The sequence below is a fragment of the Harpia harpyja genome, chromosome 5 (assembly GCF_026419915.1).
Source record: "Harpia harpyja isolate bHarHar1 chromosome 5, bHarHar1 primary haplotype, whole genome shotgun sequence".
Lineage (NCBI taxonomy): Eukaryota > Metazoa > Chordata > Aves > Accipitriformes > Accipitridae > Harpia > Harpia harpyja.
In genome coordinates this window covers 2,917,419-2,989,507 of record NC_068944.1, presented here as the reverse complement: position 1 = coordinate 2,989,507, position 72,089 = coordinate 2,917,419, and positions in this window count along the sequence as shown.

Sequence of the window (72,089 nt, the reverse complement as noted above, 5' to 3'; positions counted from 1 at the left end):
GCTGTGCTTCTCTTCTTGCACTTCTACTTTCACATTCCAGCTCCCTCACCTGGAATCTCATCAACAGGATGACAAATTTTACTGTCGAACTATTGGACCGTAGCACTGAAAAGGTCCATTTTGCCCATCTCTTCCTTGCTGATGGGAATAAGGGCTGGGGCAACATGGGCAAAACTTGAAGAGAGAATCAATTATGGACAAGGACTTCTTAATAGAAAAGGCAGCTGTCTGAAGAACCTTCATAGAAGAATGCATAAGGCAAGTTTTTCTGTCTAATCAGCTTTGTAAGTCTAGAAATGCATTTTGCAGCCAATATTGAGGATCGTGTGTCAGGTCTCTGGATTTGCAGCTAAGACTTTAATAATCACAGCCATGAACAAAGAAAGAAAGAGGATCATGGAGTGGAATAGCTCAATATGGGCACTAGAATGAAACTGTTTCTCTCTGGTACTATTTGGTATTGCCACAAGATGAGAAATGAGGAAATACGCAAGTAGTACCAACAGCAGAAGGGCAGTCAGAATTTCTGGAGTATGTAGTCTTTGATGATTATATTCATTACAAAATACTCCCATAAAGACAGAAATCCTACCAAGACAAAAGAGGAAACGGGGAATAAAATCAACTGGGGCACAGGGGGAAGGGGGTGGGAGAAAAGGAAAGAACATGGTGCTTCAATATCTTTTTTTGCATCTCGCTGTCCTTTGCAGACTTCAAGAAATAATGATGCAATGATTAGGGCAGGTGTTCACAGTATTTACTAAATGCAACAGTATTTAGAAATCAAAGTATTTGGTACAAGAACAAAATAGAGATTACAAATTGGTAATGTAAAGTCAGTGCTAATGTAGAGTTGCAAGATGAAGACTTAGCAGTATAACAGACAAGAAACAGATAAGAACAGATAGGAAGGATCACTTACCAATAGAGAAAGTTTGAGGAACAGCCAAACAACCATTAATCTCTGCTGGGGTTGAAAGCAAGTACTGGAGGTACTTGGGGGCATAGATCCCCAAGTATATCTTGAATTTCAGTAGCTGAATTACCAACACTTAATACTATCTATAGTAGTCAACTGGGAATCAGTAGATATAAAAAGAAAAGGGCATTCAAAAGAACTTCTGGGATAAATTAATATAAATCAGATTGATTAATCCAATAATTTTCAACAACAACAAAAAAGAACTTGAGGGGTGAGCTAAAAAAAATTGGTAAATTGGAGCAAAAATTGCAGCAAGTGGCAAGCACGTTTTTCTGCTGTGTAGGCTTTGAAAGAGTAAAGATGACAGGCTAAGTGGGAAATCTTTGCCTTTATTATGATGTCTCTAAAGTAGTTAGAAGTAAAAAGGGGTAAATTTGGTCATTAGCTGTAGATACGTTACTGAGAAACTATATTTTATGAATTTTTTAAGGGTATATTGTAAGTTACATAATAGAGGGCTGCTATATCATAGTTATGAAAATAAAGTTCTTACAGCTTTCATATCGAACAAGTTTGATTTATGAAGCGTAACTACATGAAATGTCTGCAGTAGTATAGTGCAGCTTCTTAGAGAAATTAAATACTCTGAATGATTGGCTGGTTGGCTTCGTTCTTGAAATGGCATAACAACTATTCTTGTTTTGCTATCAGTGGAAGGAGAGAGTAAAAATCAGTTTGTGTTGGGCAAAAGGGAGGAGTCTGTGGAAAAGGGTGAGAAGCAGTTCCTTGATGCAGTGACCACTAAAAGCTGTCTACTCCATCTTCCTTTCCTTCTGAGCCATTGCAGTGCACGTAATGCTCAATCATCAAACGGATGATGTTCTTCAAAGCTAAGGCACAATAAAAGCAAAATCCCTGGTGTTTTCGAATATGTTTACAGTCCCAGAAAGTCCAAGGGTACTTGGGCTTTGCTTTTATCATGGCTGATCTTAAGGATTCCACAGAACTAAAATTTAGCACAAAATTGAGGCACTCGGTAACTCACCCAGCTAACAAATATCTCCGTTTAACTATTTCTAGCTGGGCTTACATCTTTCTGATGATTAGTGGCCTATTTCAGTAGGTTGGAAGCATGATGCAGTCCTCTTGGTGTTTTTTTGGTTTTTTGTTTTGTTTTGTTTTTAACCTTTGGTAAAGGCTGTGTCCATGGGCACAGAAATGAGCAGAGACCAAGGACACATTTCTTCTCTAGAATAAAATGTAGAAATTGGAACATTGTATTTCACGGAAAGAAAATATGTGAGTAAGCTGTACTCACATCTCGCCTCCGCCAGAGCCACAGAATTACTGGGTGGGAGGAGGAAATCCATAACAGGGAGTAATTTTTTCTTTTTTTTTTTAAGAAGAGTTTATGGAGTACCCTCTTACAGCTTTTTGGAGAATTTGCTCTAAAGGCTTCCAGTGTAGGATAGGTAGTTAAAATTGGTAATTTTCATCCTTTTTCAGCTTAAATGGAAGGTGAATATAGGTGTAGTAAGGAAGATCTATGACTATTATAGTGGGGAGTGGATGAGCAGGTGTAATTTATATAGGAAAGGCAGAATCTTTTGCAGGTTTGTAGACTGTGATATCTCCACTAATGCAGGTACGCCTTCTGGGGATCTGACTCCAAAGAAGCAGGTGCAGGAGAGGTCGGTTTAGTGAACAAAGCAATAGAGGTGTTGATAATTGAACAGAAGTTGTAATAATCTCTTAGAATAGCTGCAGAAGAGTACTGAAGTTGGGGTTTTGGGTGCTAAGAACCTAACAGTAATGAAGACCTTTTTTACTGAGAGCTTGTGCCAGGGTACAATAGATCATACAGCTTCTTTGTATTTATCACTAAGAAGTCAAGTGCAACTTTAATTACTTTAATCATAAGCAGTAAGTGATAGCATAAACCAATTTATTAGTGAATCTTCATCTGATTAACTTGTATCACCCTTGTGCAGTGTATTATGCTATATATAGATTCTGTGTTCTAGGATCATCACCAGCAGCTGAGTCTTCATTATTAGTAGCAGTAAGCGGCAAATAGACGGTATGTGCTAAAATGAGGTAATATGGCTTTTTCTTGAATGTGCATATTTTGACACTCTGCATTTGTGTAGTGCATCTACAGAAAGTAAGATATAACATAATGCATTCTCCTCTTTTGCAAGTTATCAGGTATATGTACATAGTTCTATAATTCTGTTATCTTGGTTTATGCAGTGGGAAAGATATTAGATGTAAATGTCTTCAGTTGTTGGAAACGTAGTTTGTCTTCTAGAAACCGTGCCTTCCAGAAATGTATTCATTCTTTTCTTTGTTCACTTTCAGTCCCACCTGTGTGATCTTTTGGTGTAGATAAACTCATGTTAAATACATTTAAAAGTTACTTCATTTTACAACATTCTGAAAATTGGGGGTTTAGGCAAGCTAATTGAAATTATACAGAACACCCCTAGATTCTTCTATATCAGTCTCTGTATGATCTGATTTTTTTAAATGTCTTCCCCTTTCTGTTGTCATTAGTAATGATATTGCCCTATCTCATCTCGGAGTATTTGTATCCTGGATATTTAGATTTATCTTTGTCCCTGTGTCCTGCATCACACATTAAAGCATTATTGGGAACTCGTATACCACAGAACTGGATTGAGCTTCTCTTCTGTTAAATGTGCAGAGTGTATGCACGTTAACATTGTGGTTAGGAGAAGTAGTTTGGATTTTTTGGAAGAATGTCTCCCCGTTGTTCCCACTAAACTGTGTTTTTGTTTTGCATCCTGACATAGTTCTGGGGTGAATGTGTTGGGTTACTTTTTGACTGAAGCTAATCAGAAGATGTCCTTCAACTGCTCAAGGGGATTCAGTCCACAGCGCTAGGCTCACTAGTGGGAAGTGAAACCCTCAAAATGCTTTTCATATGGATCGTAGGTCCCCAGCTACAACCATTGCATTCTTGCTGTGGACTCCCACAGCTAATGTAGACATGTCTTTGCAGTCTTGTCCTTGTTTCTGCTTCGTGACTGATGTTCAGTATTGACAATTTAGACTTCAGTTACCTGGAAGCACTCGAGTAGGGCTCTTGAGTATTGTAACTTTGCACATAGAACTTAAGTGCTAATGAATATATTTGGCATTGTATGGAAAGTCTGTTAGAGAAGAAAACTCAGTGCTGCTCTTTTGCTTCCTACCTTAACATCAAAAGTGGTGAACAATCCTGGTTTGTCACAGATGCTGACAATATAGTCTATTTAAAAACTACAAAAGCAAAAACAGAAATAGCATGGGCATGAAAAGATAAAGCAAGAAAAATACGTTCTTTGTTATCCTCTGGAAGTTTAGATCCTCACTTGCATGTCTGATTATATTATATTTAAAAAAAAAAAATTATGCCGTCATGACTTTTGTGACTGTGTAAAATGCAAAGGAAAAGTTACAGAAGGAAGAATAAATGTGTGAAAAATTGTTACTTGTAGTTTCTCACTTTACATCTGCCAGAAGAAGAACATCTAAAAGATGGGTGGTTTTTTTCTGGTACTTTGCAGAAAATTATCTACAAATATTAGTCTGCTATCAAATAGAGTACAAGGACATAGAAAAAACTACATTGGAATTAACTGAGGTGCTTGTTTTACTTATGTGTTCCCCTCAGTTTCTTTGAACGGAATGTTTCCCTGTAACTTATTTCACAACAGTTTTCAGGCCAAAAAGCTCTCTGCTTTCTAGATAGGAGGCCTAATTTTACACTTGGATACATTCTAAGAGCTGCCTTTATTTTAATAAATGTTCTGCAGGTGCCTAGAAGCAGTTGTTAATCCTTATAATTTTAAAAATAGTCATATTGTCTACTGGCAAAGCAAGCAAACAGTGGTTTGTCATTTTAAAAGCAATCCTGCACGTGCAGTGGATTCACTCTTTAATTTGGATAAATAATTTAACTTTTACATGCTTTAGTGAATATGTTAAATCACATCTAAAAGAAATGGTTTAGCTAAATTCAGCTGTTCTTTGACTATGTGGGGAGGCAAGGAAGAGGGCCAAGAAAACCCATACTGTAACCTTGTAAATAAATATAATTGTTTTACCAAAGCTGCGGTGAAATTTCATTGACAAAATTGATGTATTTGTTTAGTTTAATTTAAAAAGTCAAACCTGACATGACTCATCTCTGAATCTGAGGTCTTAGTAAATTTCAGCAAGCTTGTTAAGAGCTCAGACCTCTTCACTTATGGGTCCAAATTAATCTTGCTTTCCTACTTCTTAGTTGATTTTTTTTTTTTTTGAGAAATCAAGATAAATTTCTTTAGTGTGTTTTGTTTGGTTGTTTTGCTTTCAGCTGAAACCAGAGAGTAGTCCTGTGTCTCTTCGCATTGGAAAAGTTTGGGCCCAGTCTGGGCCTGAAATTTTGGGTTCTTCAAAACCAAATGCAAGGGACATAGAATGAAAGGCATATGTAATCAGGGGAAAACAGGAAGTTCAAAAAACCAGGATGTAGGATTGCTTAGGGCTGTAAAGTGTACAGTCCCCCTTTCTCCTTTTTTTTTTTTGTTTTGTTTGTTTGGTGTTTGGTGTTTTGTTTTTTAAAGAACACTTGACGCTTCTTTCCCAAAGAAATAAGTTTTGATATAATTTCAAACAACTAGTCCTTGGAGACGATACATACTTATTGAAGAATTTGTTAAACAACTTGCTTTCTGAAAATACCAAGTATCTGATAGATGTTATTTTACAATTGATTCAATCTCATGCAGTGCATGAGACTTCCATCCCTTCTGGAAAACTGACATACATAGTAAAGAGTGTGTTGTATTATATGCTATAGAGTTTTCTAGTATAAGTGATGAAGTGGAGAAAAGTCTATTCTGGAAACCAGTTCAGGAAGCTTCTTCAGCACGTATGATTTTCTGTGCTTGAACAAGAAAGAGTCATTTAGCAAACTAGTGTCACATTGACTATAAAATCAGCTGCTCCAGGTACTTAATCCCATGACCCTATTTGCATAATCTTATGAACTTTCTTCACTGATTAAAGTTACTCATGCTTTCAAATGCAATACCAACCTTGGGTCTGATTTGAAGTTCATTTCTGTAATGTGCTGCTCCAAGATTCATATCTGTTGGTTTCTGTTGACAACCAGGGTGGTGGAGACTGTCCTGGGCTTTTCAGGATGAGCCTTTAATGATCAAGGGAGCACTAGCACTGTCAATACAGTCATACAGTTGCCCTCACTGGAATGGGAGAAGGACTCTTCATCCAGCTATTTCTAACAAAAATTGAGACAGTTAGGAAGCAAAGTGGAAGACTTTTGGCACAGGATTTTTCTGAGCTCTCAACTGACATTGATATAAGGGAATAAGTAATAGCTGCTAACTGAAAAGTAATTTAGCATCTTTCCCTAGAGTAAAAGGGTGTTAACTACAGCCACCAAAAAGCCTGCAAAAGGCACTACTTATTACTAGAAATTGATTTTGCAGAAATGCAAAATCTCTTTTACAATGACTTTAAGATACTTATTGACAGAGCAGGAAGAAGTTGGCTTGATATGCAGAAGACAAACACAACGCCAAGATCACTTGTTAATGAAACACTTGTTCAGAACGAGAATAGAGTTCTTAAAGGCTTTGTTCTGGCTGAGCGAGGTGGATTTCACTTTCAGTTTTTTATATGCAGGCCTCATTCTCACTTCTGTGATTCAGTATATAAACATAGCATCAGATCTGGACTAGTGACAGGGAGTCATTTGCTCTAGCCAACACAAAACAACTAAATCTGTTGTCTTGGCTCGCCCTGTTGGTAGTCAAGACCAGCCTGTCCAGGGCACTTCAGTTAGATTACTTCTCCCAAGATTCATTCACTTATTATTGCAGATTACATGGGTATCTTGGCCAGGTTAGGCACCTCACATAAAAAGTTAGGTGGTGTGAATATGCTTCTTAATGGTTCATCATTAATATAGTAAACACACAATTTCCTGGCACTGTAGGGGTTTTGTGCATTATGATAAAATAGAATGAGCTGCTGGGTTTGAGCCCAGGGATAATTGATACCTGTGAATCATAACTAAATTTTATAGCTAATTTCTTTGATCAGGACAGCGCTCATTCAGCATAACATGTAAGACTATGAGGAGATCAGGAAGAACTATTCTGAAAAATGAGTATGACAAAGAACTAGATACAAATTCATTAAACTGTCTTAAAAATTCTACATTTAATTTGCCCTAATATAGAAATAGCATTTAAATTCATTGCTTCTAAATATTTCATGTGCTTCTAATAACCTAATCTACAAATACATACTGTGCAGTGCCACCTCTCTCACCCAGATACATTCACAGAAATGTGCGCCTGTTCTTTTTATTTTGGTCCTTCCTATTTTTACACCATATGCTGTTATCTTCTTTTCCTAAAGCAAAACTGCTTAGGGCTGTTCTAGGGACATTGTTGCAAACTTTAAGTTGAAACATATTTATTTTTTTAAACTATAGTATATTCATCATATGCACTCACATACTGTCCTCTGTGTCGAGTTAGGTTCATGTTGTGGTGGTCTCCATAGATTCTGCTAGACAAAGAAGGATTTGGCTGCTTCTGATCTGCTCCAAAGACCACCAAAATCATAGGGGAAAGCTGCCAGTGACATGAATTGGCTTTGGACCAGTATCTTTGACTGAAGCTTATTTTTTGTTAGAGGTTTTTTTCTGATCAGTAAAATAGTCTGATCTCCATTTCCTCCACTGTTTGGGATCACAGAACCTGAAAATTATTTAAACCTTTGAAGGCTTTTTTCTTTTGTATTGGTAATGTTTATTGCAGAATTCATTTTATTCTCATTAAATGAGTCCTTTTTAATGTTGTTTAGTGTGCTATAACAGTAAATTCAACCTCTCTATCTTCTAGACCTTTGGTAATATTAATTTCAAACTTCTTGGGCTTTTAAGTGGTCCTTAATGGTGAAATTTGAAAGCAAACGTTTTTTGATTAACATCAACTGCATGCCTCTTGGCATTCTCTGTCAAGCTTCACCTGCCAAAACCCATGTGAAGCTTCTAGTTTGGGAATTCAGCAGACACCTTTATTCTACTCTAATGAGGAAAAATATAGTCATTAGGGTGGCTATTGTTTTTAATATTTAAACTTATTGTTGAAGGTATTATTTTTACAGTATTATTCTTTCTGGCAGAACCCACTGCTTGACTGGTTAATTGCTTCCTTGCTTGCAGTTTAATTGATAAAAATTGCTTTAAAAATTCAAACAAGAGGTTGGTTGCAAATCTTCTATTAATGCTGTTTAAGTCTTCATGAAATGCAGACGCTGCATTAACACTTTATTTTTGACTTTCTATTTTCAGACTTGTGTCCTAAAATACTTGGTTTTCTACTAAGTGGTTTACCAAATGGAAACTAATGGGCTTTTTTAGAAAATTTAGGCAATTTACAGAAAAAATGTACCTTTGAAAAACTGACCATTTGTGATTTAGTTCCTTTCAGCGTGCATGTACGTACATTATCGAAAGCTGGATGTAGCTGAAACTACTGGTATTACTCTGCAGCTGCAGTTACAGCCTTAAAGCTGTTGTGTGGGCACTTCGATCTGGAAGAGTTTATAGCATCTTGCCAAATTAGCTTAATTCAAGATCTGCTGATTTAAAAATAAGAATGTCGATATAGATGTGGGGATTTACACTAATATATAGTCTATAAGAGCAATTATATCAATTAATTACAATAGCATTACATTTTTCTAAGAAAATCCTTAGTTTATGCAAGAACCCACCTCTGATAAAGAGATCTCACACAATTTGCTTATAAGTGTCTATTCTAAAAGCCAGTTTTTCCAGTTATCAGTAACTCGTAGGTCTCTACATATTCTGGAGACTAGCTAGGGATCTGTTATGACCAAACAGGAACGCACTTACCTGTTCTATTCAGTGTTTTGTTTCAATATCCTTCAGGTCTAGGGGAGTGGGAATTAATTTCAGAATCTCATGATAAAACATGATAAAATTTCCGAAGTTACCCATTAAAAAAAAAAAAAACAAACGGAATTCTTAAATTGAGTACTTACTATGACCCTGCTAAAAATAGGTGTTTCTATATGTGTTGTGAAGAACTTACATAATACCTTCAACTTTTTTCTTTATTTGCTGTTCTCTATGTTTGACAGTTTTTCTTTTTTTCCTATTTTACTACTGTTGAAAGTTAAAACTTTTGCTTTTGGCCTTGTGTTGTACCACTGCTTAAAATGTTTGACTAGTTGCTACAACCCCATTAACAATATTGCCTTGTGGTTTCTCACCTGTATGTTTGTACCCAGTCGTCTCACAACCTGTATGCTTTTCCAGGTAAAAAGATGAGTCTTGCTTGAAAACTGACCAGTAAAATGAGTGTGTAGTGTCTCATTCGGACTTAAAAGCACTTCTGCAATTCCTATATATCAGTGATAAATGCTGTATGTAATTGAGAGAAACAAAAAATAGAAATGTTCTAAAAACTCTTTAAAAATTATACGGTCATGGAAACAACAATGGCTTTGAACACCTAGCAATGAACATAGATGGATGGGGACGGTCTCTACTTTGGGAGTAGGGAAGGATGAAGTATCTTTCCAAATCAGTCATGTGTAAGAGGATATAGATGCCTTATTTAGCCTGAGATTGGCAACCAGTGCCTCCCTGCAGCAACCATTGATATGATATATAATGTATGAACCACAAGAAGACTCGTTTAGGCATGGTTCTAATTTGTGTCTAAAGTCACAATTTGATCCCAGGGAAACTCATGTTTCTGGGAAAATATCAGGCCAAGTCCGGGATTTTTATTTTCAGCTGACAGATATTTTGTGGGGTTTGGGGAATTTTTGGTATGTTGTATATCCTAAAATAGATGTAAGATTTTTGTATGAGCCTTTGCGCTTCCTCCCTCCTCTTTATGTATTAGCAAAGTGTACCTGGCTCACTATACTCGGTACTGAGCTCCAGCAGTCTAAAATTTGTATTCAGCCTTTGTCTCTTCAAGCTAAACTGAATTCTAGTCACTAGAATGCAGTGGCTTTGGCTTCCAGGCAGCAATTGTTTCCAGGCAGGAATTTACAGCATTGCAATGTAGTTGGTTTACCTTCAGGGTAGAATCAATGTAGGGCAGGTTTAACTCTGTTGTGCTTGTTACTCATTGAATATGGGGATGCATTTGTTACAGCAGGACTCCTTTAATCCTGAACATTAGCAATCTGTAGTATCTCCCCCTTTCACTATTATTGTATTTTACTGGCAAACTTGAAAATATTGGAAGGGGCACAGTTATTTATGAGTATCAGATGTCTAAAATAGGATAATGCCTTGAGGTCTTTTCTTTGTTTTAAGTCATATATTCTTATTTTGTGGGACAAGTAAAATTATTCTATTAAGCTGATTAGAGTTTGAAATTCACACTTAGCAACAAAGCATATATACCCCTACACTCAGTAGCCCCAGGTGTTTGGCATTTCTTAATTAAGGTGTAGCAAGGGTTTTTCAGTTTATCCAAAAACTTTATTATGTGAAGCATATTTTCTATTCAGCCAGGAAGCAGTGTCATTTAACTTTGTTCTGAGCAGAAGTAACTCCAGATTTCAGTAGCACTGACTGACCTATCCTGGGATCAGAGGATTCAAAAGTGTCCTGGTTTTGGCTGGGATAAAGTTAATTTTCTTTCTAGCAGCTGGTATAGTGCTGTGTTTTGGATTTAGGATGCAAAGAATGTTGATAACACACTGATGGTTTAGTTGTTGCTGAGCAGTGCTTACACTAAGTCAAGGATTGTTCAGCTTCTCGTACTGCCCAGCCAGCGAGGAGGCTGGAGGGGCACAAGAAGCTGGGAGGGGACACAGACGACCCAAACTGGCCAAAGGGATATTCCAGACCATATGACGTCATGCTGAACAATAAAACTGGGGGGAGTTGGCTGGGAGGTGGTGGCCCGCTGCCTGGGGACTGGCTGGGCATTGGTCAGCAGGTGGTGAGCAGTTGCACTGTGCATCACTTGTTTTGTATATTCCTTTATCATTATTATTTTTCTCTTCCTTTTCTGTCCTATTAAACTGTCTTTATCTTAACCCACAAGTTTTACCTTTTTTCTGATTCTTTCTCCCATCCCACTGTGGGGGAGTGTGCGAATGGCTCGGTGGTGTTTAGCTGCCTGCCGGGTTAAACCACAATGAAAAGGAAACAAAGAACAGTGAGGTGAATGTGGCTTGCCTAGTGAGGAAAAGATATAATTTCTTTAGTTATCCTCTTAGCTGTGTGACTTCACAATATGTGCTTCCAGAACATAAAAGTATTCCAGAATGGTTTCCAGGATGTTATCCAGGAAAAGTTAGAGCTTGTATGTAAAGAGGCTCACAAAATAGCTGAACTTGGTCGCCCTTAGCTGCCCACAGGAAGCTCTTTCAGTGCAAGATCAAAGCCGGATGGAAGTGGGAAGTGGTAGTGATAATTTTGATGATGGGTTTGGGGTTTGTCTCCCCACCTCCTTCAAATTCTTGTTCAGTTTAAAGGGGTGGAAAAAAAGATTGGCTATATCAGGTTACCTCAGTGGATTCATTAAGGAGAAAATCATTATTAAAAGTTAGCATGAGTGTACACGAGAAAGATGTAGAAGTATGTGCATCGATCCTGACAAAGGACACAGACAATACCAAAGAACACCATTTTGGGACATTATCCAAATTTTAAACTTAACTGCTTGGTTTGAATCCATTAATATTGTTAGATCATCAAAAGATATGTTTGATAAACACAGACACAGAAATAAAGGCAATTATTATGCCTGAGAAGGAACAGTAAATTACTTATTCAAATGTTGTAATTAATGTATTTATGGGGGAAAAACCAAACCCCACCTATCATACTACATGCTGTTTAAAGTGGATTGAATTAATGGAAGTATCTATTTATATGGTGTGATTTCCCCCCCCCCTTATTTAAGATGCGTAAAATCTCATTAGTTTCCTTTGATAGATACATAAGGTATCCCAAGTGGCATATAAAGTAGTTGGAGTTATTTGTCAGTGAACCTGTTCCTGAACCATTATTCTGAACCTGTCAGAGATTGTAGCTTAAATCTTTAGAAAGTGTCTTCTATGAAAGATTAAGTTATATTTGTGTTAGTGTCGTGCCACAAATGTTGAAAATATTTTGATGCATGTGATATTTTCTACTTTATTTCACTTGCCAATATTCATAGGCACAACATCTGTTCTAAAGAGTTTGCCCTTCAACTGCAAAAGGAAACTTATTTCCAAGTGTCTCATGGCCCTTCATTCGTCTGTTGTGTAAACATTATGACTGTGGTCTCGTAAGATCTGATTCATAGTCTATAATAATTAAAATGTCAATAGTAATAGGTAAGGTATAGAATTTGATAGTTTAAGGTTGTGACACTCTTGTTTAGAGATTAGTATTACTTGTTGGTTAGATTAATGCATATCAGACCTGTTCACAGGGTGTTTTCTGAAGCCCGAATCTCAAGAAATCAAAGCAATGTTTTGTCTGCGTAACTGTTGAAGGTTTTCAGGTTGTGGCCTAGCATACCAGCTACAAATAATATAACTGCATTTGGTCTTGTTTTCATTGTCTATTACAGAAGATTTGCCTTTGGTGTCATTGTGAAAGCATCTAGGTTCTTGGAAATCTTGGTAGTTTCTAATTAAAAAGGAATAGAATAATAATCTTTACTCAATAAGCTATATTTTCTTTCAGTGAACAATATCCTTTAGATTTTCAGCATGTTACTTAAAAGGGTGTTTATGATATCTCTCATGCTATGGTTCTAGTTAATCACATACTTGCTCCTCTGCCTGTTTCTACAATAAACAACCTTCAGAAAAGTCTAGTGGTTAGAACTTAGGATAAATGACTCTGTAGATGGTGTGAACTCTGTGGGACCTAATTAATTCCTGCGTATGTACAAACTCGATATGGAACAGGTTTTTTTTCTTCTGTCTAAGGGCAACTAGAGATTGTTATGCTTATTTATTATCTGCAAAAGAACACTCACCTCATCCACTCATAATGCCATGTTTATGCTGGAATGACTTGGAAAAAAAAAAATCCTCAGAAGAACTCCCCAAAGAATATCTAGTAACTTAATTGTACTTCAAGGACTGATGTAAAAACTTAAGAATTTCCTTTTGATCTGTTCACAAAATCTTTCACTGTAAGCATTCCAGTCCACTCCCCTCTGAAAGTATATTTTTCAAAAGGAAATCTCAGTACTCTATTAATAAAAGACCATTTATCCTTTCCAAAGTAGATCTATTTACTCAAAGCCACACTATAAAATTATTCAATGACACTGCTAATCTCCTGTTGATCTAGGCAACGAAACTCTCTGTTCTCCATAGTTCTCCTTGTTTTCAATGTAGATTACCCATTTCACAGATTACTGGGATGGCTGTATGAGCTATTAATACTGCAACAAAATCAGATGGCTCGTATTTCAAGAAAAGTCCAAAATCTGCACGTGAATAAAAAAAAAGATAGAGTTCATAAATGAATTAGGGAGAGGGAAAAAAAAAATAGGCTCCTCTACTAGGAGAAACTAGTCATCTATTAGAAGGAGACAAACTAAAATGCATAGATGAGAAATTGGCATTCATGCACTATGGTGCCTAAGGAATTTTAGTAAATGCTTCTTAAATAGTAAGCTATTGCATGCAATACTTTTTTCTTACTGGAGTGTTGAGAGCAATTACATTTCAGGCTGTCTGGATGTAAATTACCATGTGGTGATGACTAAGGCTTTTTTGGGGGGTTACCACCACCTTTCAAGATTTAGCAATAGCTTTTCACTGATTCATGGGCCCTGAGTTCAGTTTTATCTTTGGTAAGACCTGTGGTGTCACGTGAACTACTCATGACAGGTACTTTTGGGGGAAAAAAAAACCTCTGAAAGTTGAGGGTGGGGTTTTGGTGTTTTGGTTTTTTGGGGGGTTTTTTTTTGGTTTGTTGTTTTTTTTAAATGTTTTCACTTGGACCTGTGCTGAAGCTAGCAGCAATGGAATTCTGAACTAGTGGGTTTATGGCATTGCCTTTAACTCAGCTTAATTCAGGTCAAATTGGCATCTAAGTTTCAAGTTGGCAAATCACATAATGATTTTATGAGATGTCATAAATGTCTATTTCTGTTATGGACTGACTGTTTAGTGGGTGGTTATTTCTCCTAATTTTTCCCAAGTGAGAAAAGTCAGAAAGATGACAGCAGCATCCATAAGTTACAGTTGCAAAGATGATATGCATGACATTTCTTTTCTGCTTTTCAGTGGTCTTACATACTTGGGAGAAGAGAGAGGAAGGCTGTGGGGTTGCAGAATAGAACACAGTGTGGCTACTGACTGGATTTTTAGTGTTAAACTTGGCCCTGCTGCTTCATCTCTTATATCAGGTAACCCCCAATGCTATTTACTAAAGCATACAGATGGCTCCCAGAGACATCTGCAGGAAATACATGTCTGACTCTAGAGGAAATTTGACTTAACTCAGGAGGAGAATTCACTGACTATATAAATCAAGGTTTCACAGTGTGTCTTAATTTTTAGTTTAAAAACAAGCCAATTAAAAGACCTTAGAGGCTCTGGCAATACAAAGTATGAGATTAGCATCTAAAGTCTGTGTTGCTGTCTATGTCTATTTTGAAATCTTTCATGCAAAATATTCCTGTTTTGCTGTGGTTCATAAGCTCATCTACTTGGGATTCAACCCAGAATGTTGTTTAAAACCTAAATATTCCTGAAATGAGAAGGATGCAAGAATGCCCTGCACATTGTCACTTTGAGCCTATACATTATTTTTTTTTTCATACACTGAGCATTGCACTGAAATACTTATTCTTACATTACCATACATAGTGCTCCCTGAGTATCTTCGCAGTCACTTCTTCCATAAAACTTTACAACTAATGCATTATGCTTCTGACTGTTGATTATGGGTCATGTTATGACTTGTCCCTTTGGGTCGCGCATAGCGCTTTAATTTTTACATGAACTGGCTTTGCACAGAACTGTGGCGGTATGCTCCCCCTGCCCCAACCTGACCTGTATGTCCGTATGTCCCGTAACCCTGCTCAAGTGACAACCATTAGTGGTGGTCGCAATGGATGCGTCTGGTCTGGTCGTGTGGATTTGGGGCAGACAGATAACATCACAACAGCCAAGGGCTAATTTGAGCAATGCGCCCACCTAACCACAGTGCTGGGCAATGTCTGACTCAAGCCAAATTTGGAAGAAACTAACATCTGGAGTCCGTATGTAAATATGAGTCAATTACCTTATTCCATAAGGAGTGGCCAGCCCAGGGCCGCTTGAGCTCTCCTGCACGCCAGGATCTGCCCTTGAGTAGGGATGCCTCTCGAGGTCACTGCTCGAGGTTGAGAGAGCCCTTGCCACAACAGATTCTCAGTAAGTGAGTAACAGCGCGCTAAACTTTGAAATCCTAACTGAGATATAAAGGATTGATTGTGCACATATAATCCTTTAGACATAAACCGTTGACCAAGTCTGGGACTAAGTCTGGATCCAGCCGCACCTAAACTCTCCTCTGAGAAGGAGTTTAGAACACAAGGGGGTCCTTTCTGAGCCACGTGACTCAATGGGAGGGTCTCCCTGACAGTTTTGTCTGAACCTGTCCTCTATGCAGTAGATAATCAAGTGAACCTTGCCATTGAGTCTTGTGAAACCACGGTCGCATTTACTATCAAACTTTGTTAAATCGCTTTTATAACAATAAACATATTGCTACTTCTCTCTTATGAGTGAAGTGCATCACTCCATCCATGACAAGAACATCTACATTTCTAGACAATCTATCAGTCTGTGAGGATAACTGCCACGCTGTGAAGGAGAGTTCACGTTTCAGTTTTTATTCTGAAATACTCCTTGTAGTAGGTGTATATGTGCACATGAGCACATACTCCTTGCTATCTTGGAGAGTATTTAATGGAGTAGAAGAGAACAAGAACAATTTGTAGATACCCTGTGGGAGGGAAATGTGGACTAGAACTTGAAGAGGCATGAGAAACTCCAGGACAAATCTAGTTTTGGCCTTTCTGTTTCTTCCACTGTCCAACCAGTGCCTCTTAGTTCTTCTATTTCTGTTTTTGTTGCTTTTCACTCATACTCCTCAGGAAGAACATGTCTCTTGCAGCCAATTTATTTTGCCAGCCTGATACTAGGGGAATAGAAGATGAGCACCAAAAGCTGTGACTTATTGGAGGTGTCAGCCGGACTGACGTCTGGCTGGGAAAGGATGTCTTCCAGCTATTCAGTGGGAGCCAAACTGTGCATTCATCTTGGCAGTGACGCCAGCATCTTTGGCAGAGAAATGCCCTCTTTTCCTTGGAGAAGGCTAGGTGTGCCAGTTATGCAAGGCAGCTGTGGGTAGCTGGGTTTTGGAAGACAAGCTTGTCCAGGGCAATCCCAGCCTCTACAGCCTCTGTCTACACAGAAGATGTGAGAATGAAGACCAGGGGAGCACTTGGTGCGCCAGAATAGTGTTGTATTTCTGCCTTGATGCAAGAAGCTTGCTAGGTAATGAGGAATAAAAGTCTTGGATAGGTTTAGGATAGATGGATGGAGGGATGCAGGTAAGCAAACTGTGTAATGTCTGGGAGGCTTGTAATGGAGAGTATGGTTTTTTATACTTGAGAGACCCAGGGAAGCAGCTGAAGGTTGATATAAAAATATTTAACGGCAGTTCGGAAATTGGGTGCATATGTACAAAAAGAGAGGGCAGGATAAGTGAAAGGGAGGGATACATCATTAGAAAAAAGGTGTTGGGAAGGGAGAGGGGACAGTGATTTAAAGTGGTTTAGCATACCTGATATATAACGTGCCATACATGTAAATGGGTCATGACTGGTTTGGAGTCTGTGTAGAGGAAGGGTTGTGGAGGTGTCCTGGTTTTGACTGGGATAGAGTCAATTTTCTTCCTAGTAGCTGGTATAAGTGTTGTGTTTTGGATTTAGTATGGGAACAATGTTGGTGGCACACTGATGTTTTTAGGTGTTGCTAAGTAGCGCTTATGTTAAGTTAAGCATTTTTCAGTTTCCTGCGCTCTGCCAGCGAGTAGGTGCACAAGGAGTCAGGAGGGGACACAGCCGGGACAGCTGACCCAAACTGGCTAAAGGGATATTCCAGACCATAGGGTGTCATGCTCAGCAAATAAAAGCTGGGGGAAGAAGAAGGAAGGGGGGACATTGGGAGTGATGGCGTTTGTCTTCCCAAGTCACCGTTAGTCACCGTGATGGAGCCCTGCTGTCCTGGAGATGGCTGAACACCTGCCTGCCTGTGGGAAGTGGGGAATGAATTCCTGGGTTTGCTTTGCTTGTGTGCGTGGCTGCTGCTTTACCTACTAAACTATGTTTATCTCAGCACACCAGTTTTTCTCACTTTTACCCTTCCTATTCTCTCCCCCATCCCACTGGTGTGGGGAGTGGGGGACCAGCTGTGTGGGGCTTGGTTGCTGGCTGGGGTTAGACCACGACAGGAGGCATCCCTTTCTTTCTCCACCTATCTCTGTATCTGCTTTTGTATTCTTAATAACTATGTTAGTGTCCTACACCCTTTTAGAAGTTGTGGAAGTATAATGTTTTCATGTTTGACAACTCAGATTAAAAGAACCTATAAGTCACGTTTGCTACCAAAAGCACTCAGACAGAGTAGCTTTGATCATTTGGAAATATGAGTTGAGCCGGTGCTCCAGATGTTTGCCAAAGGCTATTTCCTTGTCAGACCGGCTGTAAATGTGTTACCTTCTAATTTGGGCCAGGTGATCACATGTGCTAGAGGTGATCCTAGCTCATGGGTTTCTGGAGTGCTATTTTGTGGATCCAGTGAGCTATTTAGGCTTGATTTGGACCTTTATGGTGGGGTACTGTGACAAAGTTAGCTCCGTGCTCCTTCAGATGGGGTTTCGTAAGTTAAAAAGCTATGCAGATTGTTAGCTTGGTTTCTGGAGAAGAGGAAGAATTGAGAATAATAGCATAGCACATAAATACTGTAAATAGTTCTTATTCGTAATAGACTGCTGTGAAACAGTCTTTATTTAGACCATGTTATTACAGCTAATTTGGGGTAAATATTGCAAACATTTTATTTTCTCTCAGCAGACCAAAAACAAATTGCAAAAAGAATAAAACTTTATTGCTTTATCTTGAGAAACACTTAAAGCGGTGAAATAAAAGAGGGGAGGAATTCAGGCCTCATATTTTTAGTGTACTTAAGGATACTTTGAAAGGCAAAAGAATGACCTGTTGATATCTTTTTTAAGATTTACATTTGGAGCAAGCAGGTTTTGTGTCTCTAAAGAGGGGAAGTATTTTAGAACAAAAAGAAGTAGAAATACTGTATGTATTTTATCAGTCTTTCGTATTTGCAAGCTGACTTTTTTCCTGGCATGAAGGTCATTGACAGTGAGAGACAGAGATCACCACAGGCATTAAAGAGTTAAGCAGAACATACAACTATTTAAACATCCAAAGGGCAGGGAGGGGAGGAGGAGGGATGAAAGCACTAACTAAGGTCTTTTAAAGTTGCTTGTTTTCTTCCTCCATTATCTTGCAGTTCTACTCATAGATGAGAGCAGCACTAGGGAGAAGAGGGATAGAGTGAAAAGCAGGAAAGAGAGGAGGAAAACGGATGTGGTGTTCTGCATCAGGGATACGACATGGTTCCCCGTGCCTTGTCTCAGGAAGGAAAAGAGGATACCAAAGGAGCTATCACCCTGAAAGCGAGGGAGACTGACTTCTGTAGATGCTGAGAGCTTTTAATAGCAGAGGCTGAAGTGCTGGGAGGGATGGAGCCAAGTGCTCAAATTGCACGATGTGTATGTGATGCAGCTTTCTGTCTTGAGCAATCCTAATTAAAAAGATGTAGCAGGAGCTCTACAAATCTGTGGTTTCCGTTGATTTTCTGCTTACTGAAATGGATTTGTCTTGCTTTGAATGACTGGCAATGGTTTCTGGGACAAGCATTACAGTTCTCAGCACCCCCGAAATGCCTGAGTAAGAAGTATCGGTGACATTTGGAAAAGTTTTTGTTGGAATATGTTTCTGGAATATAAAAAATATTAGGGAAGGTGGCCAAGTGTATGGGGGTTGTTTTGGTGGGTGTGGGGTTTTTTCCTTCTTACAGTATGTCTGTAAGATGCAACGACTTGCAGATGTGAAAAGACCCTTTTGAATTAATGACTTTTCTTACATTTCTCCAAGTGTATAGCTTCTTGCCTTATCATGAATGCTCATGTATATTGTAATTGAAAAATTGAATGTATTTCCAGCAGTCCAAAAGAGAAAAGAAATTCTCAAGTAAAGCTACCACTGTACATCCCAAGGCTGCTAGTTTTTGATGGTATTGAAACCGAGTATTCAACCTCATTGTTCAACCTGTGAAGTGCTACTGATACTGGCATATTTATCCCAGTTTACATTAGGCAGCTTCACAGCTGGATAGGTACAAATAACAACTGTAACTTATTTATTGTTACCCGTTCTATCTGCTTTCTTTAAAATGTTTCTCTGTGTTCAGAGCAGATCTTCACAGTTTAAGAATACAAAGTAATAATTGTCATCTGATACAGTAATTAATTAATTATTACCTAATAGGTACTTATGAGATACTGGATAATGATTAATATGTTTGCCACCCTCCAATAAGTCACCTGACGAGGCTGGTTAGCCTGGCAGTCATCAGTCAGAGGGGGAGATTGGTCTCCCTTGATCCCTAGGTCAGGCTGAATGTCACCACTGCTGAGGAGCAGTTTTCCAATTACATGCTTTTTTCCTTAGCATTTTGTACCATTTGTGTTAGTTTTTCCTCTGGAATCTTTGAGCTACTGACCACCTCTGCCTCGGCATTTTTGCATCTGTCTTTAATTTTACCTTTCTTACCTGGTGTGGCTCTACTCTATTTGTTTTCTCACCACTCTTGCTTGCAACTTAAAAGCTTTTCACAGAGGAGTGACTGGGAGGAGAGTCGCATTATTTTCTGCGAGACTGCGGGTCAGGAGTCCCGCTGTGGTTGTAGCTGAGCACAGGTGGGTTTCTGCCTGCTGTCTGCCTCGATATGCCACCAGACCTGGATGCATATTTCTTTCCTGTCAGCCCAGCGACCACCTTGCTATTAGAAGTGTGTATTTTCAGCTCTGTCAGCTCACTTGGTGGAGGGGTCAGGGAGCAACTGTACCTCTATTTATGCTAGGTTATTAGGGTGGAGTGGTAACTTAAAAGGGAAGCAGTGGCAAGCAGGTAAGTGGAAATAGTAATGTCTGAACCCTGCTAAACTTACAGCCAGAACAACACTGAAGCCTTGCTTCAGCCAGTGATTATTACCTTTCCAATTTCCTTACCTTTTTTATACTCCTAAATACTGCTGAAAGGATTTCTTTTGTAGAACTGTCATGAGAGAATGTAATAATACTCTTGTATGCGTTGTCTTTTAAATAATCATGTGATTTGAAGAGGTGATTCCAATAAATATGATTAAAACTTCAAATGTCTTTTTATATAGCAAATATCTGCAAGATGCCTAAAAGCGTAGGAGATCAGTGGACAGAATCTTATTTTAGCTCATTTTTGTTTGCAGTCATGTAGCACATTAGAAGTTTGTCCTTCTGGAGGTGAGAGAAACTCTTCTGGTCTGGAAGGTGTCTATGCTTATGTAGAATGAAATTATCTGAACAGAAATTTTGCCTGGCAGAGATCCCCCACTTGCACCTAGCCTCGCTCACCTAATCCACAGTAATTGCACTGTTCTGTGCAGGCCTGCTGATGTCAGTGAGAAATCATGAAATTGATCCCCTCGTCTTGTTTCTTCAGAAGTATTTGCATTTCATTTTCTAATCACAGTTGCTAGCTTGAGCTTTGAACGGGAAAAAAAGGACATGCATGGTTTGATGCTAGGAATAATTTTCCTCTCAAATCCAAACAAAACCTCTTGAGAAAGTGCGTGATAACACATCTGTGGGCTAATCAGCATCAGGTTGATCGGACTGGCCTTGCCCTACTTCCTTGATGAGTTCCTTGATTAAAAGTTACTAATGTAATGAATAATGTAGAATCTTTTAAGACCTCACTACATGCACCTAAAAATCCGTGATACTTGGGACTTGAAAATAGTCAGTGGACTAACCTAGATGCAGGCTTCTGTGGGATGTGCTGTAGAGTTGCTGCGCAGTGGGTGGAATGTAAAATAGAGAATTACTTGTATTTTAGAGAATCGTAGCTCTGGTCGTGATTCACTGTGTGCTAGAGTTAGGGTGCCACTTATGGGTCCCTTATTAAGAGGTTGAAAAAATTTTGTTTTTCTTCAAGAGTGGAGAAAAGAATTCTTCATTTTATCATTTTCCTAGGAAACAGAGAACACCAGTAAAACAGTTAATACCAATGAATTTGGGAGACTATGCAAGAATGATCTAGCTGTGCTCTGATAGAAGAGCTACAGAACTCGTGCATTTTTGCTTTTCTCATTTGCTTCTCCCAGCCTCTCCGTTACATGAATCTGATTGTTATACACTGTAAATGAACAAGACAACTAAAACTTGTGCAGCTGTTGTATGCTGAAGAATCTATCAAACAGAAGACTTCTTTTGTAATACAATTAAAGGGAAAGAACCCTAATATGAAGGCTGGGATGCATGGTATATAGGCTAGTGTTAAATGCTACTTTACTGCTTCTTTTACTACTTCAGACTTAGATAAAGATGGTTTCTAAAGTAACTTACAGGATTTTTAAATTTTTAATTTTATCCTGTTATTCTCCCTTCTTTTTCTTTCCCATCTCTGAACTGCACCTCTTCTCAGTAGCAAAATGAAATGGGGAGGGAATGAAGAGTTAGGGGAGAGAAGTGTTAGAAAAGTGGAAGAGGTCTTTCAGGAAAAGCTTAGTCTGAAAGTGTATGAAATATTTCAAATCCTTCTCAAATTTTTTTATCAGCTCTAATGAATGTCAGAATCACTGGTTTAACTTTTAACTTTCAATTTGTGTGCCTGTATGGTATGCTTTTTCTTAAGATTGTGTGCACCCTTTTAAGAAACATGATGGAGTCAGGTTTCTGTAGCATTTGTGAGATTACTGTTCATGGTCACTTCAAACAGAGGAATGATGAAGATTCCCAGGGGCTGGTGGACCCAGTACTGAAAACATTTTTGGCACTGGTAGCTGTATGAGCCCAGTTGTGAGATGTGGGGGCTGTGCTCTTAAGTATCGGAGCCTGTCGTGCTGAGACTGAAACACGCAGCCTTGCTTCTCGGACGCCTCTCTTTGGGGAGCAAGTGTGTTACTCTGATCAGGTAATGCGTGGAGCTGCCTATTGATTTTCCATTTGGTGAAAGATTATGTGCAGAGAGGATATGCTTTTGGACGTCCATTGATGCAAAAAAAGCTAGATCCGTACAAAGTATGAACTGTCTTAATAAAAGTTGAAGATTTTGATATTGAAATTAAGGACTACTTTAATTGCACTTGTTGAACTTCGTTTGAGCTGTGCGTTTTCATTATATGAAAGACTTCTTTACTTAAAGAAGTAGATGATGTAGCAACTCAGAACCTCACTTCTTTAGAACTCATGAATCTTTTCCACACATTATAAATTCTGAAAGACTATTCTCACCCTAATTATTATGTAAAGAAAACAACTAACCAAGTTAATGATTTTTCTTTAAAAATAGCAGCTTTGTCTTAGGTGCTTTCTCGATGCAATATTGGTTTAGGGGCTAAGAATGACATCTATAGTATTATTATCTGTTTTTAAAAGGATTAACATAAGGAAAATTAAAAACAATTTAGATCATAGTACAGCTGAAGTATAATAGGCATCAAAGGACATGCTTAGCAAATTGTATACGCTCAGCTGAAAGGACTCTCTTGGTAGTGAAAAGTAAACTGAGACCGCAAGACCTGGATCCAGATTTATTAAGAATAATCAGTTGATTTAATGGTTATGAAAGTACTATTAAAGGTAAGGTAAAGATAATATTTAGTGGACTTCTTTCTCAATAGAACTGCAATATAAAGCAAATGACAGTGCCTCAGAGGACATAGGAAAAGTCAGTCTTTAGGAAGCAGTAGAGGAAAGAGGATTTTCTGTTGCTGTTCTTTTTCCCCAGGTGTCATCCTCAATGCGTATTTTGCATCACTTCTACAGGTGCAATGAAATGTTTATTCTTTGTTAATGAAGGATTTCTACCATGAAGGTGTAGAGCCCAAATTCATCACTGGCTAGACTTGGTACAGAAATGATGGTGATTTTTGACCTTGCTGAAAAATTACTGCTGCCAGTGTAAGTGTTCTGTCATGCAAATGACTGTTGCTGGGTTTTCAGATGTCACTTGCATAATTTATTATTGAATTCTAATAAACAAATCACTTCTGCCAAAGTCTTTGCTAAATCAGAGAAATGGGAAAGGAAGAGAACAATATTCAAGGGCATGTTCTCTTTAATGGTTGTAACAGATTATTCTTGCTGCGCGTTCATAAAGTAGCATTGGTTTGAGTTCAGATATGAAAATAAAGCGTACGTAGACCTGCTGTGTGTCCATAGAGAATTTCAGTTGCATTGTCACACAAATGGTTGTTGCTTACGGAGACACGAAAACAAAAAGTATTTAGTGCTGATGTTTTGTAATCTGAACGTATTAGCTGACTATCTAGCATCACCTTGTCAGGGACTTTATGCTCTACTTATTCTTAGAAATTACATCAGTGGATGTGCCCAGGTAAGAGTCTAAAGAAATCAGATGGGCACCCCTTCAAAAATTCTGCCCTTCTGCGATGAGTAGAGAATTTCTGTCAGCAAGTACAAAGATTGATGGCTTAGTTCAGCTGTGTTTGTGGAGTCTCGGAATTGCAAGTGCTGATTTGGAAGGATTTAAACTTCTTCACTCCTGGCTTTCTGTGTCTTATCCACCACATAATACAGTGTTTTGTAATTTTTCTTACTAGACACTAAGGGTGGGAATTAAGAAAAGGAACTCATTATTTGTGCGTGTGTGTTTTCATGATTGGCTTCTGGTTTGGGGAGTTTGGGTTTTTTTGTTTTTGTTTGTTTGGGGTTTGTTTTTTTTTTAGAAGGGAGTGTTCTAAAGATTTGTTCTGTAACACTTTCTAAAATATCTTTTTGCTTGTTTGAATTGCTGTTCATCTGAAATGCAAACAATAGAATTAGACTTCAGTGAGTTGTATGCTCAGTGCTTACAAATGATTAGCAGAATGCTTCAGAAGCAGTGTTTGACAGAGATGGATACTTCTGCTCAGTTGCTGTCCTGAATTCAGTTATTAGTAGGAATGCTTTAAAATGTTTATTACTTCATGCTGACGTCTGTGGGTTATTTTATGTCAAAGCATACAGCTACTTTTCATCATCAGCCAAGTGTAAAGTTGAATTAAAGGAGTTTTTTGACCTTGTCAAAAATAAATAGGTAGAAACACTCCAACAAACAAAAGCTTGCCATCTTTCCAATCATTGTTTGTATAATGCACTGCTGGTCTGTCTGAAAGTCATATTACCAGTGTCAGTAACAAAACACATTCTAAGTAGAGGAAGATAAAAAAAAAAAATTGTGTTAAAAGTTCTATTATGCACTTTCCCTTCTGTGTATTGCTATTGCAATATGTTTTGCCAGCATTATATTTTCATGTCTAATCTTATCCCTTTGATGACAAATGATCTCTGCCGTTGGTATAATCCCATAAATACTTTAAGGAAATGATAGATTTTAACAATGATGATAGGCTATCCGAGATTTTCAATAAGGCATTTGGAAAACTAATTAAACATAAATAAGAAACTAGCAACACTTATCTCAGTGGTTGTAAAAAGTGTTTTCTCAGGTTTTTTTAGTCTTTATCATGAATGCATCCTCCTTCCCTGGGGCTCTGAAGTATAAAAGGTCCATACTGGAGTAGAAATGATTGTTAACAGAATTTACCATCTCCAGTAAATCCCATCAATATGTCTCATGGGAGGATTTTCTGCTATTTTACTATTATTATAATAAATGATATTTAATAGTGGTTATTGGAAAAAAAACCCCAAAAAGTTATTATTCATTTTGGTAAGGATAAGAGGAAATTTGCCTAGTGGTAGTTAATAGGTGTGGCAATTAGAGAGGGGTGTGTGTGTTCTGTTTCTAATTCATGAACCAGTTAAGAAGTACTAAATCACCACTATTTCTAATTTACAACTTTAGTCTCTAGAAGACTCCTAGATTTATTGTAAATTGTTTTGTACAGATACATGGCATCGCATCTAAAATCACAAACTATAAAAATAAAGCTTATCAGGTTTTTTCAGTTAGAAATTCAGTTGTATTAAAAATTCAAATACTTCATAAACTTCAGACTTCGTTATTTTATGATGCACACTTTCAGTTTTCTCTCCTTGAACTGAACCTTAGCTTCATCTAAAATAAGTGCATGATTTGTAAAAGCCTAGTAGGACAACATGGGTGCCTTTTTTCTTTTTGTGGTGAAATGAAACGTTTCGATGACCCACAGTTTACTTCTAAATTTCACTCTATAGGAAGTGTTTTTTAACTATTCCTGTATTTTGGAAAAGAGGAATCAAAGTTATGGAGTGTTTAGAGAAATTTAAAAAAAAAAAAAAAAAAGTCCTCAAACACCACTATTGCAGATTTTTTTGAGGCTGTGCAACTTTAGGGGCTGTGCAAGGACTTGGAGAACTGTAGCATCTCCTTTCATTAGAGGTCTGAGATTCTCAGCTGCTGCATGTTAGTAGATTGTCAAAAAGTGAGAGAGTACTCAGAGTACTTTGCAACTGAATTTCCTCACAAGGCAGTGTTGTGCTTTAGATTGAGAGTGCACATCTTCTTTCTAACTGTTGAGTATTGTGTGACTTAAACACTTCAGTCATTTTTTTCTTCTTCTGTCATATTTTGGGGAGAAGATTCATAAACCTTATGCTTTGAGTTCTCTGGTAGTGTCACATAGTTCTAAATGTACCTGCAGTTGCTATTAAACTTTGTCTCCTACCTTACCTGCGAAAGTAAAAATATGGTGAAACGTAAGAGCAGGAACTGATTTTGGAGAAAAAGAAGTCACACACCTAGTGAAGGATGTTATGCTTCTCCTTCATCTTCTATTCTACATGTTCTTAATCAAAGTCTAATTGTTCTTCACCCATATTCACCATTTCATTGACTTCTCCTCCTCCCAGTATAGCTGGCAAATTAATTTCTGGGGTAAAAACTGCAGGCTTATTTGTGCCCAGTAAATATATTTAGAACCTATTTATTAGAAGCAGTAGGTGAAGGGGGTTTTGCTATATGGCCTGATGTAATTGGGAGGGAAAGAAGATTAAGTTGAGCTTCATAAAAATCTACTCAGGATGAAGGAGAATCTCTCACATTTTGTCTAGGCAGTCTTAAGTGGTCACATTCTAGCTGATAACTTTGTATAAGTGGGTACCTAAAGGTGGGCTAAAACGGAAACCTCTATTTTTCTGTTATTTTGTCAGGGCACAGTGAGGCCAACACCTCTGTGGGACAGCTGAGGCTGGGCTGGGACATCAGCATTTGGTGGGGGGTCAGGATCAGGCCAGCGAAGGGAACTGGGGTCAGGGACAGCCCTGGGATGGCTGGGCATGCAGGGCTTGTGGGGAGCTGGAGACCAGCCCTGCTGTGGTGCTGGTGGGGCAGGGACTGACTCCATGCCGTGAGGGTGCATTGCTGGATCACGTTCAACTTGTCCACCAGGATCTCTAGGTCCTTTTCTTCACAGCTGTTTTCCAGCCACTTGTCTCCCAGCCTATTCGGGTGCATGGAGGTTGTTCCTTTCCAGGTGCAAGACTTGCATGACTGAGCCCATTTCTCCAGCGTGTCCAGGTCCCTCTGAATTGGCAGCACACCCACATGGTGTACCAGCCACTCTTCCCAGTTTTGTGTCATCTGTGAACTTGCTGAGGGTATGCTCTGTCCCATCATCAAGGTCATTAATGAAATCTTAAACAGCAATGGACTCATTATTGAACTCTGAGACATGCAGCTGGTGACTGGCCTCCAGCTGAATTTGGTGCAGCTGATCACAATGTTTTGATCCTGGTGGTTCAACTGGTTTCAGTCCATCTCACTGTCCACTTATCTAGCCTGTGCTTCATCAGTTAGTCCATGATGACGTTATGGGACCCAGTGTCAAAAGCCTTACTGAAACCTTCCTTTCCCTCCAGAAAATGTCAAGAGGGATGTTGTAGAGGATGCACAATTTAAACTGTGTCATGACACTATAAGCTCATGAGAAATTGATAGGACCTGTTCTTCAGCCAAGCAACTAAATTTTATCTATCCTGACCCACATAATGAATATTACTGCTCAAGATTTTGCTTATTTTGAGTGCTGTGCCACTCTGAATACTTCCTTTGAAATTAAGATAGAGCTTTTTAAAATGGTACAAGTCTGACCCTTGAGAACAGGATATGGCAATTTCTTCTGAGAAAGATGAACCTTTCTTACTGTTTTTTTGCAACTGTTACGTGGTTTTGTACTGGTGGGACCAACCATACTGCATACATCAATTGCCTCAGGACTCCCGTGGTTTAACCTGTTTGTCCACTCACTCTGCAACACCTCTATGCAACAGAAGGTGCATTTTGATGTTTGCCCACCTGTGGATTTTCAAATAGTCCCCGAGTGCAGCAGCCTCACGCTCTTGTGATATGCCATGGTTAGAGAGCATGCATAGCTCTCTACTGAAAAAAATGTTGTCTAATTTGGTTTTGCACAGAATAAAATCCTTTTCGTATAAAGGTTTTTCACTATACATTTCAGAATGTTCTCATCTTTTAGGGTTGATGGGAAAAGAAAAGTTAAATTAATCAAGTCGCTAGCACTTTAACTTCCTAAAGAAACATGCACCACTGAGTGGATTTTCACATTACACTCCCAGTAGGGACTTTACATCTTGTAAATGCTTCAGTTTAACAGATATGGAAAAGAGAACTCTATTCTTCTTTGCAGAACAAAACTGTTGCTCAGGTGTTTTAGAAGTTGGTTTGATCTCTTTATTCTGCACATAAAATGAAAGATTAAGGAGTACCTGCCATTCCCAGATGCAGCTGCTTCTCTGACCTGGCTTTGGGCGAGAGAATATGTTTTCATAGCAGTCTTTTTAAAACTATGGATTCTGGATGGGTTTTTTCCCCCTGCGAAGTTAGAATCCACCTCTTCTTTTTTGACATGCATCCAAATCTCTTTCCTAAAAGAAAAAAGAAAAGATCTTAATAAGGCTTACAGGTATTATCTTGTGGTGTAAGTTGAGTTTTGTTTTTTGGGGGGTTGGTTGGTTGGTTTGTTTTAAATGTTGATACATTTGTACATGGGTGCTCCACTTGTGTGTTCTTCAGTGGAGGCTTGCAGGTCTTCTGACAGCATCTCGTGCCTCTTGGCCTCTCTCTAAGGCAAATCCACACCAAAATTATCACTCACAAAATGAAGAGTCTAACAAGTGAGTAGAATGACTGCAGAGTTTCAGGCCCAATGCAGGAGAGACGAAGGCCAGATTGTTCCCCAGAGTAGCACAACAGTCGTAAGATCCTGTATAGCAGATCATGGAAGAGAGCTGAGACTTGTCCCAAAAGTCTTTATTACTTCTTCAACTTAAAATGGCTGTTAGGACTGCACATGATATATCCCTAACTTGAGCAAAGCCAAAGTGTGAGAGGTGACACGTATAAAGTAAAAATAGAAAGGGGGGGACTGTGTGTGTGTGTGTGAGAATATGCTTTAGAAATAGTCTAGAATCTCTTAGGCATTTTTATTCGTTGTAAATGAATGAAGAAGCAAGAAGCAAATCATTTAAAATCATTTTCGGGTCACCTTTAACAGTAACAGTAATATCATTACAATATATGAGCTGAAACATAAGAGAGAAAGATCTGTTCATTTTAAAAGCTGAAACAGAGCAATTAGCTGGAAAGGATGTGTCATGCCTTACAATAAAAGTTAAATTACAGTAAAATACTTCCTCACAAAAATGCTCACCGTGTGCCAAAGCCCACACATCAAACCACACTTTCACGGATCTGCAACACGGTAATTCCCCCACCTGCCCAACTGTAAGAATACGAGGGACAATAAAGGGCCTGATTCTCTACTGTGCTGTGACAGCTTGATACTTATTAGAAGTCATTGACTTTGCTGGAGTTGCTCTGTAAAACTGGACTAATGGAGTATAAGGATTTATGACTTCAAATAAATCTCTGGTCACCTAATGATTGAGATAAGCTCTGGATGCTGCTGCCCATCTTTGGTTGACAGTCATGCCAGTAGCTCTACATCACTGATGAAAATGGTAGAGGGACTTTGTCCACTCCCAGCTCGGTCACAATTTTCTTTTCGACTTTCCTATATTGTAATCTGTTCCATGCTTGCCTCCAACAGCCCAGCTGGTTCTTTTCCTGGTGAGGTCTCTCAGAAACCACCTCAGAAACTCTTTATATAACCAAAGACTTGTGGAAATCTATGTATCGTCTACTTTGCTTTATGTTCTTTATATGTTCCTGCAATTTTATCTTGTACTTTAACTCTTATTCAGCCCCCTAAAAAGAGTACTGTGTTACATATATTCTGGATGTTGCTGTATCAGGGCAGGAGCCATCACACAGCTCTTGGGTCAGTTCCCAGTTCTTCATCTGTTGCTATCTGAACTGATCTCCACCTTGAAATCCTCTCTGCAGTAACATAAAGACATGCAAGTACTGGCTGGGGAAGGCTAGGAGATAGCCATACAACTCTATTTATTTTTATTTATTTACTTACTTAAGTAATATGCTCAACAAAAAAAAAAAAAAAGGTAAAAAAAAAAAAAAAGCCCACGGAAATACCCAACCCCATTAACTCAAACTTTCCTGAAGTTCCCATTCTTGTTCTATTATTACTAGAATTAGCACTTAGTCAACAAATACGTTAAGCTCATTTTTAATAGAAACATGTACTGCAATATATAGGTATATATTTGAAAATCAAAAGGGTGTAGTAAGTTTCATTTTGTAGTAGCTGTCAGGCATTATCTCTCACTTCTCAAAGGATGACTTCCCAGAACTAATTTCATTGAAAAGGCAAATTGCAAAGTGCTTTTTATCTGTTATGTGTATTAAAAGAAACAATGGTTTGTTACAGCCATCAAAACTTCATTTCAGAATGAGAGTTTCAGGCATTTAGGAAGCTGCCTCACTTCTTATGGTGAATACCAAACCAGTCTGAGCCTGAAGAAGAGATTAATTAGGGGAGGAAAACCAACATGCACCTGTGCTTCTAGGGGCCAAGAAGTCATGAAGATAAGACAGGTTATTCTGTAAGTTCTTAAAGGAAAAAAAAAAAGGAAATCTCAAACACCTGGGTGCCAGTAATAGCAATATATGGGAATATATGGACATTTTGTCTTATGGAAACTGAAAAATGGACTTTTTATGCTTCATTCACTGTTCATATGATGTGCTCCTTTAAATGAAAAATTAAAGACAATCATGTCAATGCCTATGGAAGCAAGGTGGGATTTCTCCTTCTGTGGAAGCAATTGCTAAGGAAGACAGAGAGGCTTTCACAGGCTGTAGAGGACAGCCTGCTCAGAGGAGTCTGGAAACCCATGGACTGAGAAATTTCTCAGACTGAGAAAAAGGGACTGCCTTTTAGGGAACCAGTTTTCACAAACAAGGAAAATAACCTTTCTAGCATTTGCTGCAACTTGAAGTCATTGATTCATCTGAAATCAAGCCAGGAATCAAGGACCCACCGGCAAGGACACAGTAGGCGAGAGCAGGGACAGTTATTCTCCGTGTAGTTCTATTCTGTCTGAGCAAGTCACTTGAGATTTCTTGATTTAGAAAATTTATTCTTATTTCACATTATCCTTTAAATAAAACTTTGTTCTTTTGGAATTTAAAAGCTTTTCATTGTCTTTACAGATGTTATTGTAGTGGTCTTTTAAGTGATGGGAGGGGAAATTATAAATAGATCTACTTCAGATATTTAGCTGATTTGGTTCCTGTCATGAAGAAGAATTATTAATTCTCCATATTCTGTGTGGGTGTATCAAGTCTACAAAAACTGTGTATGGTTACAGTGTGTAGTGGGCACTCTTTCCCCAGTAAAAAAATGAACTCCTCTGAGCTGTCTCAGAGGTCAGGCTGTGATGAGATTTGGTGCAATGTAAACAGCTACGTGTGACTTCCACTCTACAACCAGTCCAGCTCTAAAGTTAGGGAGCATTCAGTAGGTTCCTCTGTTTCTGAAATACTGAAAAATATTGCTAATTGTAACTATGTAGTTCTATTATCAGAACTCAGTAGCAATAATATTTTAAAAATAATTAGGATTTAGACTGTAATGAAGAATGAGAGTGGTTGATATGACCAGAGCTCTTCCATCAGAGGTACAGCCAAGGGTTTTACCTGCTCATGTTGGTGACAGGGCTGCCAGCAGTTCTGGAAGCATGAGGACAGCAGGGCAAGTACTTGCATATTGCCTGTGCCTGGGAAGGACTTTCAAGATGCACCAATTCTTCTTATTTTGTAGGCAGGTTAGACCACAAATCCCTTTTAGAGGGGGTGTTGTCAACAATATTATTTGCACTTCTCTGGGGGTGAGTCCTTCTCGGAGCATGGCAGTACAGGAAGAAGAGGAAATGAAATCTCTGAATCTTCTTTTAGTGTCTTGCAAACAATCCAGTTACTAGGGTTGGAAACTTTATTTCCTATCTGAATATCATAGCAGAGCTGTAATGAAAGAAATGTAATTCATCATCCCTCCATGTTCTGTGGGCAGCGTTTAACAGTGATTTCACTCACTTTATCTTACAATGTACTTTTCTCCCCTGTCAATTTATTAATATCACGCACCTTATTGTATAGCCTACCTGGCTCCCGTGATTACAAGGTAACACACTAATCTAGCATTTTATGATGGAATGGGAAAAATGCACTCTTTAACTATTTACTATTTGTGTGGATTTCTTTTTTTTATGTTTGGTTTTTTTTTTTCTTACATTGGAAGATGGTATGTTGTTAAGTCCATACAAGTAATTTTGAGGGTGGCCACAGAAGACTAAATTTGAGGGTTTATTTCCATTCTTACAACAGACAAGTTCATGCCTTTCTGCAGACTGTGGTGAAGAGCAGGCACATTCTTTTTGGTCTCTTGGGTGAATTATCAACCTATTTTCTGTTACCCACATCTGAGGGGTAGCAAACCATTTCCTCCCCAGAACTTTTGTCACATGCCTCGGATGCTCTTATGCGGAAGGCACAGGTGTGTCTGTACCCACAACACTCTTTCAACTTGTAGTTGTTTCATAGCATGGTTGGCATTGAAGCTCTGGGATTGTGGGAATGGGAAAGCTTTCTGGAACAGTTTTTAAAGAAATAAAATAAAAAACCACCAAAAATTGGAGGGAGGACTTTGTTCAGCTTTAGCCTCTATAGGCAGCACTGCCTAAATTCAGCAGCACTGTGGTTTACAGCCACAGAAGATGGAGAGTTCTGTTTGGAAATGTTCCCCTCCTGCATTCAGATGTTTCTTCTGGAAGAAAATGCAATAAAAGATCTGGTTTTGCTGCTTTTACTTCAGCTGGTGAAGATTTAACTGTGTGATTAGGCCTACTCATTTGCAAAGAGAAACAAAAGCCAATGTGAGTGGTCAGAGTTGGACGTTATGAAATGAACAGGCAGTCCCTGGTATGTTTGAAATCAAGCTGCATTTTTTTCAGGGTATATATACATGCAGCTAACAATTTAATGTAAGATGTTCACATTGGAGAGCTGTGAAGCCGCTTTTTGAATCAAGGGATGCTTTCATTTACATTCTTGAGAGGGTTTTAGGGAGGTGGGTATTTTGTTGGCTGTTTTTCCCTGTGATTTTGAGAGTCTTTCTGTCTTGTAATTACTGGATCTAGCCACAGGATATTTGAAAATAAGCAAATAAATCCTGAACTCTGCAAGCAACAGAGGATTTTTTGAAACCAGTTCAAATTTGCCAGTTCTTCAGCTCCTTTGCCAATTTAGTCAATTCAGTAGATTAAGGAAGATTAGTATCTTCTGACTGTTTCACTAATAATTGAGCCAATTCCATTACTCCCGCAGACTTTTTCATTTCCTCTTGTTTAGTAATAGGAAGTTAAATCTACTACACAACCATTCTCAGGAGATGCATATGAAGGTACACTAGGCAGTTGCATTTTCTGGATGTACTTATTGATTCATAGTTATTTTTACCACGGGTGTTTTTATGTATTTCCTTGTGCAAACATTTGAAAGAAACCATATTTCTGAGCTCTTAAAGAATTAATAGCCATGATACAAGTTAAACTCAGAATCACTAGTGAGTGTATTCAAAACTGAATTCCTTAGGAGTAGAGCAGCTATATCAGCAGCTGGTTTTAACTTTGATGTTAGCTGAGAATCTGACCTCATGAGTATCTAGACAGTGACAGTGAAAAATCATAAAAGATGATCTGCATGCCCTCATGAAGTGAGGCATACTGACTGTCATGGTAATTCCTCATGCAGACGGCTTACTGAATTAAACTTATGTTCTTTAGTTCCACAAGTGCTGAAATACAATTGATAGAGCAAAGTCCTATTGTGCTTGTTAGAATAGAAAATAAGAAAGAAAATACAAGATTTTGTTCTCAGTTTGGCCATTATTCTTTTACCACCGATGCATCGACCCTGCACCAAGCTCTCTGATGGTTCCTAGTGGTTAATTGCTGTATATGGAATCCTCACAGTTATTCGTGTAAATGCTTTGTCAGGTCCTTAAGAAATTCCCAGAGAAGCATGCGTGATAGCATCAGTAGTTCATAAAAACAAGCAAAAACCCCCTCACCTTAATTTTAATTAGTAAAAACACAGAACTTTTTACCTTGGTAATTTCCACGTGGGAAATTGAGCCAGCGAATGCACCCCAGCAGACACCAGACCTATCTGTTAGACAAAGATGACCAGATCCACGCTTTGTTCTGGGTCCTTGCTCTGTTAGCTGCTGCTCCTGCCAGCTGAGGGAGGGCCTGTGTTGGGGCAATTCAAGGAGATCCAGTTCCAGCTGGGGTGCTTTAGGAGGAGAGGCTAGGGTAGGAGTCTGGGGCGTGGGAAGCACGGTTTATTCTACCTTTAATAACTTGTATCAGAACTAGACTAGAAAGGTCAGGTCTCCAGCTGAGAAAATGCAATCAACTCCTTCATGATATCTGTCTGCTGTGAAGAGACCCTAGACAAAAAGAGTGATTTGAGTGTGCTGATCTGCTACTCCTAGTCATTAGTTTGGTTTTCCTTGTTTTATGTGTTTGTAAACTGGCTTAGGGCAACAAAGGCAACTTTTTCTTTGGTAGAGGCACTGTGCAACAAAGCTATCATTATAAATAATGATGAGCATGTATCATCAAAGTCTTTCGATACGCTTCAGATTGCCAACTGCAACAATAACTACTTTATTAAAAGGTCATCTTTCTTTCTTTTTTTTTTTTTTTTTTTTATTTTGCAGCTGCCTATTAAAACCAGACTGCATAATCTCAGGTATTTCTCTGCGAGTTCTATTATTGCATTGATGATTGACCTCAGTGTGAGTGAATGAGATACCTCAAAAGAATTGAATTTCCAGTGGTTTCTTTCTTGCTGTGTTGCAGAAACTGTATATACTTTAAGTACTATTTGCTAGAGACAAACACCTTTTCTTGGTTGCTCAGCCAAGTGAGTGAGTTAATCTGTATATTATTTCATGTAGTCTTTTAACAAGGTGGGTGCTATCTATCACTTGTTTTCTATGCCTTAAAAAAAAAAAGCAAAAAAAAGCAGAAATTACATAGCCTAATTCTGGCTAAATAAACATACCTAATTTTTAACGCATAAATTATGCTAGCAGGTAGAGGCTCTAAATTAAGACTGCTTAAGTGCTCTAAAGTAAGACTACTTGCTGCATATTGGCCAATATCCAAACTGCAAAATAGTTCCCCGCCCCGCAAAGTCACCCAGGAAGCCTGTTATCTTCCTCTCCCTCCCAAAGAGGAGAAAATCAGCACCTTAACACTTTTCCTCTCGAGGCAGCACTACGTGTTCCTAGCTGTCAAACCCAACAGTTCCTATTCTCTTGCCAAAGTCACCAAATATTCGTGTGTCGAGTCTCAGGACAGGGAGCCGAGTGGCTCCCTCCTTTTCTAAGGACTTTTTGTATCAGCTGAGCAGTCTATAGGCAGTTTCCAGAGTTACCTGTTGGTGTCTGTCCTCTGGTAATGCTGGTTGTTTTGTTGTGATACTGCAGTTTCTGTCCCTAGGTAATGAAAAACTGTAAGCTTTTGCAAAATACTGGTTGGAGCGTTAAAAGGCCTAAAAGGAATTCAGCACTGCGATAGAGTTAATTCATCATTATCTATCTTCATTTGTTCACCCACTTGACTGAATAGTGCTGTATTAGACACGTTCTCTCTTGATTCTAGCAATTATGCTGTTCCCATTACCTTCTTCCATTACGAGCTATTGAAGGTGTAAGTACAGCTATGAGAAAAGATTTCTTGAAAGCTTTTTTTAAATGGTAAAAAAATTCTGAAAAGTGGGAAGAGTTTTATGGGTCACTTTGATCGCTGGTCTGCTAACACGTGCATTGGTAAGCTGCTGTTTTGAACATCTGAGTGTACATGCTGAATCTGCTTGCTGAGCTTTTGGGGGTGTTTTTTGAATGAGCAGTGAGAAATATGAGACTGATCACACACCTCTGATCGTGGTGCTTTCTAACATAACATCTCTGAGAAATACAAAGTAAAAAAATAATCTCTTGTAGGGGGCAGAAAGAGTTTGAAAGCTTATGTGTCTAAGAATAAGTGATTTCTCCCCCCCCCCCCCCCCCCCCCGAAAAAAAGTAATAGTGACAGGGAAACCTCAAAAGGGTCAGAGATTTAATGTGAAAACATGTGCAGTGCTGTCAAGCAACTTATCCACATCTGAGAAACCTTATAAATCCCAAGTAGAGATTAGTGGCTAGAATTTCTGTTAACTCATAAAATAATCTTTTGTTTTGAGCAGAGAAAAAGTAAAACAAAGGGTATATGGAGATGCACTTCAAAGCTACATCTCCTGTCATTTTAACAAAAAGTGAAGATCCAGATACAAATGTTCTTATCACAGCAGCATTCATGGTAATCAGGAGTACATTCCTTGTAGATGAAAGACCACAGAGAAATAAAATGCAGTAACAGTGTCCTCAGAATTAGGGCTAAGAACCGGCAATCGTCTCTTAAACTGATAGGACTATTTATTTATCAAAAGAAGTATGCCCCTTTTTAAATGAAAGGAGGTATTGGAGAGTATTGTACAAGTCTGTGGGAGACTCTCTGCTAACTGGCTCACAGAAGTTAAGCCAAAGCACGCAAAATTCTCTCTCGCCCCTTGTGGCTCAGCGCTGATTGCCCGTTGTTAATATTCTGAGGTGCTACGTAGCTGTTCTGTGTATCTCTCAAACTGAGTTTCAGCGTTCAGATATGCAGCTTTGAAATACTTAAGCTAGGAGAGAAGACCACTAAAATGTGTAGAAGTTAGAACCTGTATTACAAAATAAGCAAACGAAGACTAGTGAGACTATGTTTCTGTACTGAAATAAGAAAGGCCAGAAGTTACTTGTGAACTCTGACTCCAGAAGAATTTTTCTGACTTACATAGAAGCTTGCTGTTAGGTAAATCCTGGACAGGTTTTCAATTAAGCTGCTTTACCTGCTGTTAGAGTCAAGCTAAGGACAAAACTCAACTTTGTTGGTTTTAAAAGCCCAGCAAAATCTTTCTGCCTTCTTAGAAATCCAGTTCCTTAGCAACAAGGAGTACTTGCATACACAAGGTATTTGGACTGTGTTTTAACAAAAGGATTTATTTCAATTAGGAATTTTTCAAAACCATGTCAGTTTTCAGTTGCATGGGATAAGCTTGAATTTACATTTCAGATTCCAAATCTTCTTTTTCAGATTTTAAAATGCTTTGGCTTATCCGTCTATAATTTCTTCATATGGTTCTTTAAATACAAATTTCTCATCTCTGTGTTAGTGTCTAATGGTAATAAAAAATTTTTCCCTTAAATGAAATTTGACCTCGTCTTTTGAATAAACCATAAGGAGAGAATACTTCTTGAAATACCCATGGGACTATTATGAGCTACGGAGCAACATCTGGTCCAGTTTCGAAAGAAGACAGTTGCAGAAACATAATCTGTTCTAACCTTACAATTCCTCTGAATTTTGATGAAAACATTATTAGATGATGTATCTTGTTCTTCCCTTGGGATAACAGGTATTCGTGGCATGTTTTGTAAATTTTTTTGGCTTTTTGTTAATACAAAGTATTCTTAATATGCTATATCTATCAGAAACAGTGTATTAGACCCTGTCAAAATAATCAGGGAAGCTTATAAGGAAAGGGCTACATGCTGGCCACTAGACGGTGTGTTTATTTAATTTCATTAAAAATAGGTAATTTGAGGTGTGTCATGTTTAATAAGAAGGTATGAAGAAAGAAGCAGTGAAATGTATCGGCCAGGAATTTTTTATGTATTTGTTTTCAAACAACTCTCCAATATCTATAGTTTAAAACGTAGCGGTTTTTCATAGCTAGAAAATGCTGTGCTCTAGGGAAGACGCAGAGGAGGTTGCCGAGTGGATTACCACCTATGCTTTATAGTCAGTGCAGTGTTTTGAGTAGATGATACATCGCCAGCAAGAGAATCTCAGGAATAAATATCTTTCCTTTTAAGACAATGCAGTTTTTATCAGAACTGTTGCAATAGGAGTTTTATTGATTTTTAAGGATTTCCTGCCCAACAAATAATAAGGGGGAAGAACACAGCATTCAGAGCAGAAAAGATACTATAGGTTCTCTTAGTAATGGAGGGAAATTCATTAGTAGGGAAAGAAAAAATATTTATAAATATATATTACGAGACAGGAAAGAATTCCTCACACCTCTCCCCCCCATTCCACTGGTCAAAACCAAAACAAAAAATCAGAAATGCAGAGCACTTGATGGGGAGAGGAGAAGGCCACATTCAGTCATTGCATGTGTTAATGGCAGAATTTCACGTGAAGTTTTGAGCTTAGATCAGTTCTCTGGGCTTGAAGAAAGGGGTTCAGATTGGTGTGCCCATTAGAAACCAAAACCAGGAGGAGAAACCCAGACAGAACCATATGTGCAGCAAAGGCTGAGTCCCTTGTAGCAAGCCATCAACGTTTGCTTTGGACAATAAGCCAGACCAGTGACAGTTAAGCCAGACCAGCAATCGTGAAAACTAGGACCCTGGGAAACATTTTAGAAACACCCTTTTTTCTAATGTGAAGTGATTTTTCTCATGATGCTTGTCTAAGCGGTGTTCACGGTACAACACTTATTCTGAAGTATAATTAGAGTCTCATCTTGTAGTGTGTAAATGTCGCTTCTCATGTTTACAGTGTGATGATGTGTGCTTCTGTTATCTCAGTGGAGATATAATTACTATTCCAGGTCTCTGGCATTTCATGTAATGCCTGCTCCACTATTCCATGAGACTTTTTTTTTTAATAAGTTTCTGATCACTTAAAAATCAAACCTTAAGCGAGTCTATGAAATACTAAAAATACTTAGAGTAATTTAGTCTTAAAGCAGACATCGAAGTTGGCCACTCAAAATGGCACTGTATTCCAGACAGCTTTTGAAAATTTAACCCTGTTACTGAACAAGTGAAAAGACTGAGTTTTCAGAGGATGAGGAGAGGAGGAGCTATAATCAGACTACCATCAATAATTTTATTCTTGCTTTACAGGCGTTTCATTTTGTTTTGCTTCTGAAGTCAAAACCCAATTTGAGAACATGTGTGTGCATATGTTTTTCTTTCTCATCAATAAGTATCTCCAAAATGTTGCCCAGAATGTAAGCCTAGATCCCTAGAAAGTTAGTATTTGAGGACTGTTGAACTTTTAATTTTCCAGTATGAATTTTGCTTCTTCAGTCGTAGTGCATCACATATAGAGTTTCTGAGGGGAACGCTGACCTGTTGTAGCCCTGGAGATGGCAATTTGTAAACTCCTGCCCCACAAAGCCCTAGTTCAGGGCTACATCTTGATGTCTGTGTTACACTGCAGAATAACATACCCAAGAAGCAGACCATGAATGTAGTACTGATATCTATACAATAAATTGGATTCATCATACATATTTTACACTTCATTGCCACGCTGCCAAATAATCTATTCCTAAGTGAGGGTAATGGCTTCCTTGAGCAATTAATTTAATTCCCTTTTGCCCTTTTTTAGAAATGCAAAGTTTGATTTTCACCACTCAGCAGCAAATATATGTCTTGTGTTGCATAGTGAAGCAGACTACCTTTAAGGCAAGCTTTAATGTCCATGATATCATGCCTCTAAATAGGTATAAATTTGGGAAGTATAGAGAATGCAAAAGAAAAGTAGCCAGATTTTAATGGGCCATGCAACATGTCTTCAATTCTTGGGATTCTGGAGAGATTAAGTTCTTCCAAGCAGTGCTTTATGCAGAAGACTCCTCATTGGTTATTGTTAGAGAATGAAATGGAGTATTTTTTTTCTTTTTTTTTTTTTCCTGATTTACCTTTCATGATAATTAAATACACCTGGCTCTACCTATGCAGAAATGGGCATGAAAATTAAATGCACATTAGAAAAAGTAATGCTTAAAATTAGAGTAATGCCTCAAATAATGAATTCCAAAAGGAATGCTGTTGTATATGAAGATTTTATTGGCATTCACTTAGAATGACCTGAATAATTTATTGGTGCCTTTCTGCTTGTCTGCAATGCATTCTGATATACCCGTAATAAAGCCTTAATGTCCTCGTTGGAAATGGTAGTAGGAGTAAAAGTGTCTCTCTCATATTAAATATATAGTATGTTATAAAAAACTGAGAGTTTCACAGAGGTGGTTATAAATTATGAGTTATGAAATGCAGACAGTTGATGACAAATGAAAATCAATGGTAAATTCTACAGCAAATAAGGATAAGGACAAGAATAAGCAGTTTAGTATCTCTAGGAAAAAAAGAGCTTAGCTTTGATTTAGATAGGTTGCTAAGAAGGGAGAATAATGATTCAGAAGGCAGATAGGTTTGAATAAATACTAATTTAGTGCTTGTGGAAAGACTCTCGATGGTGTTTTCACGTCTCCAAGTTGAGTGTACCTTCTAGTTCAAGAGTATCTAGAGTAGGTATCAAAGAGCAAAGAATCAAGATGTGTATCCAAGGTATTTGATAAAAAGGACTTAAATGCAAAAGGAAGAATTATTTGCATTCAGGGCTCTTGGGATGCAAAACATCGGGGGTGGGGGGGATGTGGGGGGGTGTGAACCCATGTGCAGCTGCCGTCTTGTGTCCATTGCCAGCCCCATCCCCTGTTGATGGGCTGGTTTTTTGGCCATGATCCAGGTACCTTAAATCATCATTTTGTGCATGCCACGCCTGGGCATGCCCGCATGGGCAACTTCTAGCAATGAATTGGTTACGAACTTGGATCGCAGCCGAGAGTCTGTGGCACAGAAGTGGCACCCGTCAATTGCCTTTCGGCTCCACGGTGTTTCCCCAGTGCCCTGCTCAGTGTGCTTCCCCCTTTCTGACCTCCATCCGTTATTTTGGGAGCTTAGGACCAGGTTCTGGACCAGACAGTGGAGGCTGAATTCAAGAAGGATGCTACGTGGTTAGTTTATTTCCCTTCGGATCTCAGGCCTGTGGTTTCTTATTTAGATATGGAAATAAAATAAATGGTTCTGAAGCAATCTTACATTCAAGGATCTCAGAAGAATTGGAAGGGCAATTCTCTGAGTTAGCGCTGCCAATGTATAAGATGTTTTACAATACTGATGATGTTCCAGATAATGAGGAAAAGAGCTCCAGCAAGCTGAAGAGCTGATGTCCCAAGATGCCTCTGTCACGCTTTCTGCTTGTTGCTGAAGTGTGTTGGCACAACAGAATCGGAATAGAAACAGGACAAGTTGCAACATAGTATTATACAGTTTGTCTCTGGCTTTCTTTTCTTTTACGAGGGCCTAGTTTCATCAAAACTACATATTATCGATTTTCGTGTTTTGTTAAATATAAATGATCTTTGACACAACTAGATAGCTTAGGAAAAACAGCAAGTGATATTTCACAACCTGTAGCTTTCTCTCGGGCAAGTGAAACTGTAAGATCAAGAGGAGCTGCAAGACATTGTGGAAAGACTAAATAAAATTATAGCCATTATCCGGTGCATTTTGGTTACATATGCCTCAATAGCCTAAAACCAAACAAAAGCTAGTAACAACAAAATCCACTAAACTTTTAAAACGTGTTACATTACTTCAGTTGTGATCACTTTCAGTATTCAGCTTAATTCTCGTCTAATGGAGTCTGTAAAGGCGCCAAGGTCTGACTTGACAGGCACTATTGGGAAAAATAAATTTTCTAAGAGTCTTCAACTATCAAAAAATCTTATAGCATTTTTGTCAAATGTTGCAGGTAGCAGATAAGAAAAGACTTTTGTTAGCGTAACACCTTATAGCATGAAGTCAATGCTCAACTTTAAATGACCATTCTTGGTTCAACTGTGGAAAAAAACCTTGATAAATGTATTCAAAGTATCCTCTAAATAAAGAATATATGATAAAGGAATTATAGTAGAATTCAGTTCTGCAAAACAAAGTTAATTAAAGAACAACTAACCACTGACTATATTTCAATTTAGTTTAAAAATAACCCTCCAGCTGAGTACGTATAACTTATTAGAGACTTAAAAATGTGCAATTTGCACAGGGGTTTTTTTTGTTGCTTCAGCATCCTGGAATATATTGAAAGACAAGTAGATCTCCACCTTAGAGAAGAATTGAGTGAGTTTTAGATCCCTGGGATTGTGTAGAGCTAGAATATTATTGTTCTGAAGTACTGTGCACACGAAATGAAGAGAGCAATCATTTTACAGAGCTGTAGTAGAGCCCACAGATAAAATACTTAAAAGCAAATTTTTACTTTTTGTGGGCATTCTAACCAAATTTATTAGAATTTTCAGGATCTGAGTGGTTCTAGGTGGGTAACGTATAAAAAAACAGTGGTTTGCTGTGAAATTTAGGAAAAAAATAATGTTTTTCTTTTTATCTACCACAGCTATGAGGAAGGGTAACAATGTAATTTCATCGAAAAATGAGAAAACACAATTGCAGGAACAAGGTTTAGCTGAGAATGTTGCACTCAGTAATTGAAACCATCCCTGCTATACAAGGAAGGATTTAGGGTCTGGCAGACAGTAAAGAAAAAAGATTTTTTCATTATTAAAAGTGTTATATATTTAATCTTCTTTCCCCAAAAGCAGCTCTAAAATGAGACCGAGAAATGCTAGAAGCCATTTTACCTCTCTGGGGAGCAAGATGTGCATTGACAGTGATAGTAAGTTCTATGCCAAGCAACAAATAAGGAAAGCATTACACTTTCCGGAGTTTGAAAAAGCTTAGATAGCAATGCCGTGGTTAGCACTGATGTACACGACACATTTTCAACACTTGGCATCCTGTCTGTTCTCCTTTCTGCTGCAGAGTGAGACGTTCACTGTCTAGATCAAATGTGGCTGAAAGTTTATTAAAAACTGTGGTGTTGCTTAGAATTTTTTGATAGTATGTTGTATAAGTGTGTGGAGTAGTTTTGTTCCTTTTGTATAGCTATAGCCTAAACTTATAAAGGATGTGTTATATAATAACCTTACTATAAATTAAATTGCCTTCTGCAGTTATGTAGAGATGAAGCCTTCATGAAAAGAAAAACAGGTTCAGATGTTTTCCTTTTTTCTGAAACTGCTGGAAGTGTTGTCTTTCTGATTTCTGGAAACATAGTTATAATTCCAGTGGTATGTCCTATCGGTGAAGGTACTAGGAGCTGTCCTCAATTATGCTGATGGTGAATAAAAGTGATTTCCATTGTATGTGACATCAGAGGGAAAGAATTTAACAAAATTGCTGATCAAAGTTGATTTTTAAAGAAAAAAAGCCCAACCAACAGTTATTTTGCCAGTAATTTTGAATTTTAAATAGCTAGTTTTGGAGCATCATCCCCACTTCAGTGTAAGTGTGAACATAGTGTTGGGAGAGTGAGGGAATGTGTGTGTTAGTGTCTTTGTCCAGCAATGGATGGGGTGGATTTTTTAAATGGAATTGCAGTCCACCCAACGTGTGTATTGGCTTCTGCTTTCTTAAGGTAACTGTTTCTTTCCATAATCCGAAACTAATCTGAAATCTCTCCATTTCCAACTGGGTGTTCTGCTACCTGTTTCAGTAGCCTTCCTCTGCTCTGTGCTGTGTTACACCACTATAGCAGCAGCATCAGAAGAACTGGTATTTTCCCTGTAATTTTAGCTTAGTGTATTAATGTAAACTGAACTTTTTATACGGTTGAAATAAATACCCTGGTCTATGAACTGTAGCAGCTAAGTCTGATTGGAATTCTGCTCTGAAACCATAAATTATTCAAAAACTAGTTGCGATGAATGACTTTTAAAATACATGGATGACCAAGTGAGAATGCCAGTGGTTGATTATATAACGTAGACACAATGTTATGGGTATTGTAAACCCCTAAGTGTTCAGATATAAAATGGAAGTATCAGACATTCTGTGAATCTTATTATTTTACTTTCAATTACCTACAGCATATAATAATCTTCTTGGAGAGCTGGCAAATAGATCTTTTTGGAATGGAAATGTTTTCTAGGAATGTTTCCTCAATGCCCTTTACATGTAACCGTTAATCATCTCTCTGAATTACTCTTTTGGGAGATAAAAGAAATTTTGCTGTGCACACCCTGATTTCATCTCTATGCTTTAAATAGCTTTTGTTTTTCATTTCTGAATGCTGCTTAAAAATATGCCAAAAAACTACGCAATCACTGTACTTCTCATGTGTACACAAGGTGAATTCTTAGGAGCGTTTTCTGACTAGAGTTATAGAAGAAGCTATTGGCCAAACTTCTTACATTAAAAAAAAAACCCAAACCAAAAAAACCCAAATCTTGATGTCTGTGAAAGCCTCTCATTCTGTGTGTCATGGATTCTCTTCGGGTTTAATTGACAAATCATTAGAAAGATGTCTTATTTCTATGGGAAGAGACCTAATACTACTTGTCAAGACACTTTTCCAACTAGTGGCTTTAAATAGAGAGCTACCACTCTTCTTTAACAGTGCTCTGGCCTCATTGTATGAGGGGAAGGGAATGTAAAAAGTCTCTGTTCGATGCATAGGAGTCATTCAAAACATCATTTTAATATGAATGTGTGAATACTAACAAACTGGAAAAGTACCTGTCAGAGACTGAAGGAGTTAATGTCTCAAACCTTGTGGTGGGGCAAGTTCTGCTTAATGGCTTGTCTGCAGAACAACGAACCTGCCCAGAAATTGGGACGTGACAGTACCCTTGTTTGTTTAATGTCAGATCTCTCTTATTAATGACAGCTACTATTTACTAAACTACTAGGCTATGAAGTTTGTACTTTGAATTTGTGAAGTGGGAATCCTAAAGGTATCAATTAAGAAAAGAAGAAATCCTCTCTGCAGTACAAAATACGATCCTTTATATAGAACAAATTCACTGTCCTTTCTTAAGTGATGAGTTCTGAGTCATTAAAGACTTTCTAGTTTTTGAAGATGGAGTGAGAACATGTCCGTTTTTAAATGAGAGTTAAGGTTTGCTGGAAAGTATGCTTTTACCCAGTAGTCAAAACTACTTAGGAATAGAAAATATACCAGAGCAAATGGACTAATTTTATACTACTACTGTTAGAAGGGTTATTTTGAATTTCACACAATATTTTCAAAAGTCACATAGTCAAACTTCTTTCAAACTGCTTATAGGCAAAGATGAAAAGAAGCAATAGTGGAATTTTGAGAACTGCCCAGGTGCCCAGGTCCAGTGGAAATGGACATAAAACAGGGAAAGAGACAGAAGCTAAATTAACCTATACAACTGCCACATATCTTTTCAATTATTATTGTGCAGTTTTGGCTGAATAATACTGTAGTACTCTTAACCAGAATAATGGAAAGATGGAAAGTTTTCCTTAAAGAGAAACAGGTGGTTTTTTCCAAACTTTTCACTTTGGTTACAGATGGCAATCCCATTCACATCAACAAGATTCCTGTGCTAGCTCCTTTAATACCTTCTTGGTTAAGCTGGACCAAGTTTAATTTTGCTGCAAATTTGTTGATATCTGAAGATGCAAACTTTTCTTCTCTGGCTTGTGTTGGTTTTTCACTCGAAACAAATTATCTGTATTTATTTAATATTCAGCTGAACAAGACAGAACCCTGAAAAAAAATTAACTGATTGACCTGAGAGAAAGTTTTGAGCTGCAGAAACTTGTGGGCATTTGTTACCTATGTTTTTCCTATCATAAAGAAGTGCATGGGTTACAATTTCTCCTGAAAGAGATCATAAGAAACACTTCTGATTTTGTTTGACCTTGTGGGAAACAAACCAGCCATAACTTTTAAGTGTTGCATAAACTAGGTCAGCCTAAGAAACAATAGGTCAGCCTAAGAAACAATAATCCAGTAGGAAAGCTTCCCGGGGTGACTGCATTTGTTGCAGAGGTCGTATTTACCTATTTGTCATTGATTTACTTCAGTTAGTTTATTAAATTGTAGGTTTTCAGACTGCTTTAGCAACCATCTTTTCATCTTCTTTTGTGTGCTGCGCACATGAGACAGCTCCACTCTTAGCTCTCATCTATGTGTGTGCGAAGTGTAAGACCCATTGCAGTCTTTGGAGGTTTTCAGTGAAGTGCTGGCTGTGCAGTCTCTACTTCTATAAATACTTTTATTTAGCAGTTTAATTCTTAAAATTCAACACTTCACCTTAAAATTAACTGTACTTTTGGGGATGATGGGGAAGACTAATGTACTGACTGTTTCTTGTTTCTATGCTTTAAGTTGGAGCATATATTCCTGTTCTTTCCAATAACTCTTATTACTTCTAAATGTTTTTGGGATTCAGATTATTTTTCTAGTATAGCAGTGATGGTTTTTTACAGCATAAAAAACTGGATATTTATAATGTTCAATATTTATAATGTTTATATTGACAGCAGACTTCATTGTTGAACTAAAGAATTAACAGTCAAGTAGGTGTTTTCCTCTTCTAGCACAGAGAATGCTTGCAGACACCCATATTTAGTGCACTCAGAGGGGGAAATCGCGGAAAAATGACTTACAATTTCTTTTTCTCCCACTTTTTCTTTTCTTTTTTTTTTTTTCTTTCCAGTTGATTTGAATAGCAGGCAGGAAAAAAATATTATAGAACTATATATGCTTAGGCTTTAATGGCCACTTACTTTTGACTGTTACAGATGCTACTAGGAGTAAAAAAGAATAAATAGATTTCATCCAAGTTGCAAGAAGGTATAGGGTTGGTAATACTCATTTTAGATTGGAGGAGAAACTGAACTATGTTTTAACTAAGGTGAAAGGAACTACATTGATGCTGTTGAGAACAGAGAAAGCCTTAGTTCTCACAGGCTCCTAAATTCCCAGATTAACTGTACTGTTTTGTCACTAGATACCATCTCTCATAAATGTGGATTGGACCACGATGTTCCTGGAAAAAGCTATACCAAGCTTGATTCATTCATTACAGGTGAACTGCATCCTTACGGTGCAGGCAGCTGTGACCATTCAGTGCTCAGAAGAAATAAAAATGTGTGTGACTCGCCTCCCCCTCTCTCTGCCCAAGGGTGTACAGGTGCATTAAGAGGTTTTTTTTCTGATGCAGTGCAGTGCTCTACCACTTTTACTTTTTCTCCATCAGCCTTGTTGGAGCCTGTACTAGCCCTGGAACCAGACTATCCAAAGCCTGTACCAAGCCTGAAATATTTGTGTGTGCATAATTTCCTTTATGCCAATGTTGTGTCTCTTTGTGTGACACTAATCTCTTTAGACTTGGTTTGCATTAAGAGCTCCATCTAACTTTGTGTTAGACAATAGTTGTCAGATGGGTTGTGCTTTTTTTGTGTGTTCAAGTAGGGAACATTCTGCTGGAAACAATAGAATAGGGCATGCACACACATGAGAATTATACCATCTTATATGTGAAGACTCAACTTTTTCTGTAGGTTGTCATGAATTAACATTGGGGCTGACACAAGTATTTCATGTTCTCATTTGGTTAGTTAGATCAGGTTCCTCTGTGTGACAGCTGTTTTCAAAAATGTGTTTTTTCTCTTGCATCATACTTAATAATAATGATGAAGTATGTCTTTCTAGATATGCTATGTCTTATTTACTGAAAGTTGGTTTTATATAATGTTCCTAGAAAAATGGAAAAAGTGACATGAATTTACAGTTTAAACTGTAGTGGTATGCATCCCAATCCAAGTACAAATGTATTCAAATTAAATCATCCTTGCCGATGCTTGGTCACAAACAGCAGCCCTTCCCTGTGCTGAAAACTTTTCTTGGAAATGTAAGGAGAAAAGAGTTTGTGACATTGGTGTTGCCCCTAGAAACTTGGTCGCGTACAGTCTATTTGCTTATGTGCATCTTGCAGTGAAACCCTCCTGCGCTCATCTGTAGGTGTCGATGCAGAGGTTCAGAATGACTGCAGTGGGTCTGCAGCTCGAGATGTTTGTAGAGATAATTTATGTGATCAGTCAAGGAGATGTAAGTGTTGGTTATTGAAGCGGGGGGGGGGAAACTCAGCCCCTCACTGTAAAGCTTATTATAAAGAACTCTTTGGCCTCTAGGTGACACTGTGTACCTAATACTCTGCTCAGTCTCTAAGCCAGAAATTCCAGTCCATCTCTCCCTTCCCCTCTCATTGTAATTAAGAGTAGAGGCTGTCTGTTTTGAGTGAGCATTCACAACCCTAAAAGGAGTAAATGGAAGACTGTTGTTGTTATTCAAAACAATTAAAAAAATACAGAAGGGTAAGACTGAAAGGTAAAAGCCAGGAGTGCTATTATCATGGCTATGTGAATGCTTATTTACAGTTTTATCACCAAATTTGGGATTGCGGTAATTCATGCTGCGGTTGACATTTCCTCACAATGTCTGGGATGATGTAAGGCTGGAGAGAAGGTTCTCCAGCGTTTCTCTGCTGGAATGCGTATTTACAGCCTGGCTTTAAAAAAAATCACTTTGAGCCAAAAGCTGGCATTCAGGAGCAAAGATTACGTGTAAATATTCAAAACCCGTATTGCAAACAGATGGGTTTGGGGGGATTTTGCTTTTGGGTTTAGTTCATTTGTTTTTCCTGAGCTACTGGTTGAGTAAAAAACAAAAAAAACACAACACAAAAAATCCCAGTGTGAACTTTTTTTGTGGAATTTGCACGTCTAGTTCACAATAATTGCTATTTTTCCCTACTGCATTAAAGAGGCAGTCCCATGCAGTACTAGGACTGCTGCTTTGTACTTAACTTGTCAGTTATATCTGACAGAGATGGATTGCAGAGGGCGGCATTTAGGGCTATCATTGAAGTGTGGTATAAATGGGATAAATCTTTACACCAGCACATTTCAATATCACAAGCAGAGATGCCAGCGGTAATCCTCACTCTGACACCTTCTGTGAAGAGCAAAACAACAATAAATGAAAGAGTGATAACTCCAAACCTGAAAAAAAACCTAGTGGACTTAGTATGTAATACAGATTTGGCTCATGCAGAGTAAAGTTACAGCAAGGTTTTTGGGATAGGGACTATAAGTTTTCTAAGAAAATTAAAGCTTAAGCACTCATTTACTCGAAGTTACACCAGCTGTAGTTTTATCAGGGGAACTAACAAGTCTTATAGCTCTCCCTCTCTTTAAAGCTCGCTGGTATAGTAGACATGCTTCTGGATATACAATACTGGAAAAATCACACAGGTGCAGCCCCTTAACCCAAATAGAGTTTGCACGTACCCTGAAGTTGTGTGATAACAGACTTCATAGCTGACTTCAACTTTGTGTGTGTGAAAGAGACAATGTGCTCTGGCAGGTAGTTCAGTCACTAGCTTGTGGGTGGTGGGAAATGTGAAGGTAAGCATCTTGTTAGAGCCCATTTGAGCTTCTGCAGGTTCTCATGAGAAGGGCTTCATAGTACCTGGCTTGGATCTAGGTTCAGATGTAATATCTAGCATTTTTGCTGAAGTGGAAAGTAGCACTTTTTCCCTGAGAGGAGGTAAGGGAAGAGTTGAGCTTTCATACTATACTAATGAACACGGTATGTATATATACGGCTGTGATATGATTTTAGTTAGTTTGTATTACATCCCTCCTTCCAATTTTCTTCGTCGTGGTGATGCGGGGGCAAAAAGAACAGTTTAATATTGTAAGATAAATAAAGGAAAATACTGGACTTTAAGATGGTTTATATGTATTAAATCTGTTACAACATTAAAAATACAAATCAGATAAGACTGTCTCAGTTTTCATAATGGGCACCAATTCAGAAATTATTTGGTGACTGATGAATCAGTAACTCTGACCGTAGAATGACTGAAACTCTGATTATTTCTTTTATTTTATTTTAATCCATCTTTAATGCTGGGGAAGGGGAGGGAGTCAAAGGGGTTTTAGACAGCTAGGATGAAATATGAAGACCTATTGTGAAATACTGGTTAACAACAGGTAAGAAAAGACCTGAAGATGTTGAAAATTTGAGCACATGCAAATCAGCAGATCTGGATGACATGGATTTTATGATACTGAGGGAATGAGATAACGAGTGTGCAGAATTACTGTGAAGCATATTCAACAAGTAACAGAGAACCTGAATACTAAGGTAGACCTTTTTTCCCCCTTCCTTCCTTAGGAAGGTAATGGAACAAATATGAAAACAAAAATAGGTAGCCTTCTCTGGGGTAAAAAGGCCCTAGAGCAAAAGGTTAATATAGTTTCATAAAACCTAAATTTTCCTTAATAAGCTTATGGTGCAGGTTTACTGCTTATTTAGCTTTTTGGATAAGAGCAGCAATTTTTTAATTAAAGAGGAATATACCTTGATTTTTTTTCTTGGATTACTTTAAAAAACTTTACTATTTTTTTCATAGACATTACTATTTGTATGGTATTTCTATTTGAAATGACCTTGTCATAACTATGAAGAATGTTCTCATATTTACATACTGTAAACGAAAGGCAGAGGCGACAGAAAGGCTGTTGGAAAGGATGTCTAACTTCTACAAAATCTCATATTAATAAGTCTTATTTAATATCTTTTTGAATGATCAGGAAAAGAGCAGATTTTGAATGGAATGCCTAAATGATGCTAAATCAAGAGCCATTGAAAATAGCACCGAGGACAAAACACAATAAAAAGGATTTGGGAGATTAGAAAGATGGGCAGGAAAACAACAAAATGAGATTCATCTCTTGAAAATGCAGGCTGTGGAAAAGTGGCACAATCTCAGCGGAAGGCAGGAACCTCAGGAACTATGGTGACAAATGAGATTTGTGGCTGATAAGGGGCAGTAAATTAAATCCAACTTCACAATGAAATAGGTAGGCCTCCCTAGGAGGTGCTGGCATATTTTGCAATGTCACGGTGTAGGACAGTAATAACTCTATAGATCTTTGCTGCATTTCAAGTGAGGCTGGTAATTTGAATGCATTTAAATTGAGCCCTGAATGGGAAGGGGCATAACACTACCAGTTTTTCTTATAGCGAATGATATATCCTCGTAAAAATATCTTATAACTCTTATGAAGTGCTTTTTTTCCTCTTCCCTTCTTGATCTTTTTGAGTGATGAAACTGGGGAAGAAGAGAGCAACCTCATCGCATATCATCTTTTTCCCCTCTCATGTCATCTTAAATTTGTCACTCTTCCTTCAGTTATATTTTTAGTTTTACTACAGAGTCACTGGCTACCAGCACTTCTAGTCCTAGCCCTGTCAGACCTGTAGAATTCATATTTATGGTTCCTTCTTGGGACATGTTTTACCTGATTGCACTGGTCACATTCCCTGTGGCTCTGCAGCACCTGGAGTTTGAATGCAAATTCCAGTTTGTCGGTGCCCTCCGAGCTTGCACCGAGAAACGCCCCGGCCTCCCAAAAAGTCAACCTCCACATGTCCCTTGGTACCGTGCTGCACAGGACAGAGAGGCTGAGGATGGCTCGGTACGTGCACGTGTGATGGAGAAGAGCCGTTGGATGTAGGAAAGAGGAGTCCTGGCTTTTCCTTTCAGTAACAAGTTAACGTGCTTTAGAGGATATTTGTACCTCTTGTTCGCTTTTTTTTGTTGTTATTGTTTTTGCAGCTTGCTACTCTTTCAGGATTAGTCACAAGTTTATAAAAGGATGTATTTTTACGCTGAGCCTGCCCAACTCCTTTTATTGGCTGTTAACACTAAAACCTTACAATTTTGAGGAAAATCTGTTGCCTTTTCAAGTTCCCATTCTCACAAATTGTGAGTTGTGTCCTACATAAAGTCATATAGAAGCAGTAAGTGTCATTTTATACAGGCATAAGGGGAAATTGATAGGTTTTTGCTTATACTGTATAATGTGAAGCCAAATGTGTTTTGAAACTGTCCAGCCATTAAATATTGAATAATGCTTAGGGTGTGCATAAGTTTAAGAGTTACATACCCTCTTTCTTGATTCTTCTATTAAATGAAAGCTGTTACACTGTTTTAGTTTGTCCCATGGAAAACCCTTGACCTCTTCATGTGTACAGATGGGGGGGGGGGGGGGGGGGGGCACAAAGAAGGTAGCCATCAAGGTAGTTCTTGACTTGTAGCTTTTGTATGAAATGGATTTCCTCTAAGCTTGTGTAAAGCATAAAACTAAATAGCTTTCTGACTAAATTTTCTGTTTAAAAAATGAGCATGGGAAGTGACAAAAAGGCCTCTGACATTTCTGGGGTTTGGGGGAGGGTTTTAGCGGGGGAGACTTGACTTGCTCTACATTTTGTGAGGGAGCACTGACATTTTCTTACAAAATGTTAGTTTGAATTTTTTTTTATTTTTAAAGAGAAATAAACTTTGTCTTTAACAAATACAAAATGCTGCAGCTTTTCCAAAAAATGTGGGGGGTTTTAATATATATATTTTTAAGCAAACTTGAGTTCTATCTCAAGTGCTTGGCACAACAAGTTTCTGGGCTTAGGTAAGATCTCTGAATATTCTTATAATTCAAATCTGAGCAATTTATACAAACTATTTTAAAGCTACCTACATTATCAGTATGCCATGTGTGTCACAGTTATTACTGTTCTGAATTCTGATTTTGAGCTTTCTTTTAATTAATTTGGGGATTTTGTCAGTAAGCCCAAATCTAAACTTAACTTCATTTAAACTGCATTGTTTCATGAAGACTCTCCTTACAGACTGTAATACTTTCTTCCTTTCGCTTTGGTTGCTGATTCCAATACAGGCAAAATAAAAATATTTATGCTAATGCTTTCCTGACAAAATGCTGAATTTGTATTTGCCTCTAAAATGAGATTCTGCCTTTGAAGAAAATTGTGACATATGACTATAATGTCTTACCCACTTACATTTTTCAAACTGTGTTTTTCACGTACACTGAATTCATTAAAATGTTTGTCTTCTTTTGAACAAATTTGTAAAATGTTAAGGAACTGGAGCTAAAGCTATACGTAGGCCACATTTTGTCTGACCTTCCCTTCCTTTTCTGAATAGATGGTTAGGCAACTGGAGCATATCTTTTATGTATGTTTTTATACTATCTTGTCCTTTACTTTCCAATCTTTTCAGTGAAAACAAACAGGAGGTAGAGAAAACAGGGAATGGAGTTGAGCCGGGAAGGAGGGGAGGGGTGGGGGGAAGGTGTTTTAAGATTTGGGTTTACTTCTCATTATCCTTGTTTTGATTTGATTGGTAGTAAATTAAATTGATTTTGTTTCTTTCCCAAGTTGAGTCTGGGTTTTGCCTGTGACCATAACTGGGGGGTGATCCCTCCCTGTCCTTATCTCGGCCCATGAACGTTTCTTTATATTTTCTCCTCTTCATCCCACCAGGGCTATGGGGGGAGGAGTGAGCAAGCAGCTGCCTGGTGCTTTGTTACCAGCAGTCAGTCTTTGAATTTGTTGCACAGTTGGATATCTGCCACTCAGGCTAACGGAGTAAATATGGCAGATAGCTGTAATAAGTCGTCATCCTTTGTAAAGGTGAGCTATTCACCTATTCAGTTGAAGCATACATTTTGGAAGGCAATTTGAAGTAGTAATGTTGTGAGTTGAGAGTCTCGGGTTGTACTCCCTGTTCTTTGGGAAATGCTTTTTAACAATCAAATCTTTCTCCCTCCCCACCTCTTATTTATTGCTTACTGATGGGAATGGTGTCCCCAGTTCCCACACCAAATACCTATCCGCTCTACTCCTTATATTGTATTTTCATCATCTTGTCTGTTATGACAATCTCAACTCTTGCAGTCTGTCTCCTCACAATCTCCACTCATGTCGTTGTCTCTCAGTATCCTAATCCAGTTATCTTCCCGTTGCCGGGGTACATAGCACCTCTTTTCCTAGTTCTGAGCCTATGCTATATTCACCCCTTGTTGCCAGAGATTAATTGTGGGGGAAATTGTCTCTTTGTCCCAGCCTTAAGAAGCACCATGCCCAATGCATATGTTTGCTACCTTTCCAGGGAGCCTGTGATGGGTAGTATTTGTTTTTCTCTGTATGTTCACTACTATGTTATATAACTTCAGGAGGAGAGTGACCACGTTGTCCTGAAATGCGTGGTGGGAAGGAGATTGCACAATATCCTCTGGCTCCTGGGGAGCTCCCTGCCCCTCATCTTCCCATATCTGGCCCTCTGCTCCAACCTCTGTGCAGTGATTCTCCTCTGGATATTTTCTACCTGCTTCTTTTGTGACACCTTCTGTTTCTTGGGAGCTTTTCTGCCTACAACATTTTTGGTGGCTCCCCAGAAAATCAGCAACAGTGTTTGCTCTTCAGGAAATCACAGACTTTACTGAAGCGAAGCTTAGAAACAAGTACTCATCTGCAAGGACATTCTGGCCCCAGGGAGAACCGATTCTAAACCTGCCTCACTTCCCCATATTCTCTCTCACCATGCTGCTTTGAAGACTCTCTGTTTAAAACCTAGGTGTGCCAGTATTACAGTTTAGATGCTAATAAAATCTGGATTTCTTGGTTATCCATGAGGAAATAACTGTAAAAAGAAGATCTAGGTAGGCTTACTTTACAGCTCTGACTGACTTTAGTGTCCCATTACAGAGGCAAAATGTTGCACTGTGCATGTGGAAATAAAAAGTTACAGTGGCTGGTAGCTAGGGCAGACTTTTGCAGGATCAGGTGCCTCTTTGCGAGGAGGATGAGTGCCTATGCTAAAATTAAGTCTCCCTTGCAGAGTGTGAAGTGCCCACGCTTAGCAAATGAAGTCATTCTGAGAGCTGGGCAGAACAAGATAAGTATGTTTGCATCTGGGCCGTCTTCTGCAATGTGCCATGGTGTGGCCCAGGGACACTGGAGACTGAGGGACTCTTCGAAAGTGATGTCTCTTCCATTCTTCTCCCTTTTGTATATCCCTTTGCCTTTGCATGGAAATCAAGGCATTGAGATAGGGGGAGAAAAGAGCACTTTGCTGGGTTTCATCTTGAGTTATAGTCATGAAGTGGGTATGCTGTGATAGGAGAGGGAGTTGAGGCAGACATCTGGCTATGGAAAATCTTGTCTCAGGTGGCTTAATTCACCAAGGTTTTATATGCATCTAAAAGTAAGATCTTATCAAGAAGAGAGTAGGACAGCTTCAACTGCTGACATTTTTACCTGCCTTCTTGATACCTATTTACAACCCCTGGGTGGGTATAAACTATGTAGATGATCCAGGCAGAAGCTTAAACACATGCTTTTTAGGTGTGTGAGTAATCCACCATTGATTTTGATAAGACTCAGAACACTTGAATGCTTTTCTGGACTGGAGCCTGAGGTTAAAATCACAGTCCCACTGAAGTGACTGTGAGTGCATGCACAATTATTTATGCATATCAAATAGAAATAGAAGAGAACATAAAAAGACACTTGGAAAACAGAGATGAAGGTTTGATTTTCTTATTTCAGCTGTATTCAACTACTTTGTTACTGTTTCCTTGGTATTACTGTCTGGATGCTCTTTCCTTATTTATTAAATCTTGTTCTAAATAATATTCTAAGAGTAATTTTTGGCATTTGAATCAAAAGACTGGAATTGAAGAAGTCAAGAACTTTTGCCTTATCTTCAAATCTAAGTAATTCTTAGATTCTGAAAAAATGTGTTAAGAAAATAGTACTTTTTGTGGTGAAAGAAGGTATTCTTACTGCTTTGCTAATGATCCCATTTACTAGTATTCTTGTGTTCCATTGACTGCACACAGAGAAAAAAAAACCTGGTTTTGTGGAGGAAAAAAACCACCAAAACACCAGGAGAAAACCCAACCAACCACCCAAAAAGATGGCACTGCCAGATAACAGAAGGAGATTCCAAAGCCAATTAAGACTTCACTGGCAGAAGAAACCTGTAAAGTAGGGTTAGCATCACCTACCTATGCTTACATGCTGGAAGGTAAAAAAAAAACACTTTTAAAGGATCTTTCAAAAATTAGCAAGGTACAGTATAAATTGTAATCAGGCATCTTGTCAATCAGGAAATAATTATGATGCATTGGCTTGATTGAAAGCAACATTTTTCTGTCCTAGTTTTCCATGATGAATATGAATAAAATGCCAATAACTCTAAAACACATAGGCAACAATTTAACCTTCTAGCACAGGTTAATACGTCTAAAACTAATTAGCTCACTTCAAAGCATAGTAAATGTTGTAGATGAGTAATCAGTTAATTCTTAATGTAACATATACATACAAATTTCTTTTAGAGGGATAAGTACCAATTGGGTCATAAGACATTAGTATAAATTTGCATTATTTTCTTTATATTGCTGCTATAAATCCAGATGTACTGAGACATCATCATCCTTAACTGAAGGTCAAGTTCTGGACTATCAAAGTCGGTGGAAGAAACTTCCACCGACTCTAGCAAGGCCAAGATTTCTCTCAGTATGTTTAATTTATCTTAGAACAAATTACTTGGCAATTTAGTCATGGCTATATGTATATATTAATAATTTAAACAATCATCCCTAAGCAGAATGATTTCTTGCTAATGCAAGTTTCTCTAATATAGAGCTACTCTGAATGCTGCATCGACGTGGTCTTAATAGGCTTTTACCACTTTACATGGAGTACCTATTCACTTTAAATAAAAGCATTGTGTATTATAGAACAAATTCACTTACTATAAATTACTTAAATTTACAATAGGTGATTTAGATACAGACGCGTATCTGTTTATGTCAGCTAAGAATATAGGACTAGGTTTATTTTTCCTCTCCCTATAGCCACACCATTTTAATAGAAAACCTTTATAGAAATAAAAATTCTGAATGTTTGTTACATTGCAACCAATAGGTAATGGGGTAAAGAAATGTGTAAACTCTGTAACAAAACAAACAGAAAATGCAAACACATCTGTCCATATATGATTTATCTAGTAAAAGAGATATACATAAAATACATATAAATACATAAAATCCTAGGTATTGCTGTGATCTGTTACTTCCAATACAGTCGATAGTGTGTAGTTGCATTATTTTTATTCCCTTTTTATAGACTGCAAGTTCAGTTAATAAAGTCTGAAAAACTTCAATTAGAAAAATCTCCAAAATAATTACATAGCTACAGTGTATAGATCCACTGTGATCGCTTTGAGTGTCTTGGCTTTTACTTACAGAACGAAAGGAAAAGAAATCGTCATGATATGCCTGTTATGGATACCCTCTCTTCTGGGAGTTCTGGTGACTTGGAGTTATCAAAAATACTTATTGATAAGGTGCAGGCACCATATCAGCTACTAAGCTTATTACACATCAGCTAACCCCACTGCGTAGCAGTTACTGTGTGCAGCCAGGAGGGAATTAAAACAGTCTCCTGTTCTGTATGCACCTCTGGACTGGCTCTGGGGATCGGAGCACTATTCTAACCCAAATGTCTAGCGTAATGTCTTTGTGAAAGGTGCACCTGAGTATCTCCCAAGGGTGTGTGGGTTGATTTTGATTCTTTATGTTTTTCCTCTGATCTCACTGAGGGAAAAGGCAACCTCTGTCAGGCAGGAAAAATACTTTCCTATATATTTGTATAGCCCTTAGCATGTAGAGTGCCTACACTCCAATGGTATTTATAGGTACACGTACTGGCTGTTCTTAAAACAAGTAAAGGAAGTAGTATGAGCACCAAAGCTAACGAAGGCTGGTTACTGCTTATCTCTGAGCCTCATATGGCTGGGTTCTCCGATATCCCTTAAGGGGCAAGCACTGACAGAGCTGTTACTGCTCTTGAGACATTCATGTAACGTCTTTCCATGGTGTCCCAGAAGGATGGCCATCGGCTTTTCCTTCATTGGTGGAAGTGTTAGGGGTTTTCTTGCCTTCTTTTGTCAAACTTGAGGGAACTTCATATCTTTGAGACCTCAGCTGCTTATCTAATTTGATTGAAATTTGCTAACAGGCTCCAAAGCGATGAGAGAGACAGTGACATGCAAGTGTGTGCATGCATGCACATGTGCCGAGAGAGTTAGAGGATTCATGATCTCCAAAGCTTATGTAGTAAGTCAGGTTTATAAATAAGCTAATGTCAGTGTACACCTTGTACCTGGGAAAGCATATTTTTTAATTTGTTGTATCTCAGAGGTTGATTTCACATTCATTGGCACACTTGTAAATGCCTGCCAGAGAATTTCTGGCTAAAATATCTGTGGTAACTCAGAATTACTGTGTCTCATAGTTTCTATGTACTGAAACTATATTATCTCCTACCATTTCTGCAGTGGGCTTTTTGGTTAGAAACTCTGCAGTTATTTCAAATTTTAGGATATCGACCCAGTTGTTGCTCATTTTCTTTTAAGAGAGAAACTGTCACTTTGAAGTGTTACGAGTTTTCCACATTGAAAAGGCTTCAAAGCAAAATGTTTAGACTAGTTCATGATTGCTGTCTTACAGCCCTTGTTAGATGTAAAAGCAGACCACAGACTTCACTAGCAAACCACTTTAACTTTGCCTCGTGGGTCGTGGAGAAAACTGCTGTTCATCTAGCCAGTTTGAGGCTATATATAAAATACTAGTTCTTACCCCCTAAGAAAAATTTTCTTCATCATCAACATCTTCCCAGGATCAGATTGTGATTGAAGACACAGAGCAGAAAGAAAGGAGGGATGGACAAGCAGAGAAAAGGGGGAGGAAAGAAAAGCAAAAAAAAAGGAACCCTTTCCTGCTACCCTCTCTCCAGTCTCCCTGCATCTGAGGACCAGGAGAAAAGTAGTATATAAATATATCTCCTAAGGGCACAAACAATACATTTATTTGTTCTGTGGCATTTAGGTAAAGAGCCTGTAGAAAGTTTTTCAGAGAAATAGCTCAATAAATTTACGAGGGCGTGGGAGGAAAGGTTAAAAAGGTAGGATTCTCAGTGAATGTTAACTTCAAGTATTTGAAAATCCTTTGTAGGATGCTGTGGCCTTCGTATTAGAAGGAGGATGGGCACGTGAAAGGAAATTGAGGCAAGAGCGCTGTTGGAAGAATCCAGACAGGAAAAGGACTGGAGACCACATTTAGCAGGCACATTACATTTTCGGAAAAGGTGCCATCGCACCAGCAGGACCTTGTTCTGTTTCAGAGCTCCCAGAGATATATCTGTTGCCATCAGAGGCTCTTGATGCAATAAAATTAATAACAATAAAACCCCCAAAGTCAGATTCTGGTTCCACCATCCCAAGAACTTAAAACAGATGGGGGGAGCAGTGGGGAGAGAAAATTTAATCCCAAAAAGCAATGTGATTACAAGGATACTTAGTTTTTTCTCAGAGGCAATGAGTAAGGCTGAGATAAGCGTGCTAGGTGAAGATTCACTGAGCTTTGTTGAATTGCAATGTGTTCTGTAATGTGTTGAAAGAATGACAACCAGCTGAAATTTGGAAGGCATACTCTTTCCTTTTGACTGTAAATAGCTCGTGTTCACGCATGAATACACATAGGAGAAGATGGGGAGATGACCTATGGAATGGAGGGACAGAAAACCCCCCCACCAAAATCTCCATTCATATTTTACTCCAGATGTTTTTTACCACACAAAACGTGCTTTCAATTGTATGAAAGTCTTTCATACAATCAAGTATCGCTCAGAAAAACTGGTGTGTATATATACTTTTATCAAAAAAGATCATTTTAGCTTTCACATATATTATTTTTCCTGCTTTATTCTGCAGATACAAGATTAGTCATTTTGTTTGATCTTGCCTGTGTTGGGGGGGGGGGAAATTATAGTCCCTGAGATTTCAGGTTAGATTAGGGAAGATAGTACAAGAGGCAGCCTGAAGTTTAGTGATGACTTACCAGGTTTGGAAGACTGTCTTGATGTTCACCTGTAAGTTACTGTGTACATTTAAAATAGGAAGAGGTTTTTGACATAATATGCAAGTGATTGAAGGCTGTACATAAAAATACAGTGTATCATATATATACAGTTTATACAGTATAAACTTGCAGGCATTTCTCTGTGTATAAAATGTGAAACATTGAGGAAATTTGAATATATTTTTCTGTTTATCCGAGTTTGGGAGAAGGTGGGCTGAGAATGACTAGAATAGCTCATTTTAGAGAGGGTGTTGTAATTACAGTAATATGAAGTGGTTTTCTTACTTCATTAGCAGCACAAAACCTCAAAAGTCAAATTACTTCAGATGAACATAAGCACTATTTTGTATGATCCAAAAATGTTCTTTGCTATGTTTTGCATGTTTAAAGAATAAATGCATGTAAATCTAGTCTTAAAGTATTCGGAGACAGTAGATTAAATGTTCATTTTAAGAAATGTTACAATGAAGCTTCCCTCCCTGCCAAGCCTGCCCCCCCCCCCCCAAAAAAAAAAAAAACCCCGAAACCCAACCATGAGAAACTGAAAGGCTGGGAGGCTGGACGTCGGAAATACTGGCTACATTTGAACAGACTGGACCAGGCTAGTTTCAGTCAAACCATATCTTATGTTTTGTTGCAGAAAACTTCGGAGTGTGTTAGCAAATTTCAATCAAATCAGATAAGCAGCTTATTATGCTAATCTAGGATTTGCAAGACTTGGGTTGTTGTTCCCCTGACTGGTCACATGCTCCCCATATAAACAAATCACGATGGGTGATGTTCCATACTGAAATAAATAGTGGAGCCGGGATGCTTAGAACAGCTAATTAATCCTGCCTGAGTGCAGTACTAATGAAGCTTATCTGACTTGTAGTAATAAAGCTAGCTGCCACGTCTTATTGTAACTACCTTTCCCATCCAGCCCACCCTTTCTGACTAGGAAGCCTATAGAGAGTGGAGCACCAGTGGTGCTTTCTCTTTCTGTCTGTTCTCAGTCTGTGGCTTTCCCGTTCTCAAACTATCTGCTTTTCCGCACAGCCCCCAAACTTTTTCATGCAGGCCTCTGGGTGTCTCATTAATCCTTTGCTTTGCAAACCTGTACCTTACTCTTCTCCAGATAGTCTACCTCATCAGCTAAGCATGCTGTCATGTTGGGCAACCCCACCCCCCCCGCCGAGAATATTTTGTATCATAACTTGTGCATAGTCTGGAACTGTCTCCCAAAGAGAGTACTTACTCCAGTGAGGGTCCTTCATCCAGCCCTTTTGCTATGGAGATTAGTGGGGCAGGCACAAGGTAGACGTACTGTAGAGCTGAGCCCTTCGGATGTGTCCAGGTAGATCCTGACGCAGCTTGTGAGTGATCTAGGTTCTCGGACTCCCACTGCTAAGACCCTTCTTGGTATGCTCAGAAAGAAGCAGTAGCTCAGACATCACGTGCCAGGGGATTTCGGATGCCTGCAGAAGGCTTTTCACAATTTCACTCTTAAGATACTTTGCTAAAATTCCTCCAAAGTCCTGTTTTGAAGTTGGCCGGCTTTGTTCCTCCCTTGCCTGTCTGTGAAAGGAAGGGTTACCTGTTACATTCTTTTACCACAAGGGAGTTACAAAGCTAAGTAAAAAAATGATTTTGTTGTGATTCAAAGTTAGCTCTTTGCTTGATCTTGGGAAGGTACAGGTTTTTTGAAATGAATGGTTTGTTTGTTATGAATTTGGAACTGCTCAGTTGCTTAAAGCTAGTCTGTTTTGTAACACGTACCCTCTGTTGCACTGGTTAAAAGAAAGAAAAATCTGTGTACTATTGTTTACTGATCGGTGCCAGCTGTACCTACAGTTAATGCTTGTCTACATGGGGAAGTGAGCCTCTTTGAAATGTTAGAGGAATACTGTTTGACCTCAAAATGTTCTTGACTTACTTTACTCTTTCTTCAAGGATGTCTTCTCATGAGACCTTATTTCTAGTACAGTTTCATTATTTACTGTAGGAAAAAAAAAATCACTATCTTCCTGTCATGTTTCCCCCACTATCCTGGAGCAAATTAAAGATAACTTAGAAATTTTTCCAGCAAGATATCTCTCCCATTTCATCTTTGAGCACACTTTTTCTTTCTCTTGTTTACCTCCACAGATCTCACCTTCAACTATTTTCTCATTTACACAGACACTGCACTCTCCTTTTGAGAAATGTCATAAAGTAGCGTTCCTTTTCTCCCTTGTCATCTTTATTTCTCTGTGTATTTTCCTTAGAAAAATATAATTATGAAGAGGCTTAGGTAGAAATTGAATCTAGCCAATATTTTAAAGCCCCAGAGGGGTTGCCAGGAGGTAACTATGGAATTAAACTCCCCAAAGTTCAGCATTATATAGCTATGAAAATTATGTTCAGGACCATCTATCTGCTCAAGAGCTTGTTTTTCCCTTTCTAGAGTGGTAAGTCACTAGAATTGCACCATTGTGAAACCACCTAAAATGAAAACAAAGCGTAGAAAAAAGTAGCCTGTTTTCCATTTACATTGTATACTTTATTTTCTCTTAAAGATTTTTGCTGTTGTTAGTTGTTTTTTTTTTTTAATAAATGGAATTGTTAATTTTCATTTTTACTTCTGCAAATGTTTCTTTTTTCTAGGACAGGTATCCTTACATTATAAGTCTTTGAGCTGATGCTGAGCCATCAAGCAGATCTCTCTGTAGAGTATCACCACACTGGGAAGAGATGCTTGCTCAGTCACAGATTTCTATGCAGTCTGTACAGCCACATTAATTTGAGAGCTGCTTTTATAAGGTGCAGGGTTAATTACATCAGGTGTAGAGTTGCTGTGATTCAGGCATGCAATTCTCCACATTTAGCTCCTGGCTAGCTGGAAGTTCTTCAAGTAGCACTCCGTTCTGTGGTATATAGTGACTGAACCAGGGAGGTGCTTGCTTGTTAATTCAGGAGATTTTTGCATATGTAAAAAGCTAATAAATGTAGTCTGTGTTGATTTGGTTTTGCTGCTATCTTGCACCAAAATCCTGCTTAACTTATTCCCCACTTTCAATCCTGGATCTCTCTTGTTAGGGGTATCACCACAGAATGGGCACTGTAGAACTGAGAGCCTCTGAGATTTGGCATAAGATAAATGATTCCTGTTGGGGTTATGAAGTTGGATAGTCCTTGTTAAAGATCCCAATCTTTGGGATGTCAGCTTTGTTGCATCCCATCAGTAAATTTTTGCAATGCAGGCAATTATTCTTGTCAGCTTAGTAGTGGTAGGAAATACTAATAAATGCTTTGGAAGCTGTTATTTGACCTCAAGCTGCACTTAGGTCTTATTTCACTGTATTTAAAATTGAATCACACAGCTTTGCTATTTTGTGTCGCTTTTTACATGCATTTTATTTCAACTGGAAGAGTTAATAACCAGCATACGTCATGAGCTGCGAGTACCATGTAACATGGCTGAAGTTTTCCAAAGCAATTGTCCTATTTCAGATTTCTTGTCTTAAAATGTATTTATACATAGGTGTGGTCCAAGGTCTTAGCTTGGACAGCTTTCTGTGGCTGTTATGTTAATTCCTGTATATCAGAACCAGAAACTGACTATGATTGTGAAGGATGAACAGTCTTCAAGTAGCATTTATGTAGACATAGTAGAGTTGCTATGATGCTATATTGTGGGATATATCAGGCTATTGCAGTTACATAAGAACTGAATGATTTTTCCTTACCTAATTAGCAGTGACCACCTATCCTGTCTTTATAAGCACTTTTAGACTTTTTTCAGTGAAGTTGATGAGATTAACCTTAATCAAGAGTTTCAAACCGCTTTCAAGGGGGATTTTAGGTAGCCTTTATAGCCTAAGCTAGATTTAAATGACAGAGAGTGTTCACGTGGCATCTCAGCTGGGTGGTAGTAATTAACAACCAAGAAGAGGATAGCTTCTTAAATAATTGCTCAGGCATAATTGACCTGTGAACCTAGTCTCTTTTGGTGCAACTGACAGAATGCATAGGTTGTTGTTCAACACATAATATATTTGGTTTACAGTAATAAACCTGTATTTATTATTTATTACTGTAAATAATAAACTTTTTTTGTTGTATGACATGCTACATAAATAAGACTAAAATATAACTAAAGAAAAATACCGACATTTGTAGAAATTGAGGTATACCATTTCACCAATGCAAGATTAGTACTTCAAAGATTTTCTTTAAGCTGTAGGCCAAATTCAGATTCCCTACTTTTCCTGGACTCAAATGAGTAAAAATAAAAATTGCAGACAGTAATCATGCAACAATTTCTCAGAGAGTGACTATCAGAAGAATGGTGTAATATCCTCTAGTTTGTAGTGCATGTTAGAAGGATTGGGAGAAGGTGGGGAAGGAGAGGATAACCTGGGGCTGGAAATTGTAGGGAGGGTTTTCTGTACTAATGTGATCTTTCAGTGTTTGTTCAAAGTAGACAAGCTCTTGATTTTTAGGATTTTGCCTATTAAATGTATTGTTACTTATTTTACTGACATCGTGATTCATTTTACTCCAATGCCAAGGCTGAACTTTCACTTCCTTGGAAAAAAGTAATTTAGCTAGGTTTCAGGTTTTTAGAAGGTGATGGCTTGGAGAGAAATTCCTCAAAGCCTGTAGCAACTGCATGGGATTACATTAGTCAAAGGAAATGATCTAGCATAAGCAGATTTTCTTGTGTTGCTAAATTATTAGTCTTAAATTTGTTATTTCTCCCCCTTTTTCCTCACGCTTTGAGAGGATTGGGAGGTGGGTTGCTGGTAGGTTAGGAATTGTCTGAATTAAGAGAGGAAAAATATAAGCTTTGCTTGTGTACCGATAACCTGATAGGATTAATGAGTGATCATACCCATGAAAATTACTGTAAAAGAGAATTGCTTTCTTCATCTCAACTGTTGGGACTTAAAGTTGCATGTTCCAGGGCATGAGAGAGATTGTTTTGCTGAGTAAGGTAACTTTGGGATGAAAGGCTAAAAATTACTTGGAAGTTATATATTGGCTTACATGCAGCTGTTGGCTGCTCTACTCATCCATACAGACACTGAGCAATAGGGAAAAAAATATCTCTATATATCGTGGGGTCATCAGTATTGGAAATGACTGCTGACCCTGCTAATGCCAGGCTATTACCACAACATAGAAAAACAGTAATTTAAAATAATTGATATTTTGTAAGATAGATTGAATTTCTACTATTTTTCTCAATGTTTACCTACTTCAGGCATAAGACTGGGGTTTTTTATCAAAAAAAAAAATATCTCTCCATGTCTGTCTCTCTCCCCGTCTCGCACATGCACACACACGCACACAGAATATTTGAAAATTACTAGTACCACCATCAAGCCAAGGAGGCTGCAACACTTTAATTTGTAACCTGCTATTCTTTTCATACAAAAGACAGCATTTAAGGTAAAAGAGCTGTCTATCAATTTTCCTGTTTCTACTTGCTTCTGAAATGACCTGCCAGTCTCCAGGATGGGAGCCCTATTTGCAGGGCTGTCTTGTGAAGTAAACAGCAATGTGCCAAAACTCAGTAAGCAGCACAATAGTCCTGCTTTCAGTGGTGGAATCTTCTCTGATACAGAAGGCTTCACACCTGACTTGAGAAAATTTAGATAAAATTGTGTCAGTTTTCAGGAAGCCGTTCATACAACCTCCTCTCCAAAAGGAAAAAGGTTTAAAAAAAATGAAAAGAAATCCAACCTCTTTCCGCCCTCACAACCCCTCCAAGAAAAGCACAAGCCTAAGAAGATTTTAATTATCTAATATATACCAGTGAAACCAGTTTCCTCATGCGCAATGCTTTTAAAGGAAATTTAACTCTTCTGCAGTCTGGTGTTTGCTAAAATCTTAGAACATAAATTTGTTTGTTTATAAACAAAAACTTTATTTAGAAACAAAAAACCCTTTAATCCTAAATTTATAGAAGAGACAACATTTAGGCTGGGGAAAAAAAAAATCAGACATGCACTTCTGTGGTTTATTCTGTTGTAAAGGCAGCAGTTGAAATTCTACTGTTATAGTGGTAATGGAATATAACTAAGTAATGGAGTTACTCCAGATTTCTGGCTGTAACTAAACGCTGACCTTAGCTGTTACAGAAATGGGACTGCTGTGAGACTACATGGACCAAAGGAAGTTTGGATATAGTCCCTAGTCAGTGAAACCACTCTATTTTGCATAATCCAGCACAGTTTTGGTAGAGTCACACTATTCCTACTCTCCTCTTTACAACTGCAAAATCTAAACTCAATCCCCAGTTCACAAATCAATTTAAAATGTTTCCTCTTTACACCTACTTGAACTGCAGTCATGAAAAAAGTGAAGTTTGAGAGTTCTGACTGCTCTTTGATCTTATAAAAAGTTGGCAAATATTATGGTTGTTAATTTCTCACATAGACTGTATATTGCTCTGATGGGAATTGTTTTATGCACTCACTATTGCAACTGCAAATTGTTTAGAAAAACTGAGATCTAGATAGGCTAGTTAAATGATAAATAACCTGTTTTTACTAGCTCCGTCTTAGACTTACTCAAACTTGCCAATAAGAAGACTGTCACCTTTTTGTAAATCAGATATCATGTACCGATTGGACTACCTCTCCTCTTCCTCAGATTGAAGAGTCTCATCGTGTGCTGTTAACTCAGCCCAATTCTACTAATTGTAATTGACTGAATTTCTCCCTTCCCACCCCCCCTTTCCATAGACTGTATACACACAGCTTTTGAGAGAGAAGGTCTTGGCCCAATTGCAAAGGGCATGTCATCGTTCTCCTTGTTAACACTCTGGGGAAAGGATTTACAAGAGAGCAAGTCAATGAAGGAGATCTCTTAAGAGTCAGGCATTGGGAACTGGCATGACTTCTGTACGTGGATTAAAACTTTAATCTTTGCAACTTTTTAAGTAAGGTGTTTGAGAATGTACAATTTCGCTAAATACTAATATACAACCATATTTGGAATTGATTAGTGCTATGCTATTATGAAATACACTACATATTAATAAAATACCAAGGGAAGGATAAGGAATTATGCAGAGTGGGTGGATAGGAACTAAATAATATATTAGAAGTAGCTGAGAGCTATCTGAGGGGTAGGGAAATTAAAATGTATGGTTTTAAGAGAATGTTTGAATAACTGATGGGAACAGATGGCTACTGCTTGTTAGGATGAGTTAGTGGAGACAGTAGGGAGGGGCCGAACTACACCGAAGTTTTCAGGGAGTGTGTATGTAGATGTTATATGGGCATCTTGAGAGAGGTGGGGGAGGTTCAGTCATAAACATTTGAGGATGGTAATTTTTGCTCAAGATGAGTAATGTGTGGTGCAAAATGGTAATGGCTAGAAAAAAGCCATGGTGTCAGGAAAAGAAGATAAAATGCCCTTGGCAGGCTCCAGGAGAAAAGTGCGTGTACCTGGGCAAGAGTCAGGGCTGGGTGGAGAACTGGGGCAAACGTACCCTCTTGTCAGTAAAGGATACAAGCAGGTAAGAGTGGCCAGTGGAAGAAGTTGACCAGTTTACTGTGCAGAGAACTCTGGGCTCATATTAAGCATTTCTCAACTTCTGTCCCAGCTCCGCCTGCATATACACATTCTCCTCCTAGGTGCTTTTTGTCTGTCAAAATCAAAAGGGAGATAGCAAGATCTGAGCTCTCTGGCATTTTGGGGATGTCAGCAGTGAAAACGTAGGCTAGCAGCATGCCTGTCATTCTGTGCTAGATGTCATAAAGGCAGATCAGCCTGCACGCGTGAATACCCTGTGATGTGTCTGAGACCTGGAAACTTAGTCATTGTTTTCTTACTTTATAAGTGGGTTTGTAACTGCTATGCTGTCAGTCTGAGGTGATTTTGAAAATGTCGCTGTTGTAATTAGTAAGTAAAAAGGCATTTATTCAGCTTTGGTATCTGCTTATTGTTCATGCAAAACAGATAGCAAGCATCTGTAATTCTTTAATTTCAGATTCTTCTGATCTTGTGTGTGTGCGTGCATGCAAGGAAACGATGGAGACTCACACATTTTGCAAACTTTTTTGTGATTTAGGAAAAAAACAAATCTATTTATAAAACACCAGAATAATAGCATCATTTTGAAACTGAATGAGCTACATTATCAAACAATGGAAACTTGTAAACAATGGAAACTGGTAATTTACAAAAAATGGAAAGACTCCAAGAGAAACTTGGTATTACACTGTTTCTAACTGAGAAACTGAAAATGTAAAGAAATGCCTGGAGGGCAAAAAAACCCTCAGAACACCAAACCCCAATGTTTTATATAGTGTTATGCCTGTGTTTTCAAAGAGAGCCCATAGATATGTAGCCAGAGTTCAAATGCTGATCCTGTATCATTTCTTTAGGGGATGAGAAAGTACTAAGCTCCCAAGTCACTAGGGCCAGCTACTGCTAGCGAGTCATGATCATGCACTAGATTTTTCCACTGCTGTTACAAATTGCTGATTTATGTCTCCTTAGCTTAATCAAATCATTAACTATCCTGAGCAAAAGACAGTTATAGAAAGCTGTGAAAAGTATGTTATCAAAGACTTTATATGGACTCGAGGGCAAATTAACCTCATGCGTTGCCTAGGTCTTGAAAGTACAAAGTTCTTAAGCTAAAATGATGAAATGTTTCTATCCAGCTGCACTTTACTTCTCTGCTGATTAAATTGTTAATTAATAAGTTAGCAGACATGTAGTCCTGAGGTTGATATAAGGCAGTATTTTTTGAAATCTTGATTTACTATCATGTGGGAACAATAAACCATTATTTTTGTAAGAGGGCAAGGATGTATCAGCAGGAATCTCTATATTTTTGCTCTGAAAAATAATTTGTCATATTTTTCAGGAGGTATAAATCAGTAAAGCTTTAAACCATTTTTTGTAGTCTGCCAGTGAACACTAGCTGAAAATCTGGCCCACTTTTAACTAGAGCAAAATAAAATTTATGGAAAAGACTGCAGTCTATAGGCTATATCCCCTCTTTGAAATGCTGGAGAAATAAAAACAATGAAACATAAATTTCTGGATTGTTGAGAAGCCACAGATACCACATACAGGGTACTATAGCTTTATTTTTTATAATACTGGGATGAATTTTTCAGCAGGTATTATACTGATGCTATTAACCTAAAATGAATTTGTGGTTGATTTCTTAAGCCTTTCACTCTTTATAACTTTTTGTGTCTAAACCAAAGTAGTACTTTTAGTACTTGCCTGTATATCTTCTCTTTCTCCTTTTCTTCCTATCTCTCAATCACCCTAGCTTTTTCACCAGTAGAAAGCTAACATTATTTTGTGGCAGAATCATTGGTAGGATGTAGACCCTGAGTAATTTTGGATAAATTAGTGAAAGTCTGTGGAAGGACCAGATAATAGACTGAGTTTCTTGTCTTTATTTGCGCATTGAGTTGAATCTGTGCTGAAATCTTTGCTGTCATTGCTCATTTTTAGCATAAAACCAACAGAACTACTGGATTGAAAAAATAATGCAGCTGACTCACCCAGTACCAAATAATAAGCATATTAATTTTCAAGATTACACATTTTAAAGCAATTTAGGACTGATTGGGGGTTATTATAGCTGAGCTGATTTATAAACAAGAATCAATTAGGAAAGGCCAGATCTTTCCTGCATTTAGGTATATAAGTGTGAGAGGTGGGATTCCTGTGGCTAAATGTTCCTGTCTGTATTGGACCCATTCATCCTGAACCCTTCCCATAGTCAATGACCATCTAGTCAACAGAATCCAAGCTGTGATTTGCCTTACCTTGAAGCAAACTTCTAAAACAGGCCAGATGAGCCATTCTTTTAACAAAGCTGGTTCTCTTTTTTGTCTTTAAGGAAGACACAGCTTGGCTATATTAGTTGTAGACGTTTACCTCGAGTATTTAAATTAAGCTTAGGTATGTAGAATAGTGTTCTATCAGTGGGTGTACAATGTGACAAATGTCCTTGTGTAAGTACATATCTCTGCTCTCCCTAAAGAAAGGCACTTTTGATGATCAGTTTTGTAAACCAGGCTGGGTACTGAAATTCTGCATGGCTGAAGCTATATAGGATCCTTCTTCCATGCACTTACTTTCTGGAAAAAAAGGCACTATATTAAAAATGTAATCACTTTGTACCAAGGTGAATTTCATGCCATTGTTACAGGCTATTTTTTCCCTGAGTTCACGGAATTATAACCACAGAGCTATTTTTGTCCTATTTTGGCAATCATGAGACCACAGCATGTGAACAAATTCCTTGAAAAGATGTTTTTAGATCTCTCCTATTCCTGACTTTATTTCATTTTGTACTAATATCAGTTGTGGTATGGAAGAGGATGTGTGGTATTGTAATTGAAGTAGACAGGATGATTCCCATTGATTTCAATGAGGTTTGGGTCACATATATTTTAAATTTGTATAAAAATAAATGCAGATTTCCACATGTTGTTTACCTATATCTTAAAGGAGGAGTTCCAACATCACTTCAGAGGCATTATCAAAAATTAAACTGTATTTTATTGGAGGCTGTTGTGGTTTGAGCCCAGCCAGTAACAAGGCACCACAAAGCTGCTTGCTCACTCCTCCCCCCCCAGCCCCGGTGGGATGAGGAGGAGAAAATATAAAGAAACGCCCGTGGGTCGAGACAAGGACAGGGAGGGATCGCTCCCCACTCATGGTCACGGCATGAGACAGGCTCAGCTTGGGGAAGGAACACAATCGATTTCACTTACTACTGACCAAAACAAAACAAGGATAATGGGCAGTAAACCCAAGCCTGGGAACACCTTCCCCCCCGCCCTCCCTCCTTCCCGCCTCAACTCCGCTCCCGGTTCTCTCCACCTCCTCCCGCCGGCGGCGCAGGGGAACAGGGGACGGGGGCTGGGGTCCGCCCGCCATACCTGGTCTCTGCCGCTCCGTCCTCCTCAGGGGGACGAGGAGGACTCCGCACTCGGCCCTGCTCCGCCGTGGGGTCCCTCCCGCGGGAGACAGCCCTTCACGAACTTCTCCAACGCGGATCCTTTCCACAGGCTGCAGTCCTTCAGTCACAGACTGCCTCAGCACGGGCTTTACCACAGAGTCACGGCCATCTTGGGGGGCATCTGCTCCCCTCCATGGGCTGGGGGGGACAGCCTGCCATCTCACTGCAGGGGCATCCCCTCCTCCTTCCCTGACCTCCACACCTGCAGAGGGGTTCCTCTCACACCCCACTCCCCTCACTCACTGCAGGTTCCCCTTCTCAAACCTGTTCCCCACAGGTGTTACCACTCTCACTGACGGGCTCAGCCTGGGCCAGGGGCGGGTCCCACCTGGAGCCGGAGAAGCTTCTAGAAGCTCCTCACAGGAGCCAGCCCTGCAGTCTCTACCCCGCTACCAACACCCCACCTCACAAACCCAAAATGGACGTCCTTGAAGGGATGTTGATTACATGTCACTCACCCTATGAAAGTCGAAGAAGTTCAGTGAAAGTCCATCTGAAATATCACAGTCTTCTGTAGAATTATCAGGTCAGTGAATATCCTGCAAGCACAATTAAGTTGTACTGTGTTTTAGAATAGAAACTCAGAAATATTAATACAGTGGCACAACTTCAGGTTCTGACTTCATTGATATTGTTGTAAATCTTGAATGATAGTATAGCTGTCAGTAGAGACTTTCATTAGTATAAGTGGGATTTGGGATACTCTATAAAAATGGATACATAATGGCACTACTCATGCTGACTGCATGGAAAATGCTTATCAGGCTTAACTTAAATATTAGTTCACAAGTCTGCACCTCTAAGGCTCCAGAATTTGGTTTAAGTATTCAGGAAAATAGTGGCAGGAACCTCACTGAGAACAACTATGTTTCTGGCCAGAGCATATGGAATATATCAGCCAGAAAAGGGAGCGTCTAAAGGGCTGAATTGCTGAGCAGCTTCCAAAATCTGTGCTTTTGCTTTCCAGATTGCACAGTGAGCAGCAATACTACTGAGTTCATCAAAGATTTCCTGGGGAAAAAAATTGCTAATGAGAAAAGCACTGCTGGGAAAAACAAGGAAGCTAGCAAAAAAAAAAAAAAATTATCACCTTTCCTGAGCTTCCTAGGCATCTTCTAAAGATGGGGAGGAGTGGTAGGGTAGCTAGTGACTCTTGATTTCAGATAGAAGTAGCTGCCTTTGATGGATTACATGTGTTCTCTCTGCCTCTTTTAAACTCCAGAACCAGCATTATTTGATTTTTTTTTTTTAATCGAGTCACCCAGAATTCTGAATTGAACAGATTGCTTATATTACAGAAGTTTAAAGGGGTTTTTTGTGGGTTTTTTTGTTGATGATGTTGTTACCAAACAAAACCATCTTTTTTTCAATTTGTAATGCAATGAGCAGAACTCCCAAGCCAACTTAAGCCAACTTTTTCTTTTCTACTGACCTCCAAGGTTTTCCCTCTCAGCCTTGGCTCAGGGTAACACTTGCAGGCTTCTTGCTTATGTCAGAGGCATAATTCATCTGTACTTTAGTTTTCCATAAGCATGCATACACACAGTAACAATAAATCAGGACTCTGAATTAAAATTCCTGGACAATTTCTATGACTACCACCTAACTCTAGGTCTTGAATGATGTTGCATGTGCCTTGTATTTTTTAGGATGCCTCTTTTTATCTGTCTATAAGTTAAGAAGTTACTTCAGTTTCTCCCTGCATGAAAAAAAACAGCACTTATGAACATTTAGCTC